At 34.3% G+C, this 72,089-nt stretch overlaps 2 protein-coding genes across 4 annotated transcripts; one reads left to right on the forward strand and one right to left on the reverse strand.

The window, feature by feature from the left end:
* Positions 1-18,502: 18,502 nt before the first annotated feature.
* LOC110684395 (WD repeat-containing protein 25-like) lies at positions 18,503-33,123 on the reverse strand. Its single transcript, XM_021860854.1, has 4 exons — positions 32,710-33,123; positions 29,545-29,709; positions 19,291-19,775; positions 18,503-19,121 (listed from the first exon to the last, which is right to left on the reverse strand). The coding sequence occupies exons 1-4, from the start codon at positions 32,975-32,977 to the stop codon at positions 18,750-18,752; spliced, it is 1,290 nt and encodes a 429-aa protein (XP_021716546.1). The 5' UTR covers positions 32,978-33,123; the 3' UTR covers positions 18,503-18,749.
* A 22,973-nt stretch (positions 33,124-56,096) lies between these two features.
* On the forward strand, positions 56,097-60,266 carry LOC110684406 (transcription factor bHLH123-like). Of its 3 annotated transcripts, none has more exons than XM_021860871.1 (7): positions 56,097-57,062; positions 57,265-58,000; positions 58,222-58,332; positions 58,479-58,544; positions 59,225-59,284; positions 59,447-59,500; positions 59,629-60,266. In XM_021860871.1, the coding sequence occupies exons 1-7, from the start codon at positions 56,785-56,787 to the stop codon at positions 59,779-59,781; spliced, it is 1,458 nt and encodes a 485-aa protein (XP_021716563.1). In that variant the 5' UTR covers positions 56,097-56,784; the 3' UTR covers positions 59,782-60,266. The 3 variants fall into 3 exon arrangements, with proteins under 3 accessions (XP_021716563.1, XP_021716555.1, XP_021716551.1); XM_021860863.1 differs by having other exon boundaries at positions 57,268-58,000; positions 59,225-59,290; XM_021860859.1 differs by having other exon boundaries at positions 56,108-57,062; positions 59,225-59,290.
* Positions 60,267-72,089: the final 11,823 nt, after the last annotated feature.

The raw sequence follows: 72,089 nt of genomic DNA on the forward strand, positions 1-72,089 counted from the left end.
AGGCAATGCTTCGGATAATGGCTTTCTGGGATACAAGGCTCAGTTAAGGCAATATCCCAGACTTGTCCATGGACACATGTCTTTGGAGAACAAGTCTTACTGAAGTTTGACATCAGCTGAAAGACCAGTGTTCTTTAAAAAGACGAGTTTGTCAGCAATCTGAAACCCAGTTACCCGGAGGCGAAGGTTTCAGACGAGGCTGAATAAAAAATTTCCAACAGTTGCTGTTATCCTTGATTTTCTGTCTATCTTTAAAAAATGGATATCCGAAACACAGGGCCAACTGAAGGCAATGTTTCAGATAATGGCTTTCTGGGATACAAGGCTCAGTTAAGGCAATATCTCAGACTTGTCCATGGACTCATGTCTTTGAAGAACAAGTCTTACTGAAGTTTGACTTCAGCTGAAAGACCAGTGTTCTTTAAAAAGACGAGTTTGTCAGCAATCTGAAACCCAGTTACCCGGAGGCGAAGGTTTCAGACGAGGCTGAATAAAAACCCTTAAAGAGTAGATAGAGCAAAGAAAACTTTGAAAATAAAAAGTTGCAAATATTTATATAAATGGTGGCTCCAAGGCCTTTCATTAATTCAAAATGTACTTACAAAGATTTTTCTGCCCCGAAGGGTTTACACATGATATTTCTTCAGTACATCAGCGTTCCAGTGATTTTTCAACTCAGTTCCATCCAACTGCCGAAATCGGTATGTCCCTGGCTGAAGCTCTTCACAGATTTCATAGGGCCCTTCCCATGCGGCTGAGAGTTTCCCATGGATTCGGCCATTCTGGACTGCAGCAGCATTCCGAAGGACAAGGTCTCCAATTTTGAGAGGCCTTGCATAGACCCTTCGGTTGTAAAATTTGCTGATTCTCTGCTTATAAGCAGCCATTCTGCCTCGGGCTGAGTCTCTTACTTCGTCGAGGAAATCAAGAGATTCCTTCATCAGTTGCTCATTCTCAGTCGAGAAGTGGTGCACTCGTAAACTCTCAGAGCCGATTTCCACTAGAAGGACGGCTTCGGCACCATACACCAGTTCAAAAGGTGAATAGCCCGTTGCCTCTTTTTCAGTTGTCCGAAGGGACCAAAGGGTTCCTGGGAGCTCCTCCAGCCACTTGGACTTTTGATCTTCCACCCTCTTTTTGAGGGCATTTAGGATCTGTTTATTTGCAGCTTCGGCTTGTCCGTTACTTTGCGGGTGGCATACCGCTGAATATGCCAATTTGATGCCGAACTGATCTGTATACCGCTTCAGCGGTAAGTTATCGAATTGCCTTTCCCATGATCGAAGACAAATACTCTCGGGATGCCGAAACGAGTGATGATATTCTGCCAGATGAATTTTCTGACAGTTTGCTCTGTAATGTTCGAGGCTGTTTCGGCCTCGATCCATTTACTGAAGTAGTCAACACCGTATATCAGCCATTTTTTCTGGTACACAGCATCTGGAAATGGTCCCAGTATATCCAGTCCCCATTGGGCAAACGAGAGTGGATTAAGGATTGGCTGAAGATCCCTAGTTGGCTGATGGATAACTGGTGCGAATTTTTGACATTTTTCGCATTTCCGGACCAGCTCCTTAGCATCTGAGATCATGGTGGGCCAGTAATATTCGGCCCTCAATGCCTTGTGGGCTACGGTCCTTCCCCCGATGTGGTTCCCGCAGATGCCGAGGTGAATCTCCCGTAAGATATAATCTGCATCTGTTGGTCCCTTGCATTTCAGCAATGGGGCTGAGAAGGACTTTTTCAGAAGCTCCCCCCTGAAGACAATGAACCTTGAGCTGGTTCTCTTCAGCTTGGAGGCCAAAATTCTATCTTCGGGAATCTCTCCCCGAAGCTTGAAAGCTAGGATGGGGTCCATCCAGCTAGGCTCTGGGTTAGCGCAGCACACTTCAGGTGCTTCGTCGACACTTCTTTCTCGACGCACTTCCACATATACAGATTTGTTCAGCTCAATGAGAGTTGAACTCGCAAGTTTGGAGAGTGCATCGGCTTGAGTATTCTGACCCCTTGGGATCAGCTGAACCTCAAAAGTTCTCAGCTTTGCAATGACTGATTTGATCTTGGCAAGATAGGCTATCATGGAGGGCTCTTTGGCCTCGTAGCTGCCACTGATCTGATATGCAACTAGTTGAGAGTCTGTTTTCAGGCAGACATGCTCGGCTTCAAGGGAGATGCACAATTTCTAGGCCAGCGATTGCTGCCTCATATTCAGCTTCGTTATTCGAAGCCTTAAAAGAAAATTTTAGTGCATACTCAAAGGATTTGCCTTCGGGAGAGGTTATCACAACCCCTGCCCCCGAACCATTTACGGTGGAGGATCCATCCGTAAACACGGTCCAGACTTTCCTTTCATTGTCTAGCGTCTCTTGGTACGAGCATTCGGCCAAGAAATCCGCTAGAGCTTGAGCCTTGATGGCAGCCCTCGGCTGGTAGCTGATGCTGAATTCGGTGAGCTCAAAAGCCCACTTGGCCAGCCTACCAGATTTTTCAACTTTGCCGAGAACTTTTTCCAGCGGCTGATCAGTTAAGACCACTATCTGATGGCAATCAAAATAGGGCCTCAGCTTCCGAGCAGCTACCACTACCGCAAAAGCGACTTTCTCGAGTAAAGGGTAGCGAGTCTCGGTATCCGTCAGAGTGTGACTGACGAAATAGATCGGTTGCTGAATTTTTCTTTCTTCCTTCAGCAGCACTGCACTGATGGTGGCTGGGCTAACAGCCATATACAGATACAAAGTTTCTCCCTCTGCTGGGCTAGCCAGCGTTGGGAGTTGATCCAGATGCTCCCGAAGCTGCTTGAAGGCTTCTTTTTGCTCTTCCTCCCAAACGAGCTCTTTTGTTTTCGGGAGTTTTAGGGCTTTGAAGAAAGGTAATCCCTTATCCGAAGCTCTGGAAATGAACCTCGAGAGGGCTGCCATTCTTCTGGTGAGCCGCTGAACATCCCGCTTTGTTTTCGGCTCAGGCATGTCGAGCGCTGCTTTGACTTTGGAGGGATTGGCATCAATCCCCCTCTTGCTGACCATGAACCCAAGGAATTTCCCTGACTTCTCGCCGAAGACACACTTCTTCGGATTCAGCTTCATTTGATGCTTTTTTAAGGTGGCGAAGGTTTCAGCCAGGTCCTTAAAATGGTCCTCAGATTTTTTGCTTTTGACGATCGAATCGTCAACATAGACTTCCATGTTTCGGCCCTTTTGATCGGCAAAAACTTGATCCACCAGCCTTTGATAGGTTGCCCCCGCATTTTTCAATCCGAAGGGCATCATTTTATAATTGTACACCCCGGCGTTCGTGACGAATGCCGTCTTTTCTCGATCGTCCGGGTGCATGAAGATCTGATGATACCCCGAGAATGCGTCCATGAAACTAAGCAAGGCATGGCCACTTGTCGAATCGACTAGCTGATCGATCCTCGGCAAGGGATAGAAATCCTTCGGACAAGCCTTATTTAGGTCCGGTGAGGTCAACGCACATCCTCCAGGTACCATTGGCCTTCTGAACCATCACCACATTTGCCAGCCATTCTGGATATTGACAAGGCTCGATGAAGCCTGCCTCCAACAACTTTTTGACCTCGGCTGCGATGTCTCGGTTCTTATTAGCGGAGTAATTCCGCTTCTTTTGCTTAATTGGTCGACACGTTGGGTCAACGTTAAGCTTATGGGAGATGAGGTTTGGACTTATCTCGGGCATATCAGCTGCCGAGAAAGCAAACACATCTCTGTTGTCTCGAAGGAGTTGAATAAGTTCACAACGGGTGTTCAGATCAAGGTCCATCCCGATTGTTACACATTTCTCAGCGTCTCCTTCGGTCAACTCGACCGTTTCAGTCTGCTGGTCCATGTCCATTGCTGATGGACTGGACTCTTCACAATCTGGCCTGCTGTCTATGTCAGCTGGCTCTCTGAGTCTTTTGACTCAGATGAAGAGCTAGCCTTTTCCCTTTCTGGCCCTTTTTCTCTGGGCACAGAACCTTGGGCCGAAGCACTTAGGCCTTTCGGCTTTTTTGTGCTGGGCTCTCTTTCTTTTTCTTTCTCCTCCTCATCCTTGTCATCGTCATCTGGGCGACTAGTGGATGGCTTGAGGTAGTTGCACCTTCGGGCGTCCTTTTGGCTGCCCTGGATCCTTTCGGGGAAGCCGGCGTCTGAGACGTAAATCATCAGCTGATGATAAGTTGAGACGACCCCTTGGATCTCGTGAATTATGGGTCTCCCCAAAATCACGTTGTACACTGAAGGAGCGTCAATGACCAAAAAATCAGTCATGACATTCCTGGCTGCCTCATCGCAGCCGATGGTGACAGGAAGTGTCACCTTCCCATCTGGGTAAGTTGAAGCCCCGTTGAATCCGGATACCGGGTAGGGTACCGGCGTAAGGTGCTTGGGCTTCAGCTTGATTTGATTGTAGGCCTTTCGGCACAGAATGTTTGCTCCGCTGCCACCGTCAACAAGGACCTTGCTGACGTCGTGGTTGGCCACCGTGGCGATGATCACCAACGGATCCTCGTGAGGGAACGTTACCCCCCGGCAGTCGGCGGCTGTGAACGTCATGTTCGGCACCGGCGACTGGGGAGGCTGAATGTAAGCGTTGTTCACCTGGTGGGTCAGAGCCCTAAGGTGTCGCTTGTGTTCCCTCCGAGAGCATATTCCTCCCGAGATAACATTGATCGGAGAGAATTTTCCCTCCGCATTTTTACTGTTCTTCCGGGGGAAGTCGAGGTCTTGCCGAGGGTCCTTTGCTGACTTCTCGGCCTCCTTTTTCTTGCGGTGATCCGCGATGTATTTTTTCAAATATCCCTTCCGGACCTTGTCCTCGATCTGGTCCTTCAGTTGGATACACTCCTTAGTGTTATGTCCTGAAGATTCGTGGAACTCGCACCACTAATTTTTATTTTTTCGCTGATACCACTCTAGGAGTGGTCTCGGCTTTCGGTAACTCTGCTCTTCCTTCGTCACGCTGTAAATTTTGGCGCGTGGAAGAGAGAGCGGAGTGTAGGACTCGTATCTGCCTGTGTATGAGGCAAATTTTTCCTTCTTCGGCTCATTGGCCGAAGATTGTTTCGAGGCCTTGGCCTTTCCCTTTTTCCTCTGGCCTTGGCCTTCAGACAAGGGTGTTTGTTTTTGCTTCCCTCCACCAGATTGAGGTTGGGTTTTTGTTTTGTTCCACTCTTCGGCTCGGATGAATTTACCCGAGGCGTTCAGAGCTTCCTCCAAGGTCTGCGGGGTATGCATGACCATGAAGTCTAAGAACTTCCCGGGCTGAAGGCCATTCTGCATTGCAAAAACGGCTAGCCCTTGGTCCAGCTGAGAGACGCTGGATGACTCGTTGCTGAAACGGGTCAGATAGTCTCGGAGGCTTTTGGCCTCCCCTTGTTGTAGACCCATGAGTTCTGCAGTAGTCTTCTCTCGGCGGTTTGCCGTGGAAAACTTGCTCCTAAATTTGGAGGACAGATCATCCCACCCTGTTGTAGAGCCTTGCTTCACTCCCTTGGAGATCCATGCTTGCGCGACCCCCTTGAGAGTGGTTGGAAAATATTTGCACCAAGTCGCTTCGGATCTGGGGCAAAGATGCATATGAGCCTCATACGAGGCAATGTGGTCCTTCGGATCCGAAGTCCCATCATATGTGATGTGCGACGGTATTTTAACCGTGGGCACGCGCTCTTCCAGTATCCATTGCTCGAATGGGGAACTGGTGGGTAGCATAACGGCCTTGTCCTTGTTCCTGGCCGAAGGGACCGCGCTCCGCCCTCTTAGAGAGGTAGGAGTGGTTTTCGTCCCTGGCTGGGAAGTCTATGCCTCGGCTGCAGGGAACGAGAGGCGACTGTGCACGCTCGGTTCCTTGCCGCCTAGTCGGTCGAGGACGCTTCGGCGAACAGTCTCAGGTTGCTCTCGGTGAGCAGATTCTGGCCGAGAAGCTGAGCTGCTGCTTTTATGCGTTTCTGGTCGAGAGGTTGAGGATCCTCTGAAAAATTGAGGGTTCTTTTTCCTCTCTCTTTCAGTTCTCCAGGTATCCTCTTCCCACTTTTCCAGTTCCCGGAAGGAAGGAGGTTTCCCACCATCATGATCTAGCTTCCTCCGCTGATGCCGGGTATGCGGAGGAGTTCGATCGCGAGGTGGAGGCATGTTTTGTGCCCTCATTGCCTCCATGAGCACTGCCAGCGCTCTTGCCACCTCCTCCGAGCTGGGCCCCGTCAAAGGGGTCCTCGGCTGAGTGTGGGAATGAGAGCGGATGGTCGATGGTTGGCTTTAGGGCACTGAATGAGTCCTATGATCGGTCTGACCTCTGCTAGACCGAGAGGGACTCGGCCTATGATGAGAGTTGTGAATTACGGGAGAAAGGGAATCCTCCCTGTATGATCCTCCCCCCGAGCTGGCACCCTTGGGAGAGTTCCGGTCCGGTGAGGGTGATGGTGTAGGAGTTTTAGGCTTTTCGCCCGCTCCTTGACGGAGGCTTTTGCTCTTGCGGTTCTTAGCCATTGCTACTAAGATGATTGCAAGATGATTTTGATTAGAAATTTGGCTTAAAGATGTTTGAAAGTCTTCCCCACAGACGGCGCCAAATTGTTTTGGATGAAAACAATGGGGCCTTGCCGAAGGCCCGCTGAAGTGGCTGAAGACTGGTCCGGTCCAGTTGATGCTGGGCCGAAGGTTTCCTGCACAACTAAAACACGTAAACTGGCCTCGGGGGTGGATCCGAGGAAGACCCCTCCGATGCCGAAGTCAAACAGTGTTTAGAGAGAAAAAGCTATGCAAGAGATTTAATGCTTGAGGCTTTGTTCTGTTGTATGAATGAATGAATTGAAGGCTTTTATACCTTTGCACATGATGAGAGGAGGGTAATTGGGCCTTTAAATAATCATGGGCTGACCATGGCAATTCGGACCAAAGGACTCTTGGTTGACTTGGCTTGATTGGAGGCTCGGGCCTTGACCTTGGAATATGAAGTCATTTAGTGACCATGCCCAATAAGATAATTGGACCCAAATACATGACTAGGCCCAATTAGATAAATTGGACCCAAACAATATTGTTTTCCATTGTTCAAATGTCTCGTTAAGTTTGTCCCATACGAGTATTTTTGTAGAAGAAAGCCATAGACATTTATAACAACTACTAATGAAAACTTCAACCAAGTTTTTTTAAAAAGAACTTAGGAAAGGACTAAGTAATAACAACGCATGCTAAACTACAAGAAGGTTTTGATTAAGAAAGTGTATAAATTCACTATTAGTATTAGATAAATTTAGTGGGACGAAGGATGTAAGTCATGTAACACACAACTTTGTTCTCTTTTGGAATTGACTTAACTCATCCTATCCTTGGATTTCAATTCAATTAAAGGTGTAAAGACTAAAGAGTGATCATCAATACATAGATCATCCTTTTTTCGGGATATTTCTGTAGAAAATGAAGACTCGATCATGATGTGATGCTTGATTAAATATACGAAGTATATATTTGAATTTACTCATTAGTAAACAATATTAACTCAACGTGTCTTGTATGCGGCTGACCACACCATATGGTCACTTGTAAAAAAACAAAGTAACTAACCCCTATAATACTAATCAAGTAACCTCTATAATCTATATCACTTATCGAATAATTCTTATAACACTAACGAGTAACCCTTATAACACTCATGAAGTAACCCTCTTATATTGACTGGTCACTTTGTATGTATGACCAACCACTAGTAAAAAAAAACAAAGTGATTAACCCCTATAATACTGATCAAGTAACCTCTATATCACTGATCGAATAACTCTTGTAACATTAACCGGGTAACCCTTATAACACTCATGAAGTAACCCTCTCATATTGCCCGGTCACTTTGTATGTATGACTAGCCACATATAAAAATTTATTTCTAGATATAATATTCATGACTTTTTATGTGGGCTTGTATGGCTCACGCTGATCCTAGCTCTATAGTCTATACATGCTTTTGTGGAGATGAGGGAACGAAGGTTAAAGATAACCCTACATCGAATGAAAGTATGAAACTGCTTTCAAATGTTAAAGAAAGTGGCCTAGAAGCTCTAGAGTACAACACGTATAAATCACCCTTCCTTTTACCCAAGGCCCCAACAATAAATTTGCCATGTTTAAAATTTATCACTTCTCAAAAAAGGATGTCTTTTGGAGGGAGGGCGGTGTAGGTGAGTTTTGGATGTCATTATCTAAGCTTTTGTACTTTGAAAAGATGGAAAAAAAAAAAAAAAAAAAAAAAAAAGCCTCCGGTTACTTTGGCTTTTAAGTGAAATGATAATATATTGTGATACCATATCTTTTCACCTTTATGTCTACTAATTGTAAATAATCCTTTGATAGTGTGTCAATAGATGTGGCTTCATCTTCACAAATTATAATGGCAGTTTTACACTTACTAGGGTCATTATCCAAAACACTTGTTAAATTTATCTGATTTTTTCATGCACTATTGTCGGTCAATATGCATGGCAAACATTTGTAACACTGTTTTGTATTCGACAGTCAAACCAATTTGCAATTTTTTAGCATCATTTTTTATAATTGTTTATCTTTTTTGTCTAGTTAATGGAATCAAATGCTGACAAAAAGAACGTCATGCTACTGTTTATGGCTCAAAGAAAACAGTTTATTATCCTTAATCTTAATTACATGTGCACATTTTTATTAATTTGTATTTGTACTTGTTCTACAACATATCAAGTATAAACCTTAATTACATATGCACACCTTTATTATATTGTACTTCTATGTGCACATTTTTATTAATTTGTATTTGTACTTGTTCTACAACATATCAAGTATAAACCTTAATTACATATGCACACCTTTATTATATTGTACTTCTATGTGCACATTTTTATTAATTTGTATTTGTACTTGTTCTAGAACACATCAAGTATAAACCTTAATTACATATGCACACCTTTATTATATTGTACTTCTTGTCATGTATCATTTTATAATTAATTGTTTTCCTTTCATATAATACAACCAAAAAAACAACCATTAACATTATTCACAAGCAATAAACTCGAGATACACAAAATTAGGCCCTATTCTTTTGAGCTGCTGCAGTCTGCTTTGTTGAAATATGCTTTTGAGTATAAATAAGTTGTCCCTGTCCTGCTTTACTCTATTGACACTTTTTTGCTCAAAATTTCAAAAGAACAAAGCCTTAATCGTTTCGGTTTTTGATCTAGTATTCTAATAGCTAGTTCTGATTTGGTCTGATCTGATCTGAATTTGTTAAGAAATACGTAATAAGTATCTGAAATAAGTTGAATAAACAAGTCCTAAAGGTTTTTAGATGGTTGATTTTGATCTATCTTTTTTCCTCAATTACCAAGCGTCTAACTTGCTAAGGGCCATGAGGCTAAACTAAGGGATCAGAGTCATGGGGGGTGATCGAACCCGGCTAATGAACTATTGTATAAAGACATTTTGTACTCTATTATTCTCATCCCTAACATGAGAGCCCATTGAACTTAAAGTGTGTGGATGTGACATGGGTTCATTCCACCATACCCAACACGGCGCTTTATATTCCAATTTGAAAGAAAGGAATGAATGAGATTTAAGCCCATATAGCTTTTGTATCACGTAGGCATTGATAATAAGTTAGATAATCAACTTAACTAAAAATTTAAGCTAATGTTTAAAGTCCAAGATTGATTTACATATATACTTTATCAAAAAAAGATAAAATACTTAATATGTAGATTTTTTTTAGGTTTGTGTTCACCTTTCAACAATAAAAAGATGCATGTTCAGTCAATTAGAAATATATTGAGAACATAGTAGATTCTTAAGAAGGAAAACATGAGCTCAAGGGTGATCAAATCCAATCTAGGACCTATAATAGAAAGGGAATAAAATTGAATACCAGTTGCATTTATATGTAGTATTTTAATTAGGTTTATGTTCACTTTTTCATTTTTTTTTTAAAAAAGGGGGGGGGGGGGGTTGATCAACATAGATAAACATTGAGAACATAGCAGATTCTTTAGAAGGAAAGCATACATACTTTATCTTATATTATCTCAATATCTCATATATATTCCATTTTGCATTATACCAATAGTTACACCCACGGATAACTGGATGCACAAGCCCTCCTCCTCCCCTTTTTCGGTATTAAATCTCATTAGTTTATCTAAGAAACAAATATAAGTACAAAACTTAGAGCTATGGAAGTACTAATAAAAAATTTTGCATTTACTACTTGGTCATTATTGAAATCAAATGTGCAATTCAAAATAATGTCTCAAATAAGGTTATATAATTTTACTTTGACCTCAATTCATTGAGAAACAAAGGAGATGCAAATAAATGATCCAAGGATTATTTTAAAATATAATAGACTAATTTGACCATATGATAGCTGAATGGAAGGTTTGATATATGTATGTGTGTGTGCATGAAAAGTATAGGATGATCGGGTGGTTATGGATTTTGTACATTTTAATCATATCAGACAAATAAAATTCTCTAGAGATTTAATAGTCGTCAAAATTAGTGAATATTTTGTATATATAGGCAATATAGCATAATTGATATCCAATGTTGCGATTATTAAATAACATAATTAAAACCTCGTTATTTGGACTGAAATTTATTGAACTGAATTGACAAATGAATTAAAATGATCACTTGAACTGAACTGAAATGATTAGAACTTAACACAACTAGAAAACAGCTGTTTTCCGACGGAAAAAATCCCTCAAAAACACGTTGTTTTCCGTCGGAAAACCTGTTTCCGACGGAATTCCGTCAGAAACTGTCGTCGGAGAACTCTTTGTAGGAAAATCAGCCTTTTCCATCGGAAACACTTTTCCGACGAAAATTCCGACGGAATCCTTTCGTCGGAATGCATTTTTTGGCACTAGAAAAGTCCGTCGGAAAATTCCGACGAACACAAATCCGTCGGAAAATTCCGACGAACACAAATCCGTCGGAAAATTCCGACGGAATTTCCGTCGGAAACTGATTTTAAGAAATTAAAAAAAAACACGCCACGCCACCAGGGGCGCGGCGCATCACCACCTCAGAACACCACCAACCCTAAGCCCAAACCGCCACTCCCTAAACTAACCAAGATCCATCCACCACCAACACCAAACCCTAACCCAGACCCACCCAAATCACCCACTTATCATCATCAAACCCTAACCCAGATTCACCAACCACCACCACCGCACCCTAACCCAGATTCACCAATCACCACCACCGCACCCTAACCCAGATTCACCAACCACCGCCACCGCACCCTAACCCAGATCTTCCCAAACTCTCTTCCCCAGCCTTACCCTAACCGCACCACCACTCACCCTAACCCAAACCAGACCCACCCCCTAATCCTAAACGACCATTTCCACCACCATAAAAAACCACCACCACCGCCAAAAACCACGAATTTCAACCAAAAAACAAAAAAAAAAAAACACGAATTTCAACCAACAACCAAAAAACAAAAAAAAAAAAAATTAAAACCAGAAAACATACCTTACCAACCGAAGCTTCCAATTTCAACCCGAATTTGGTTTAATACGGCTAAATTCGACCCTGAAACCTCTAGATATAAAGGTTTCAGGGTCGAATTTGGCCGTATAAACCATTAATATGAAATAGCAAGATAACTAAGGCGCGGCGCCGGTGAGAATTGAGAAAGAGGAGGAGGAAAGAAGATGAGGAGAAAATAAAAAAAAAAAAAAAAGAAAAAAGGAGAGAGGAGACCGGAGAACTGAGAAGTGAGGAAGAGGAGAGGAGAGGAGAGAGATATATAAACTCAGAGAAGATGGGAACTCAGAGAGATAGAAACTCAGAGAACTGAGAAGTGAGGAGAGGAGAGGAGAGAGAGATAGAAGAGAGGCGGAGTGAGAAGAGAGGAGAGAGAAAGAGAAGTTTGAATATATATGGCGGGAGGGGCGCCGTTTTTAATTAGGGTTTGGGGGGTTTGTATTTTTTTTTTTTTAAAAAAAATTAATTTCCGTCGGAAACTTATAATATTCCGTCGGAAATTTTTCGACGGAATATAATTCCGTCGGAAATTTCCTACGGAATAAAATCCGTCGGAAAACACTTACTTTATGACGGATTTTCGACGGAAATTCCAAATTTGTCGCAAATTTCCTACGGAAAATAAATCCGTCGGAAATTAAGTGTTTTCCGACGGATTTTCATGTCCGTCGGAACCGTTCCGTCAGAATTAGACCTTTTTCTAGTAGTGTAAATGAAACGAACGAGACTAAAGTGAACTGAAAATTCTATGAAACAAAGATTGGGCTTAAGTATATGTATCAAATGTATGGGGTTTGCCACGAAGTGAAGTAGTGGAAGGAAATAGTTTATCCTAGTCTAAATGAGGTGAGGTAATTAGTTGGGAATTTGACACCTAAAAAGCAATAAATCTGAGGCTGTAATATTTATGGACCAAACTTCTTGTCGATGGCTTTTGTAGAACATCATTACGTTACCAAATCCTTTATTAAGCAGCAAGTTTATCAACAATCATGATTTGTCATGGTTGTGAAGCAAAAAATACACACCATGTTGCATGTATGATGAGAAATTAATTAAATTCTATAATCATGGCTTTTTTGCATGGATTATAGGACCTACTAACAAATCTAACAAAGAATGTAGTATTCCTAAATTGGCTATGAAGGGTTACTTAAACTGGTTTTCACAAGAATTGATTGTGGAAATTCTTATGAAGTTACGGGCATATCACACAATACTTGGTCAAAAATTCTAAGAAAGGAAACTACTACTTCATGCGCTACGACTACTAATTACCTACTCTGATAACGGCTACTACTACTGTTGCTACGATTATTATCTTGAACATTAGGTATTACTAAATACACTCTTTAAGTTAGATATTACTTTGTATCTACTATTATATTTTTCTATGTATATGTTGAACATATGTCTTAAATGCCAAATCTTGGAACTTTATCTACTAAGATAATCATAATCTACTTAACGCATATTGTTTTGTTCGAGTTCAAGCGTATGCATAGAACAGTATTATACTTATTCCTTGAGATACTTTTATTTGAGACCACTAATAAGGATCAAATTGATACAAAGTTAACATATCGCCGGCCATATCATATCAACAAGGTGATGAAATTAAAGTGTAATTATGTCATGATTAGGACTGATGGCACTACGTAAAAAGAGAGGCCTCAAAATTAGGGGTAATTAACAAGAATCTAGTTGAAAGGGGTTTAATTAATGAGAATCCTAAGTGCACTTAAATGACAAAGACTAAGAAAGTAGAAGTCAAAATCCAAAGTAAGTGACTGATGTCAAAATCCAAGTGATTGGGTTGATGTAAACTTAACAACTTTATGCCCATCGGTTAGTGTCCCCAATTAGGCAAGCCAATTAGGTCCCACTTAACACGAACACCCGCTTGTCCACAAACTTACTCTCTCTCCTCCAATAGTCTCTCTTTCTCCTACAAGATCATTGCTCTCATATGGTAGGGGAGGGAGAATGGGGGAGCCTATTATATTATTTTGTATTTTCTACTATTTACTTATTGTGACTTGCCTTTTATTTTCTTTTCATTAGAATGTATCCGTACTAATGCATGACCGAATTTAGAATGTATCCGTGTTAATGCATGACAGAATTAAACGTTATTTTGTTTTCTAAGTGTAAATGTGGATCGATGAATACACATCAAATCAAATACTTGTGTGAATAAAACTGACTTGACCGGACTAGATCCAACCTAATCTGAAAGTAATTCGATCCAGGATTCGATATGCATGGGCACAATAGTTTAAAATGACACACATTCGACTAGATTTGACCCGAACCAAACCCTACCCAATGACTCAAATTGATGCAATCATCAAACTTTCAAAAAAAAAAATATTAGAAAATATTTATCTAAGAAAAAAGAGGATAAAGAAGTATAAAATTAAGATTTTAACGGGTTATTATAAAAAGTTCAAAAAATTTCTTATTTTGATCATTTTTTATTTTCTCGTTGAACTTTCTTTGGGTGTTTTTTTTTTTTATTTATTAATTTAATTTTTATATTATCACTTTCCATGTTGTTTTGTTAGGAAGATATGATGCCTATGAAAAGAAGAAGAGATAAAGAGGGATTTAGATTTGAGGACTTTTAAAGAGTCACCTGGCCAATCAATGTGGGGAACATATTGATAAACAACTTTGAAAGAAGCACAACAAAATGAAAATATATAGTAGAATTTTAATAACTAAACCTAAGAAGAAAGATGAAGATTATAGGTTGCATAAATTTGTTCCTTATTAGCTTCAAGTTGATGAAGGGGCTAGAGACATTTGTCTGTCTTCCAATATATACAGCTTCTCTTTTGGGGAAAGAATGTCTTCCATAGACATGTCCTCATAATTGTATATATTAAGAGGCCACTTAGGTTAAGTTCGTTGAAACCACTCTTGGTTTTAGATTTGTATTATTAACTGGTACGGTCAAGAATTCATTCTTCTCTATATGGGATTAACCGTTCATATAGTAAATTAAAATAAAGTTAGAATAGTATAAGGTTGATCTTCATCTATTAAATTTTTATGTTAGTTTAAATCAACTAGTAAGATGGTTCTTCTAATCTCAAGTTAGAACCTTGAGAGAAAATCAGCATTATATTAATTGATAAGGCGAGTAATCCCTCAATTGTATCCAACTAACCTATAGTGGCAAAAATAACCTACATGTGAAAAGGGGATGTTAGTGCCACATTTAAAAAGGGAACAAGGAGCAAGATTAACATATAAGTATAATTTAGGATGATATTAAACCTTTTAAGAGTCGTATGTGACAGAACTTTTCTCTGATGTGTGTTTTGTGCTAAGCCCAATAGAGATTTAACATATAACTCAAACCGAATCAATCCATATCGAGTGGCTTAAGCAAAGAATTTATAACAACTAACACTATATTTTAATGTCAACATTCTATAGTAATTCGACACCACTAACAAACACATAGATTTAATAGCCATTAATCAATCCCTCTTTTAAAGATTAGCCATTTTAATAATCTCTCTTTTTGTGATAAAAGGAGTGAGGTAAGCTAAGCCTAGTTGTAGTGGACCATATTAGATACAATCTTGCTCCTTATTAATAATATTTCTCCCTTGTGACAAAATGTCTGGAATCTAGATAGTGCTAAATGAGAGGTGGGCAATGGGGTGTATGCTATTGTTAGTGTATGGCATTTAATTTTTCCCTTCCCAAATAATTTCATTGACTTATGTTTCTTGTCTGTGAGGTGTTGTGGAGAGATAGGGAAGCTTAGAGTAGATGTAGCCCCCACTTAGCCAATGAAGCTAAGAGATAGAGGTGTATGAAAACTATATGTTATATTTTTCATACAATTTTTCCAAGGCTTAAAATGGGAAGAAAGAGATATAGTGCATATACTAGTGTAAAATTATGCCCCTTATGTCTAAGTGTCCCTTCTTTTTTGGCCCCTACCTTAATTTTTATTTTCTCCCTATTTTTGTTGAATGACCAAAAGGAATTTTTTAAAGTAGGGTTATGAATTTGTGCATAGGATAACTCTTAAGGGTGTCCCCTACCTTCCTCAAATCTAGAAAGCTTCATGTTATGTTTGCCATTGGAGGTAGGTGAAGGTTCATAGAATCAAGACTTTTTGATTATTGGCTTCAAACATTTTTGTTAATGTCATTCTTTTTTCCTCTTCCGGCAAGCCATGGGGGTCATGCTTGCTTCACTTAAATCTTAACAAACTCTTGTCTGTTTTTAATGCATGTTTTATAATCATTTGTTTGAAGGTTAAGTTAGTTATTGCAAATCAAATCAAACACCTTTGAATGTTTTATAATCATCAACGCCTATATTGGAATATAACTTGAGATATTTTCACTTAATCGGAGCTTCTAAGAAATAACACAATAATCTTTACTCCAACTTGTCTTGTATGCAACCGGCTACATAATAAAAAAAATATATAGCTATGTGTTAAGTTATTAACTTACTGGCTTGTGTTTATAATAACCATTTTAAGTGACGTTTGAATGATGTATGCAAATGATCCAATGACTTTTTTTTTTTAAATAACTCAAAATTGTAGCTTTTGAAAAAGTTGATATATTGCTAATAATAAATAGTGTACTATATGTTTGCTTTATTACTTGAGGAATTTGGCATAGGAAACTAAAAACTAGAAATTGCTTAGCTTTAAGCAGGGAAGTCAGGAAGAAAAGGTCAATCCAAAAAATTGTTTAATTAATGAGACAACACAAAATCAAATTTATGAGACAAAACAGAATTAAACAAAAAGCAATAATATAAAATAGATTAAATAAAATTTACTCCCTCCAACCCTTACTTCGTACAATTGTAATATATTTCAACCTTTCCATAATTGTTGGAACATTTTATTTTATTTTATTTTTGGTATAATAATATTAATCATCTAGTACAAAGTATTATTTAGCTTTTCCTCAAAAAAAAAAAAAAAAAAAAAAAAAAAAAAAGGTGTTATTTAGCTTTCTTTTGAACCCTCTACATTCATTTCACATCATTAATTATAAATACACTTTTCTATTAAAAGTTTAAAACCACAGATAATTCAACTTATCTTATCAAACTTCATATAATCATGTTATGATAAACGTTCAAACTAATATGGAACGGGGAATAATTTTATAATGTTTTATAATAATAATAATAAAAATAAAAATAAAAAGTTACACAAAAATCCATATTATAAGCAAAATAATTTACAAAAACAAATTGTACATGGAAAAAAAAAATCTTAAAATTGTACAGAATAATAATAGAACGAAACTTCATTATGGAGTCCAGCAACTTTATATACAGCCTACAAAGTGGATGTCTGTGTGGAATTTTGGCTACTTGTCTCTTTGTTCTTAGTCTTGTCATATCCAAGTGCAAGTTTATAAACATATGTTCAATAGGATAACAAATTTTTAAAAGTCACATTTATATTGAAACGATTTTCGGTAGTGATGCAAATTTTTTAAAAAATAATTCCCAATTTCATTGGCTAATAATTTTTATAAGATGATGTTCACATAAGTAATGGAGACTGGAGCTGGAAAACTAACGTTTTTTTTTTCTGAAAGAAACAAACGAAACTCACTAAAAGCTAAAAAAAAACATACTCTGTATATAACGACTAATTAATGAACTCAATATGACAATTAGAGGTGTTAAAATCACATCCGATCTGATTCGAAACCGACCCGAAAAATATCTAATTCAGATTTCGACTTGCATAAACACAATAATTTAGTACTTCATATAACTCAACTTTAAAGTTGCCCCAACCCGACCTGATCTCCTCATACCCGATCCAAACATTCGAATCGACATCCTCTAATGAAAATATTCCGTTTCTAATCAATTGAATAAAAGAACGACGACCCAAAATACCCTTTAACTATAAAGCTTTGCTAAAAGCATGTTCAATGGTTAACAAAATGAAGTCCAGATTATCACAAACGTCATGAACTATCATTAACTGGCGTTTGGTTTGCGCATGTAAACAGAATGAAACCTAGAAATAATATAGGACCGTAAAAGGGAAAGGATGACCGTGATTTCTACTAGTACATGTTTGATTTTGTTTCGAAAACAGGATAAAATGTTTGTAATTTGTTTATTTGGCTCAAAAAACAAGTGTCCAAAAAAGTATTTTCAGACATGAACATTTGTATAAATGATGAACCATGTTTCAAATTTAGCATAATTTTGATAAATACAATTATACAAATTATCAAGTTGTCATGTACACTGTACAAGATATATCTTACCAAATAACTTATGAATAATTAATTCAAATGTAGAGATCTATGGGGCATGAAATGGAAAAAAACGGGGAACCAAAGAAGATAGATGGAGGGTTGTGGGTAGTGGTGGATGGCAATAGCGATCGCTGATGGGTGGCTGGAGGCGGGCAAAGGTTCAAAGGAGGAGACAGCAAAGATTATCAGAAGAGGTAATTTAGTGGGGAAAGAGAATGCAAGAATACAAGAGGGGGTCGAGTAATCAACTTAAAAGACTTTAGGGGAAAGTGAGAAAATAAGGTGAAGGCATAACAAACTAAGCATAAAAACACCAAAAGAAATCAAGTCAATCATCATCTCTTTACCCTTAGATGAATACCTAAAACCAAATGGCCCCTAAACCAATACGGAGTATACAAGTCTATAACATGTTCACCTAGATAACATACTCGGTTTTCGGAGAAAGGATCCTAGGATTCTTACGTTGTAAATCAGCGCGAGGAATTTAGTCATGAAGAGCTGAAAACGAATCAAACTCTTGATATATTCAATCTTATTTATGATGTGTTCATGGTGCGAGAATTCCATTTCAGTACAGGCAAAAGGATATGATGCTGTGTTCATGCTGTGAGAATTCCATTTCGACACAGGCAGAAGTCCATCCTCATCTACAATTCTCCTGAACACAGAATGTTGCTCGGTTTCTTTTTTCTTTTAGATAGTAAGAAATATAAAGTAGATGACTATATATAATAATCACTTTTGGTTCATGCAGATTTAAGGCTTTGATTGATTAAGAAATACGAAGTATAAAAGAGATAAAAAAGGAGGAAGACAGACAACCTCATAACCAGGCTCATGTGGACAGCATCAAACAAGCATTGGATATGTTGTTTTCTTTGAATTTAGATAATCAGGCTGAACTACAAAACTCCTCCCTATTAACTTCTCCACAGGGCAAAATTCGACAGCTTCATTCTATCACTGAAACTTCTCCACCCCAACTACAGCACGCGATAACATTTGGAATTACAGGATGGAAAGCAACATCTATGCATGGCTGATTATAAGCTTTTACTTTCTTTACGAGATTGGATGATCTGACACTGTAAAAATATATTTCACCATCCGAGGAACCAGAGGCAAGAATTTCACCATCCAAGTTGAAACAACACTTGACAGGAAAACCAAAAACGCCATGTGATTCATACCTCTTGTACTTGTCTAGTCTGAATGGATGTTTAGTGGAGAATATAGCAATATAGTTTCCATTTGACTGAGCCACAAATGAAGGTTCGAAAGGATGACATCTAACACAAGGGCATGTATAAGCTTCCACATAAACCTGTGAACAAAGAGGTGGACAGAAACAAGTTACACACTGGAATTTCTCAGCTGAAAACAAAGAGAGCGAAGCCCCCTAGACATGCACTTTGTGAGCATAATATTTCAAAAACTTTCAAACACTGTCCGGTTACAAAAGAAAGGAACAAAACAAGAAGCTAAAGAGCAACCTGATTGGACAGAGGCACCTCCCGAGAAACATCCCAGACAATGAGAGAGTTCTCACTAAGATTGGTTTGGGATACATCGCTTGAAGAGATAAATTGCTTGCCATCATTCATGAATTCAACATCAAGTATTGGTCCAAGGCGTCGAACATACTCATGAACCACCTTTCCTGCTCGAATATCCCACAATTTCAGAAGCCCCTTTGATCCACCCGAGAGGAACAGATTGGAGTTGTGTGGATGAAACTTAATAGCCGTAACAGCCTGGTCTTCTGTAAAATTCTGAGTTTCCATACCCTTCTCGACGTCGACCAACCTTGATGAGCAATCATAGCCACAAGAAAGAATGAACTGTCCCTGAGGTGACCACCTCACATCTTTCACAGCCGCATTATGAAAACGAAATACACGTGCTTTTTTATGTTGCTCACTCCATACATTCCATATGTAGACAAAATTATCCATTCCAGCAGAGGCTAAAAGGTGGGCTGCACGCTAGATTTGATGAACAAATAAAAAAAAACCTCATGAGGCAAAATTTTGAAGCATAAAAGCTCAAGTATAGTATATAGATAACAACATTTAAAACACGTTCACCTAGTAAAGAATTGATCACATTCAGATTTACTGTCCGATTGGCATACAGATCATAGATTAAGGAAAATGAGTTTCGAAGTGATTTCTGAGACTTTTAAGACATCCCATTTGGCCATTTAGATTATAACGGTAATGCACCTCATCTACCTACCATGTGTTTTTTTTTATTGATTATCCTTACAATTCATTACCGCCTAAGAGCTTATGAAAAAACAACACTTGAGAAAATTATAATTGAGGACATCCACGAGAATATCATGTGTTTTCTATTGAGTTCCAATTGCCCTCTTGTTACCCCCCCCCCCCCCCCCCCCAAAAAAAAAAAAAAAAAAAAAAAAAAAACACCTTTACACTAAAGTGCTAGATCACTAATATATCTGTTGTTTATCTGGACTGTAGAGAAACAAACTCACACTCTTTAGCCTCAAAGGGGTGTAAAGATACCAGCCAAATCTTGCTAACTTAAATGATTGACCTTAGTGGCTTGCAATGAGACCCTTAAGATTCTAAGAAGCGTGGGTGGAAGGCACACTGACAGCTTGCCTTGATGCTAGGTGAGGTAAGCCTATGTAGATCATAATATAACCCTTTGTTGTGTGATAGGTTGTGTATTGCTTATGTAGATCGTAATATAACCCTTTGGTGTGTGATAAGTTGTGTCATTCGATTAATAAGAGGAAAGCTTAAGGGTATTTTGCTTGATGTTTGTAAATAACAGCTACAAGAACTACGGGCTAAGCTTAAAGCTTGCTCCTTGAAGAAGACTACAGCTACTACTACTCTACTACTAATTTCTCCAATTACATATCTACTACTGTTGCATTGCTTTTCTACTTATATACCAAGTCTTCCCTCATACAAAAGTACCCTAGTAATTAAAACTGTCATGTATTGCTAAGGTGGCTTTCACCACAGCAATTTGAATGCCACACTCCTAAGTGGAACATTAATTTTTTTTTTCTTCTTCCTGCTACAAGTTGTTACTGCTGCTGATCTTGTCTCTTGGCTTCTTTCTTGTGGCTGCTGGAGTAGTCCGACCCGATTCATAGCATCCCACAAGGAATGGTGGATGAGTATGAACTTCCCCGATCATGTATTGATAGTTTTTCAGAAAAAGAAAAAAAATGATTAAGACAAGAAGCAAGTAGGGATGGCAATGGGTCTACCCACCTAGACCCGAAATTTAAGAGGCGGACCCAGATCCGACCCAAACGCATTGGGTCCTAAAAAATCAGACCCTGACCAAGATCCATGGGGTCTAGCGGGTCTTGGGTCTTAAACGGGTCCAAAATAGGTCTAACTATAATTTTTATTTATTTTTTATAATCTTTTATATATATATTATAAATTTATAACTATACTAATACTTAAAAATAATTAAAGATGCATTAAAAAAACTTGTTCATAATTTTGACACACAAATAATTTGTTCATTAAAAAGTAAAGACAATGCATGAAAAAAAAAAAAAAAAATCTTATAAACTAAATTTCTTGGCTGTACCAACTTTCTCTAAAGTCTATCATCTCACCCTCTAATTACGTAGTATATAATTAAAGTATATCTGGTTAAGTGGTTTTTTTTAATAATATTATACCTGATATATATTATTATTTGTTAAAAAAAATTTAAAACGAGCCCACGGGTCAGATCAGGGTCGAGTTTGGGTCTACATTTTTTGGACCCAGACCCTAAAATATGGATTGGATCCAACCGGGTATGGGTCGAGTCCAAGACCCACTGCCATCCCTAGAAGCAAGGCCTACTTTATGATAGTCGTTAGTTCCACGGCTTTGGGATAAAATTCCAAACAAAAGGTAGTTCATGAATACTCCCTTATCATATTTTAATCTACCGAAAAGAATTTTACTATTTTTATGATGGCGTATTTTACTATTTTGTAATGGCGTTTTTAAAAAGGAGAAACATTTGTTTAAACCCAATTTGCTAGCAATATATGGTATTCACCTTATAATACTACCTCCAGTCTAAATTACTTGCAACTTTGGAATATTTTATATCTCACAAATAATACCCAAAGTTGCGAGTAATTTGGACCGAAGGTAGTATATGACTTCATTTTTTTTGTTTTTTTTTTTTTTAACAGAATGTAAGGGTTGGAAGAAGTGAAGAAGCTCAATTACAACTTCATAAATTCAAAAAGCATACGAGAAACGAGAGAGACAAGGGATCGGTTGGCTTTTTCCTTCTTATATACAAAAATAAGAGGGTGGCCACTTGCGATTGAAACAAAATTTTCATGTTGTGGATAAGATGGAAGTAGGCATTAATGAAAATGAAGATTATGTTCACAATGTATATGACTTCGATAATGAATTAGAGATACTTTAATGTTCATTACCTAACATTCACCCGTAGACCTACATAAGATTCATTTGTTTTACCATCTTCAAAAGTGTAATCTTTTTTAAAAAATTGTACAGGCTCGGCCTAAGAGAAATTGCCTAACCATTGTTTGCGTTGGACTTTGCAATTATATTCAACTGGCTTGACTAAGATCCTCCAAATCATAATATACAATCATTATTTGACAATGCGCAAAGTTTCATATTTACATTGCATTATGGTTTATAAAGCTCTTATCTGAGTCTTTGCAAGAAGATTCCTATTTTCACATTAAACAAATATACTACCATCTTCATTCTAGATGCTATATAAATAAAACAACAAATGCCAAGCAGTATGTTCCAGTTCCAAAGCAAAGATTTACAGTCTTCATCTTTCTTTTCTACCACAAATATAGACAAATACCAATAAAATCTACAAGGGATAAGTGATTTGGATGACTTAAACAAGATATGTTGATATTGAAGACTATAAGAGAAAGCATGCAACATTCATTATAGTTCTTCATTTACAAAACCTCACTTTTTCATTAGTTAAGAAATATTCATCAACCATTGCACCATATTCCTATAATGGAAACATAAAAATAGTAACACCATTTTTCTACTTGGTAATTTACTATGACAAATATTCCAAACACACCCCTCCTTGTTCAATTACTAGTCCACTACATCTTTACTCTACCACATCTCTCTACACTTCTCCACACCCCTTACCCCCATTGTTGCTCTCCATTCTCACTACCCACGGCAACGCAGCAACCAATCTCTTTTCTATCGGCACCAACACCAACACTTCCATCTAACCTCATCATCTTCTCTAATAGACCACCACTATTAACTACACTCACCATCTTCTCAGACGGGCCACAACCATCAACACCATATTCAGAGAACCACAGTCACCGTCATATATTGTGATTGAATTTGATTAATGATCAAATTCAATTTTTAAAAGCCATGATTAAGGCTTTATATGGGTATACAATTGTTTCTTCTCATTCCTTTTCTTGCTTTGTGAGGTTACTGGTTTGTATTATAAGGTTATTATTGTGGGTGGATTGAATTTTTAGGTCCACTTCCATAGTGTTTTCCAGTAATTTCATTCTGTCAGCGCTTTTAGTCTTCTTTGATAAGCATCAAAGTGGTGGGTGTTAAAATTATGTGACAATAGTGTTGATGATGTGTCTTGGTGCTTGGTGTTAGATGGTAATGGTAGAGTAATGTGACACTGGTGGACTAGTGGTGGTTGATAATGTTCTTTGGTGCTTGGTGTTGTCATGTTAGATAGCAAGAGTAATGTTAGTCCTTTTCACATCCTCACCCAAAACCTTAAAAAGTATGTCATATAGAAATGGTGCAATCATTAATGAACAGAGGAAGTATTAAGAAGGTCGATGTGTTATCCATATACTAAAAGTAGTCCAAAGGAAAAAGCAAGCCATTTATGATGAAGCAATTTTTCTACAACCTAGTACTAAAGTCAAAATATAAAAAAGGGAACTTAAAATCCTGACGTGGGGAAGCTATACCTTCAATATCTTGTTGATCTCAATGCACAAAAAGGCTCAGCGTATAAAAAGGCGCAAGGCACATATAGTAAGGCTCAATATCACAATGAGCAGGCCTCGGTGCACTTCAAGGTTTGTTGAAGTAAGGTGCATATATTAAACAATATAACAATTCTTGAAAAATTGTTGTGTGCCTCCTTCAGCTATACCTTAGTGCGCCTCCAAATTTATACAAATCATCTTCCACATTTCAACGTCATTTTCTTTTGATCCTAGTTTTTAAAGTTACAGGAGCAAGTTCATCCCAAATAAATCTAATGATACGTGCCAACAGGATATAAGAGCAAATGATAATCAACACTTTTCCTTATGACAAAAACTACAGCCACTGGGGGAAAAAACATTCTCTAAGAATGTTTCCTGTTAAATGTAGGTATGTAGGGTATTCTTTTTGAGAGAGATCTAAAATAGAATTATCTTCTTTAGACTTTTATAAAAACTCTTTTAACACTAAAGGAGCCACTTTACTAAACAATCTCAACTTATCTGGTCATATTAATCAAAATTGACCTCCTCAACATACACATATTAAAAGCCTTGAAATTTGATAACCTTAAATTACACTTTACTTTGAAATTGGCCAACAGTCCAAAAATACCATTCCCTACTCCTTTGCAAAGAAAAGGCTTCACCATCACCTTAATTTCTTTTACAATGCCAAATTTCATTCACCATTCAAAAAACTCAAATGCTACCTTGTTTTAAGAGCTTCAATGTCAACCCCAACTTATAGCACAAAACACACATTCTTCTCCATAAACAAAGAAAAACTCTTATCAATATTATTGTTAAACCTTAGGAAGTCTTGTTGAATAATTTTTTCTTTTTACAAAGAAGTCCTATTGAATATTTATAGCTTTATAATAAGCATAAGTATATTAACCTAATAAGAAAAAGTATAACACTAGAAAATTGATGTCAAAAATATGAAAAACCTAAAGACCTCCTTAAGGTTTTTTTTTTTCTTCACAAAAATTGGATATATACTCCCTCTGTTTTAAAATAGTTGCTCCATTTCTATGCACAGTGTTTTAGGAGAAATTAGGATAAAGTAATAATATATAGAGATAGTGGGGTTAGTGGAATGTAAATTGAAGAAAAGAGAATCTAAAAGTAATAAAATTGGGTCTCACCAGTTGAGAGAAATGAAATAAACATTATAAAAGCTTCCCAAATAAGGAAATAGAACAATTATTTAAAAACGGCCGCAAAAGGAAAGTGGAGCAAATATTTAAAAACAGAGGGAGTAGTACCATAGGGAAAAAGAATATCATAAACTCTTTCATGAAATCTCTCAAAAGAGCATAAAAAGAAGACCCACATTGGGTGATTGAAGAAACTCCAACCCATAGCCGAACAAGCTAACTAAAACCCTACATTATTGACTTTCTAGTTTATACCATGACCGGCAGTTTGGTAGAAGGGATATAAGGTAGGGATAAGGATTTCTTATCTTTCCTCACTTTTTTCCCATGTTTGTTTACAAGGAATTGAATTTTTCAGTGGGATGGGACAGGGATTAAATTGCTCCTTATCCCTTGAATCTTTTAACTGAGGGGAGCAGGTATAGAGAATGGGGATTAATCCTTCTCGTATCTAATTACCATTCTACCCATCATCTTCAACCTTAGACAACTCTATCAAGCATTGCCACCACGCTGGGCAACAACCACCACCACAGTGGTTAACAGAGGCAGCAACTGACGACCCCCACAACTCACGAAGGCAACAAAAAAAAAACCTACAATCAATGATAATTTGATGATGGAGTATTAATTTGTTAGCAATTTATGAAATTAAAATGAGAAAATAAAAGAATTAAGGGGAAGATGGAAGGAAACTGTGCTAAAAAATGGAAGTTTGGAGGGATGGTGTGAGTTGGTTGGTTGATGATTATAAAAGGGTAATATAGTAAATATGTTGTTCTTCTATATCAATTCCCTACCTTTATCCTCTTTCTATATCCTATCAACCAAACAAAGGATAGAGATAAAATAAATTTAATCCCACTTATTTAGTCCCACCTTTATCCTCCCTTTTTATCCCTCTTTATCCTATCCCTCATACCAAACGCCCCGTGATTGGAAAATAAAAAAAGCACAAGAAAATTATCTAAGTTTGCAACTACACGCCATTATAATAATGCCTTTCTTCAATTTTCAAAAATACAAAATGAGCCTACTAAATCAATTTACTAGGAAATGTATTCTTTTGAGAATTGACATGTGAAAATCCAATAAAACATGATCAAAGGCTCAAAGCATTTTGCAAGAGATACAAACTGATCTAATAGCAAATAAAAAAAAAATATATGTGATCATTTGTGGTTAATGATAGAATGTCCTCACGAATTTAGACTCTTTTGTTTTCACCTTAAACTTATAATATTCAATAAAAAAATAATTTCAAGTTCAATAGAAATAATATTTCACTTCAGCAGTACAAATAATTTACGATCAGTAAAAATAATTTTAAATACTAAAAATCAATAACTTTACAAAATAAATACAATAGAAGATCAATAAATATATACTTCCTCCGTTGTTATTTACTTGACCTATAGCCCTTTGGCACGCAATTTAAGGAAGAAATTAAAGAAGATTAACATAAGATAAATAAAAAATATTAATAGCATGAAACCCCAATTCATCCCTTTTATTGGTGGTTTTATTTTTTTGTATTAAAAATATCGTTTGTCTTCTTTAATTAACTCCTTGAATTGCGTGCCATAGGACTATATATATATATATATATATATATATATATATATATATATATATATATATATATATATATAAGTTTTACAAAAACAATTTAAGTTCAACATATATAATTTAACTTCAAAGAAAAATTCAAAAAAATATAAGTTCAACAAAAAAAAATTATTTTAAGTTCAACAAAAATAATTTAAATTCAATAAATAATATGTAAATAAGACAAGGCCTCACTAGTTACTTAGACTCAATTGTAAGGAGTAACCGAGTAAGCACTTTGCAACAAGTACATAATCAACAGTTCACCACCACCAATCAAGATAATAGTTAAACTTCGGTCTATGTTGCTCAAAATCATATATCGTATGGTATCCTACTTTTACAATTGGCAAAGCTGGAATTCAAGGCAAGGATATGGGGACACAACAAAATATATTAAAGAAAATTAATTTCCTAATTCAAGAGTAATTACAATAAATTGAAAAGGCCAAAGAAAATCAAAAGTATCAAATTCCATGTTAGTTAAAAGTTTTGAGTTATTAAAGTGTTGAAGACAATCAAACGAGAAATGAAAGCGAAGAGAGGTAAGAACAGGAAAGACTAGCCATAAAGTTAAAGTACCAGGTTGAATTTTCTCTCTTATACTACGAATTATTCTATTCTATCCCCTACCTATCCATGGATGATAAAATTATAAAAACAACAAGAATGTGAGTTACTCAATTCGTCACCACTCACCATTGTTAGAGAAGACCATAGGAAAGATAGTTGTAAAAACAAGTCACTTTAGCATGATAGGATACACATTCCATTGTTTAAGCAAAAAATTGGTAAATATTAACAACCCCCCCCCCCACCACCAAAATTAAAATTACTAGAACGACACGTTTTTTGAATTGCTTCCTCCTTACAATCAATCTTCCTTTATACTTACCCTATCAAATTTCCAGAACCCTCAAATCCTCAATACAAATTTCATACACATATCTGGTCGTGTCATGTTAACCTGAAGTGTTTTGTAGTACAAATCATGTAGTCTCCATTGGATTAGATATAGTGGCACCTCGATAATTCATGGTGAGTATTTTGTTCTTAAAGGAAACTTGAATTCCACCTCTTCTTTAAGGACGCGAGGCATATACCAAACATCCACCTTAGAACTAACACTGGGGAATAACTTCTAGATGAATTACACTATGGGAAGCTATCAGACAATTTTGAAAGATCGGAATGAGGAAATATGTGTAAGATTATTTTCAATTGGAGGCAAAACTACCAAGGCTCAAACCTTGGGAATAGAATAAAGACTAGATATATGGCAACAATAATTTTAAGGTTTGTCAAGATATTGTGTTTGCGTTCTTAAAAAAGTACGCCAACTCCACATCATTTTCATGATTCAAGTAATTTCATAAGCGTATACTTTTTATTTATTTATTTATTTTCAAACAGCCTAGTGTCTTCCCTATATAAAAACGCAAGAGACCACTAAAAAAATCTTAACAAATCTTTGCCTAACACTTTATCTTAAAAATCTTAGTTTGCTACACCAAAATCAAAGTCATAAAACAGATCAGAATGCATTTATACAAGTGATCATCAGTAATTAAGACCACTTGAATATCAACATCACAAGCCTTCTTCTTCTGCCTCTAATTAAAAGTTAAAACCTAAGCCCCCTAGCATATTCCACAAGTATCTAGGCCATACTTGCCAAAGGCTAAGCCAAATGAAAAGAAAAATTTATTACTAAGCTCTTTAAGCAACAATTGCAAGGGGCAATACATTTATACATGTTTACCCTACCAGGCTACCTGCACAAACTTAGATTCCCACTACTTGTCAGCTTTTTTGTCACAAAATCCATTTGCCAAAGTAATACACAACATAACATATCTTTAGCAACAAAAGTCGCACCCTTTTTTTTTTTTTGTCACGTAATTCCATTTGTCAAAGTAAACTATGGCATAACAACCATATCTGGCCCTGTCAAGTAAACCAGTCTAGTACACTCTTGGTTCAGGAACCGCCTATTTCCAAGCATTGTTTCTTCAATTGCCCAAGAGTCCAAACTTCCTACTCAAATGTCACAAAGCCTTGCAACTAATAAATTTCCTTTAATGCGTCAAGCCTCTACAAGTTACGAGGTCAATATAAAACCCATGAAATCACAGTTGATGCCAAAGTAGCCTCCCCTCCGATCCTAAACCCTAAATCCTTATTTCATTAATATCTTCAAGGGTGTCTAACATTAATGATAAATAATGAACTTTTTATGTATTGGGAAAGTAGGACAATAAAGAGGTTCAACTAGCAAAATTCAAAAAAAATTCCATATTCAGATTTAACCTATACTCTAACTCTCACTTCTCAACATGTATTCATATAACTATATAAGCAGCTGCTAATGGCCTGTCCTTAAGAATAGATTCACTGAAGCTCCAGTCAAGTAGCCACAAACCATAGCTATTCGAAAATGAGAGTGAGAATGTGTAGAGAGAGAGAGAGAGAGAGAGTATTTTCTTCATGTAAAGTAGGGGTATTTCTCATTAAATTTGAGCTCAAGTATTTTCTTTTTCATTTTTTTACAGACATTACAGTTTGCAGGTATGGAAAGTGGAAACACGTGTAGTTAAGAAACGCTTTGTTTCAAATGTGTTCTGTTGGGTTTTATAATTCAAAGAAATAGAAATACATGGTGGGGCGGTATAGTGCTTCGTAGGTGAGTTCCTGAGATAAGAAAATTTGGCATTTGATATCACTGAATAACTAATGCTTTTACATTTTTTTTTTTGAGATATCATAACGACACCACACATAGAGAAGCACACAGTAGACGCTTGGCCAAATATGACAATATCATGACGCTAAATGTAAATTAAGCCCAACTTACCTAAGTTACCGTACAAAAACAAATTCTATTGGAGTTCTTAACGAGTTGATACAATTAAAGCGCATCAAATGAAGAAAGGTTAACTTAATCCAATCCAGTAGAGGAAACAATAACTAACCATGACTTGTTGACCACTGCACAGCATTGACTGCTTTCACATGTCCATTTAAACCAATAGACAGCCTGAAAGGTAATTTGTTCTTCTCTGCACATGTATTTGTTCGCTTCTTCAAAGACAACAAAATGTCTGGCCGCACATATGCTGAAGAAATACTCCCTATTTCTGCCAAAAATAGAGCAGTGAGTGTGAGACTGTAACTGAGGTTTCAGTGATTCAAGTGTGGATAGGAAGAAAGTGCATTTGTTTTCATTTTTCATTTGTGCAATAAGTATTTGAGAGGATAAGGGGGTGGAACAGGTTAGATACAATAAGTATAAGAAGGGGGAAGCAAAGGATTACTATTGTGGCACTCTCACTTCAAAATAGAGAGAAAAAAATTACTTGTACACATTACTGAAATGGAAACTTTTTTGACAAAATTTCTTATAAGAAAACATATAATAGGGGACATATAATAGGGACCTTGGCCGAAATGATGGTGTGGTGTATGGGACAAATCTTCAGATCGATTTCTTTGTAGAGAAGAAGACAAGTGGCAGAGAAATAGAGTTTATTCTTGAGGAAAAAGATCTGGAAGAGGACGGGAAAGCAGCAGATTTTACTCGAATATCTTTTTACTTACATACATGAAGTCCATAAGTATGAGACTAGGTAGAATTGTTTCTGTCGTCTATTAATGAGCTTTTACCCTCCACCCAGGAAACCATGTTAAAAAAAACAAAAAACAAAAACAAAAAAAAAAACAAAACAAAACAAAAAAACTACATCCGTTTTTATTTAGTTGACATCTTTCTTTTATTACCCTTGCCAATGCACTATTTTAATGATTAATATCTCAAATTCTCGACAGTAGAAAATTATAAAAGTGGATATTAATAAAATACATTGAGATGATTCAAACAAGATCCCACTTAACTATATTTTATAGTAGCTATAAATCACAAAAGATAATCAAAGTGTAGTTTGCGAATAGTGTAAAAGTCAAATGGTGTACGGAGGTAGTATACTTTTAAAAGAAAAAAAAAAGTGTTTTGAATAACTTTAGATACACACAATAGAGTTGATGTATACAAGGTATATGATTGAATTTTTTATTACATAATTTTCATTAAACATTTCCCAGTCGTTTTCTTGTTTCAAGAATTACCCCTTCCCTGTTTCTGAGACCATGAATAGTTCCATGCTACCTGGTGGTACATGGTGTAGCAGTATACTTTTATACTAATTTTTTTTTTTAAAAAAAAAACTAGGAAACGAATTGTGTTCCCATAGACCCATACCCGTTCTACATACCTAAGCATACCACAACACAGGTAACAGGTAACACTAGTCTAGAGATCAAAATGTCCAGTCAATGTCATTGCATTAAGTTAGATAATGCGGCTTTCATCCCAGTATTTGAGTCCAGGATGTTACTTCAGTTCTTAATAATGAGTAATCTAGATAATAACAAGATCATAGCTGCAGGAGCACATATTTCATTCTAAGAGCACAAAAAGGATAGTAAGAAGAGGCTGGTTATGGAAAGTAATAAAGAGACCTGAAAATAGCGGTGAGGACATCATATCGTGGACATCAATGAATTTGGTAAAGAAGTCGGCTAGACAGAGGTGTGAGATGATAAAATGTGAACCAAGAATGGTCAAGTAAAAATGAACTCATTTGATTTGCTTCCTAGCAACTCCCTTTCTCAACTTCATTCCTTGTCTAGACTCATATTTCCCTTGTACAAACCAAACTTTTATTTTTATTCCCTTTTCTCGAATCATTTCCTATCAATTAATTAACTCAATTTCTTTCATTTTGTCTTTAGTGAGCCAAAAAGCCCCATAGTTTGTATTTCTATTCAATGCAATAGGTTCTTAATTCAAGGAGAGAAATAACATGAGAGATAGAATGACTTGGCTTTGAAAATATCAATTGAGGCATAAAAGGAAGCAACACAAGGGAGAATTAAGGGATAAAAGGAGAGGAATTTCAAAGATAAACTTTTAAATAAAATCATATGATGAACAACAATATAAGATTATTTTTTTATAGAAACCAAAAATGTTACTGAAGTAGCTAAACTGAAGTACATCAAGAGGATAAGATGTCCTCAATAAGTAACAGGTTAACACAAATACAATAAGTCCGATTCCTTTGTAATTTGTATGAATTGTATCTCCACTGTAGAATAATTTGGGAAAGCACCAGCCACCTAATCCCATAAAGAAGCTAAAAGGTTGACTTCGTCCCACGATGACACACTCACAGGTAGCAGCAATGCCATTAAAGATTTGCAGGTTCCGCTCTAGACCAATCCAAATATTTGAAGGACTTATCCAAGTCTCATTAGACACATCAAAAAAAGCCTCTCCAAAGGTAACAAGCCAATTGACAATTGAAAAAAACATGAGAGCATGGCTCGGCATTAACTCAGCACATCACAAAACTGCCATACGAAATAGTCAATTTGCTTTCCCTAATTTTGGATCAAATCATACGCACTAATACTTCCCAAGCTCATTGTTCACACAAAAGCTCACACCTTAAGAAAATCTTTCCCCTTCCAAATAAAGTTTGCTATTGGAAAGTAGGACACTAAGGAGGCAAATTTAGATAAATAAGAACCTCAAGAATCACCTAAAATTTTGCTCATTGTCTTAACTTGAAATTGTTATCTACTTCGTTTTTAATTCCATTTGCAACGCCAATCAGAAACCAAATATATCACTCGATCACTTCGAGCCTTCTTCAACTTTTTATACTAATCTTATACAAGTATTTCTCGGTCCATAATATCTTCTCTACCACCAATTCTTCCAAAAATGCAACTAAAATCCATTCAATCCATCCTTAATCACTACTGACTAGGCAATCATTTCTCAACCCTAAAGTATCGGCATCATTCCGGTTATTTACCTTCCTCATCATCTCACAATTGGTCATAAACACACAAAACGTTCGACACTCGAAATCATAGTCCATCTAACAATTAATTCTCTTTCAACATCTCAATTCAAGAATAATTCATGCACAACCATAAAAATACATAAATCAATCAACAGCAACTCAAATAATTTTTTCCCCCAAATCTATTTTTTTTTTTCAATTCTAGGTTTTCCACAACAATCAATTGAATATTACCAAAAAAAATTACAGAAAATGAGAAAAACATACCAGGTGAAGGAGGCAAGGTAGGAGAAGGCTCAGCATGAGTGGTTGAAGCAGACGCCATTAGAGCTTTCTCTCTCTTGGAGATGTACCTACCAGTACCGGAAATCGGAGCTCCGATTTGAGAATTCGGAGCCTGAAAAACGGGTTTGTGAATTGGTTGATAATAGGGTTTGGGCCGCTTCGATGGAGGAGGAACGATTCTGGAAGGTTTGATTTGTTGTTCATCTTCATCGTCAGAACTATTTGAGTAGGTTTTGCAGAGAAGATCCATTTTACAGAATCCGAATGAAGTTTTTGATCGGATTGCTTTGTTGGAGTGAGGAAAGAAGGGGGAATGTTAATGAATGTAGTGCCCTAATCTTGTCTTTCAGATAGCACCCGTCGGGGCGGCCTATGGCACGACACAACCCGTCATGAAATAAGAACGACATAGGTTGTAGGCGCAAAGTAGGAATATCATGGTGCGTTATGACTGAGCCTTAGACATAATTTTAGGAGAATTGCAATAAGGTATAGTTCGGCAAGAACGACATGGTACAGTAGCACTCGAGTTTGGGTAATGCACAATCTACAATATATTTTGAAAACTTGTCACTCCACTATATTAACGAGTTGATTCATCTATGGATTTAGGCTTTAAAAAATGTGGTCATGACACAAGACACGACTTAACACGACCCAGAAGCATCTTGACTTAGGCCTATCATCATGGCTTATAATGATTCATATAAGTACTACAAGTTAAAGAACGTGTTACCTACTTTCCTAAATATATCTCACATTTTACATTTTCACAATTGTCACACACAAAATCTTTAACTATTAATAACTCTAATTATAACTGTTAAAGGACCAACTCAACCACCAAAAGCTTAAGCTCATGGTTGAGGCCCAGGAATATGTTATATACTCTATCACTCCCCGTCACATGAAAGGCCCTTTGGGCTTGAAATGTGGATGCAGCATAGGCCCTCGCATACCCGGCGCGAATTAATTCCACTTTTAAAAGAGGGGTGGATGAGATTCGAACCCGTGACCTCTATGTCACGTTGGCTCCGATACCATGTTAAAGGACCAACTCAACCAAAAGCTTAAACTCATGGTTGAGGCCCAGGAATATGTTATATACTCTATTAGCTCATGGTTGAGACCCAGGAATATGTTATATACTCTATCAATAACTATAGAAAAAATATATATATAAATTAAGGAAAATTTGTCAGGAAAAACCTTTTAAAGTGACCTTTTAGTTAAAAAAAAAACCTTTTAAAAAAGAGAAACCTGTTTTAAATTTTTTTTTATTCAAGACAGCCAATTCCCACTTTCCGACGTTGACCACCTGTTTTCTCACATGTGCGTGGCACATGACTTCTAATTTCCTAATGACACCCCATTTTCCTAATTTCACACTCTTTTCCCTCCAATTAAACGCTATCTCTCCTACTCTCTCTCTCCTTGTCTTTATTCTATATATTTCATCTCTTTCTCTGCTCTGTGTTCTCAAGCCATTGCTAGAGTGCAGCTAATTTGAAGCAATTGAAGGCTTTCCCACCAATTTTCGACTAGAGGTAAGTGTTTAATTAGTCTAGCTCTAGTTTTTTTATTCTTGATTGAAAATTAGGGTTTTTTTTCTCCTTTTTAAATTTTCTTAATTATGCAGCAAATATGGATCGAGGAGGTGTTATGAGGTGCGGTTGTGGTTTTCCTATTACGAAGAGGACTTCATGGACCCATGATAATCCTGAGAGGAAATTCATTGCATGCAAAATTTATGACCATGAAACTAGGCAGAGGGGTTGTGACAAATTCAAGTGGGTTGATGAGGGTATTCTAGATTGGCAAAGAGATGTGACTAATGTCATTGATGATGTTGCAGCCATGGCAGAGAAGATTAATGGCCTCGATTCTTGTTCATACAGAGATTAAAGATAAGGAGAAAGAGTGTTTAATTTGAGGAAAAGAGTGTGAAATTAGAAAAAATGGGGTGTCATTAGGAAATTAAAAATCATGTGCCACGCACATGTGGGAAAACACGTGGTCAACGCCGGAAAATGTTTAGTCAAACGTCGAAAAATGAGAGTTGGCTGTCTTGAACAAAAATAAATTTAAAACAGGTTTCCCTTGGCAAAAAAAAATTTAAAAGGTTTTTTTGAATAAAAAGGTCACTTTAAAAGGTTTTTCCTGGCAAATTTTTCATAAATTAATTATGAAAGTATACATTGAGATGAATCTTACAAGAATCACATGAATTAATTTTACATGCATATAAATTATAAACGATGGTCAATTTTTAAATAGTGTCATAAATCAAAGTAGAAAGAACATTAAGCAATGGAAGTAGTATACAAGCTAAGTACAATAGAAGGTGATTAAGGTTTATTAGCGTTGGTAAGTTACAACCATAAATTTATTGTAATTTCACTAATTTTATTAGTTGATCATATGATTGATTTTGATTGCATGACCACTACCTTACCTCATCATTGTCTTTGAAAGAAGTAGTTGAGGCAATAGTATGCTCAAGTTTTTTGAAAAACAACTTAACCACTTTAGTCATTTGAATCAATCTATTCTTTATTTTTTTTTTTAAAGGAGTTAAATAATAATAATAATAATAATATAAATAATAATAATAATAATAATATAAATAATAATCTAATCTAATCATATAACTAATATATAAAGCTAAACTTTTAGTCAGGCGACGAGACAACGACACTTGGCATTTTAATTTTTCGCCAAGTGTTGCGCCACATAGGATAGAGTTATACAGAATTCAATTTGTAGGATAAAAAAGTTCGTTAAGAATTCTATTTTCAATCAAATTTGGATATAATTTTAGGATAAAATTGTTAATTTAGAGTTTTATTTTCGATAAAGTATCAATATTTACAAATTAAATTATAATTTTATTCAAAAAATAATTACATTATAACTCTCATAAATTATCATATAATTTTATTTTTTGTATCATAATATTTTTTTTGAAGCAAAGGAATTAGTTCAAAATGTACCACATCTATTATTTATAATACATACTAATCAATTAAAATAAAAATACTTCAAAATCTAATATAATTTTTTTAATGTGTGAAAACCTACCTATCAATCGGCTCGGATCACGAGTCATTTCGAACAGGGTCATTATTTCAAGTTACGGGTCAAGAAATATTTTCACCAATATTATTATTATTAGTAGTCATTACATGCCTACTATATAGTTTAAATTGTCACAAAATTAAAACACATAATTTCCTAACTAATTTGTATCAATGATATGTTTTAAAATTTGACATATAAATTAAAAATTAATTTTAGAATTCAATAAACAACCCGGGCATCGCACGGGCACAAAACTAGTAATATATATATAGCTAATATATAAAGCTAAACTTTTAGCCAGGTGACGAGACAACGACACTTGGCGTTCCAACTTTTTGCCAAGTGTCGTGCCACGTAGGATAAAGTTATATAAAATTCAATTTATAGCATAAAAAAGTTAGTTTAGAATTTTATTTTCAATCAACTTTGGATAATTTTAGGATAAAATTGTTAATTTAGAGTTTTATTTTTGATAAAGTACCAATATTTCATATGTACAAATTGAATTATAATTTATTCAAAAAATAATTAGATTATAACTCTGATAAATTATCATATAAATTTATTTTTTGTATCATAATATTTTTTTGGAGCGAAGGAATTAGTTCAAAATGTACCATATCCATGGTTTATAATATATTCTAATCAATTAAAATAATATACTTCAAAATCTAATATAATTTTATTACTGTGTGTACACCTGTTAATCAGGTCGGGTCACGAGTCATTTCAGACAGGGTCAAGAAATGTTTTCCACTAATCATATAACTAATATATAAATCTAAACTTGTACTTTTAGTCAGGCCATGAGACAGCGACACTTGGCGCTTTAACTTTTCGCCAAGTGTCGTGCCACGTAGGCGACATATAAGATTTAGTATGACACCTCTAACGCTAGATAAGAGAATTTAAGATAGATTTTTTTAAGATAAAAAAGTTATTTAGAGTTTTATTTTTGATAAAAAGTTATTTATAGTTTTATTTCTTATAGGACTTCTAATTTTCCATATGAATAAGTAGATTGTAACTTTAAAAATATATCTTATAAATATGTTAAATTAAATTTATATCATAAAATTTATAAAGTTGTACAAAACATGACTTATTTGTGATACACTTTAATCAACCAAAACAAAACTTGGCATTTTGATTTTTCGCCAAGTGTCACGTCATGTAAACAACAAATATGAATTAGTGTGACACGCATAAGATAAATAATTATAACTTTTAAATAATTTTAACACAACTTTAACCCGTCTTTATAAGTAGCGAATTAATGTAAGGATTTTTAAAACATAAAGATATATATTGCGGAGGGAACTCAGAGCATCGCCCGGGGTACGTACTAGTATTATTATTATTAGTCATTACATGTCTACAAGTTTAAATCGTTACAAAAATACGTCAATTCCTAACTAATTTTGTATCAATGATATATTTTAAAATTTGATATATAAATTAAAATATATCTTAAAATTTAATAAACAACCCGGGCATCGCACGGGCACAAAACTAGTATATAAATAAAGGGGAGTTTTTTTCCGAGTTTTAGAGAGCCATGTAAGATTTAATTTTTTTAGTGCGCCACGTAGGAATATAAATTTTAGTGGTAGCCAATTAATTAAATAAGATATTATTAATTTCTTTTAGAATTAATTAATTCAAATGTCACGTAAGAAAAATTGACGAATGATATTTTTAAGTTTAAATTGATTAAATATAAAATATTATCTTTTGATATTAGATATTTTATTTAAATATGTAACAAATTAGCACATAAATACAAAAAAAAAAATAAAAATAAAAATTTCAAACAAACCGTGTATCGCACGGGCTTCATTTAGTATTTATGAGTATAGTTTTCCTCTCTTACTCCTAACATTCAATAATGATATCTTAAAGCCGTTTTCTATTAACAAATTATTGGTAGATACCTCAATTAAATAAACATAATTAAAGTTGTGGCTATCAAACATTAGTAAAGAAGAATATAATGAATTTCTCATGAGAAACTACATTATAAAAATAAAATATAATTATAAATCATGGTTACCAACCCCACAAAGGCACTAAAGTATGAAACCTTAGAAGAACCTATCCTTTTATTCAATAATGAACATAAAGACCAATTTATAGGAAAGCCATATAGCTTCTTTTTCAGTTTTTTTCTTCCTAATCTAATCTAAATAGGTCAATTATACAAAGTATCAAAGATTAGAAGACAAGAACAATAATGGCCACTCAGGAAGAAAATATTTTTCTATACAATTATTTATATTTTATTTTAAAATTATAAAATATTTTACAAAAATAAAAGGTAGAAGAGGACAAAACATAAGAACAGTCTTCAACCCCATGCTTTGAAATAATGTAATTTAGGAATTATAAAAACAAAGTTTGTGATAAGCGGGACCCAATTAGAGGCTTATCAAGGAATGTTTCCTAAGACCAAATATTTATGTCAACCACACCTGAGGGAAGAAGGGGTTGACGAGTTAGTAGGTAACATTGACAGGAAGGACTCCACTAATAGTCAAAATTGTTATATTATTTCACATGTTAATTGTTATGGGATGAACAAGTTTACCTTCATATTATAGGTGGAGCACCCATTAAAATCATCAATTTACTAGAAGTCAACCGACCTTAGCTACACCTTGGTGGTTGAATGATTAGTTTGTAGTAGGTAGGTGTTGCGACGACGTCGCAAGTGTACATTAGGTAATTTATAAAAAATAGGCCTTAGCTACACTTTGGTGGTTAAATGATTAGTCCGTAATAGATAGGTGTTCCGATGACCGTCGTAGGGTACATTAGATAATTTACTAAAAGTCAACCGACCTTTTGGCTACACTTTGGTGGTTGAATGATTAGTTCGTAAGTGGTAGGTGTTTTGGTACGTAACTGTTACAGTCTTGCAGATGTGCATTAGTTGAATGAAGACTGAGCAAGAGTCATGTATGTCCAAGTGTATACTAAACTTGTTAAACTTTCAAGACTTGTAGGTTCTCGTAATAGACTGAATATTATCTTCAACCAATATTGTAATGCAACCTTTTGCTTTAGTATTCAATGAAACTACTAAATTAATTTTTGTAACGAAAAGTTAATTTCAACAAAAATAAGTTTAGCTCGGTAATTTAAGTTTTAATCAGTAAAAATTAATATCAAATTTAAATTAAAGAATAAATATAATAAAAATAAATTATTTTCAGTTCAATAAAAAAGTTGAAAAAATGGTCTTATATGTATTATTCTTGGTTAATATGTTTAGTAAATTATATGCTCTTATTAATGTCCTCGTCCATATATAATTCATACTTTATTTTGGACTCTTGTTAATTTTTTTTTTTATTTGTTACAGAAATAACTTAATAATAAATAAATAAATAAATTTTAAAACAAAACTTAAGCTAATGGTTGAAACTAAGGATTGGTTTTTATACTTAACCATAATTAATCGAGGAAAAGTTAGTTTTTGTTTAGAATTTGACAAGTTTCACAATTGATTTTTACTTAGCTTAGTAAGAAGTTTAAGATAAAGATTGAAAATTTAAATTTACTTACAAGATCATCGATCCTTAGTGGAATACTAAGAAAATTTCTATTTAGAATATAATAAAAGTGATGACAAAGACAAATTATGAAAATGAGACGTGTGCACGTGTCACACACTATTAGTGTATGGGGTCATTGATTGGTTATAGATTTGTTAGTTTGGGTCAACGAGTCAAGTTCAGATTCAGGTTAGATCTCGATTTCAGATCATGTTAAAAATCTGTCTCAAATAGTGTAAAAATTTAATATCATTCCAAGATATGATATATGGGTCAAATTCAGATCATCGTCCAGGTCTGGTTTAGATTTCTCTCAGTAATTTTTGGTTAGGGTCGGATCGGGTAATTAAAATCATAAATTGACAGCTCTATTGTTATAATTTGATATATATATATATATATATTAAAACTCATGGCAAGAATTGTAATCATGTCATGTGTCATTAGTTTTGCCACGTGTCATCATGATGTGGGGTCATGTCATATTAAAAACGATCATCAATGTTTCCTCACAAAAATTTTATGTTCATAAATTCTATATTTTTAATTGAACTTATATACTACCTCCGTTTCGCATATATGCAACAAACTCCCTTTCACATTCCCCAAGACAAAATTTCTTAAGCAAAAATTAGTAAAAAAAAGAACATGTGATTAATTGGATGAGAGAGAGTAAACACCACCTTGTAACTCGCCCTCTCACCACCACTAAGATCTGAAACACCACCACCCAAAACCCACCCGACCAACTCACGCCACCACCAATTAGCTTGCACCTCCACCCAAAAACCCACCCAACCAATCGCACCACCACCCAAAATCCACCCAACCAACCCGACGTCCCGACTAGCCACCAATCAACTCGCATCGTCGCACCACAGCCCAACAAAACCACCCAACCAACCTGACCAGCCACCAATCAACTCGCACCACAACCTAACAAACCCGACCAGCCAATGAACCCACCAAACCAACCAACTCGACCACTACTAATTTAGATCTGAAACCACAACTTACCACCATCCAATTTCGATTTTGAAAAGGGGAAAAGAGGCGGCGGCGACGACTTTGATAAGGGGAAAAGAGCCGCCGGTGGCGAACTTGCGAGGTAAAATATTCGGTGGTGCGGTGGATAATAGAGAAGATAGAAGAGAGAGAACAGAGAGAAGAGATGGTGTGGTAGGTGGTGGTGCGGTGGAATGGTCGGTGGTGTGGTGGATCTGGGTGGTGGTGGTGGTGCGTTGGTTGTGCGAGAAGAGAGTGAAGAGAGATGAAGGTTGGTGCTGGTGGTGGTTTACAGGGAGGAGAGAGAAAAAATGGTGATGGTGGTGGTGGATATGGTTGTGAGGGAGGAGAGAGAATGTGGGTTAGGGTTTTAATTATGGATAAATTAATTTGGGTTAAAGAATTAATATGTTGTTTATTAATGTTAAGTGTAGTTTAGTAAGGGTATGGTGGTAATTTAACACAAAAAATTTTACTAAAAGAGGAAACTTTTTTTTTGTTGCACATAATATGAAGCTTTCCTAAATGGAAATTGTTGCAGATAATGTGAAACGGAGGTAGTATATACTTCAATATAATCTCATTATTTCATTTATCCATTCATAATTCATACTTCGTATATGTTATATGTATTTAAAATCTATATATCTAAAACTCATGGCAAAATTTTTAATCATGCCATGTATCATTATTCTTGCCACGTGTCGTCATGACTTGATAAATGATGTGGGATCATATCATATTAAAAATGATCATCAATGTTTCCTCACAAAAATTTATGTTCATAGATTCTAAATTTTTAATTGAACTTATATATATACTTCAATATAATCTCATTCATTCATTTACCCATTCATAATTCAAATATGATACATGTATTAAAAAAAAAATGCTTATAAAAGGTGGTTTTTTGCAAAATTTCCTTTTTTTTTTTAAAAAAGGAAATTTTGCAAAAAACCACCTATTATAAGTATTTTTTTTGTAAGAAACCACCTTATAATTTTTTTTTTGCAAAGACACACCTTAATCATTTTTTTTTTTTGCAAAACCATACCTTTATGCCGGAAAATAGATTCAAACCCTATTTTCCGGTGTTGACTACGCCATCCACACCCACGAAACTGAGAGTGGAGGGGAGAAGGGTGGCTAGGGCTATAGAGGAGGATTTAGGGTAGTCAACGTCGTTAAAGGGGTGTGTTTAGGGTGGTCAACGCCGTAAGAGGGGGTGTGTTTATGGTGGTCAACGCCATGAAAGGGTGGTTTGTGGGTGGGGCTTGGGAGGGAGGTGGTTTCGTGGGTGGGGCTAGGGAGAGGGGTGGTTTCGTGGGTAGATTGGGGTAGTCAACGCCGGAAAATGGGGTCAAACCTCATTTCCGACATAAAGGTATTGCTTTGCAAAAAACAAAAAAAAAATTGATTAAGGTGTGTCATTGCCAAAAAAAAAAATATTATAAGGTGGTTTCTTGCAAAAAATTGCTTATAAAAGATGGTTTTTTTGCAAAATTTCCTTTAAAATATGTAACACAAAAATACATAGCAATTTCAAAACCACAACATCTGTTTATCTTGAAATTTTTTTTAATGATAGATAAACATTCCTTTAACAAATAAAACAAACTAATATGAAGTATAAAATTTAGGTTACTACATATTTCTTAATAAATTTTGATAATGTTTAATAATATTTACAAAAAAAAAAAGTTTATATTTTTAAAATTATAAAACCACTAATAAATTTCACTTTAATGTATCATAATATTTTATATACAAAAAATGACTCGGGCATCGCCCGAGCCTAAAACTAGTTATATAACATGTATAAAAGATGATAGATACGCAATGAGATTATTGATTCAAATGACGCTTATGACAATGCAAATACGGAGTTGATACTAGTAGGCCAGGGTTGACTATGCATAATTGCATAAATAAAAGTTACTGTTAATGAATCAATGTGGTTGCTATTCAAGCTATTAGCTATATTTAGAAAGGTTACAGTTAATGGTTTATTTAGGCCAGGGTGGGGATTAGTTACCATCTATGTAAGACTATTGGTTGAGCCATTTGAGCATGTTGCATGTCAGTAATGTCACACATAACCAAAACCCATAAGGCCATCACGAAAAAAGGGTTTTGTTTCCTCTTTCTCCTAATAATTATAGGAGAATGATAAACATAGTCCTAAAGGCGTATAAGAAGCTAAAAGAGGAAATATTTAAGATAAAATAACATTAATTACACCAATGCGTATGGCAGTATGGCCAATGGCTCAAAGCTTTCCTTAATCTAGTATGAGGAGTATTTGTGTATGTAATTATATGTTCTTTTTTTTTTTTTTTTTTTTTAAAGAAAAAGACCAAAAGGTGTTAGTGGTTTCCTATCTCAGGAAAAAACCATAGACCAAAAAAAAAAAAAAAGACATACCGAATAGAAAATACAAGTACAAAAAAACTACAAATTAAAGTAATTACAAGACTTCTTAAGGTAGCCAATGAATTAGTTTATAAACGTTATATATATTTTAATACAAGATTATATGAAATTCTAATATGAGTTAGCTAGGTATATTATAATTAAACATATGAAATTCCATATATGTTTATATATGTCAATTATATACTTACATTGATATGTGCGTGACATGAAGGCGATATGATGCGTGCACACATGTATCTATTGTAGATAGATGTAAACATTAGATTAGCGTGACGCTTATTAGTTTTATCCAAATTATACATATTTTTAGGTACGCACAGATATACAATATAATATAATAATCTTCCTCTTACCTATCTATGTTCCTCCTCTACACGTACCATTGTATATAGACTAAACAACCAAATCTAATTGGTAGTTGTAGCAAAACATGGAATCTACATCATATAATCCACAAATATTTAATAACAATGTGTAAGTACATAATCCTTCTCATAATTAATCTATAATTAATGTCTACATCCTAATCATTCTACTTGTGATTAAGTTATGATGAAATCATACAATAATGTCACCAAGAAAATTTGACATGCACTAAAATGGACTCTTATGTGTAATAATGCCAATAAAGAAGGGAATGAAATGAGCTTTATACGATTAGCTAAACCTCTTTCCGGTGGTAAAAGCTGTCAAATGGTCGTGGTATGTTTGTCTAGTTCGAAACAATGGAATTCTTAGTTGGATTTGTATACATAATTTATTATGGAAGGTACGATAGTGGAGCACTTGGACAAAGCATGTTATTTAAAAATAAAATTGTATTACCTTTTATTCACTAATAATTTGTCCTTTGCTTCATAAAATATCTAATACACTAGTCATATAATTTATTTACATTCTTCCCTACATACCGACTTTGCTTAATTTTCAAACACATGTACTTGTATAATATAGTAACCCTAATTGATCAAGGTTTGTAAATAGCCCTTTTTTTTTTTTTTTTTTTTTTTTTTTTTTATTAAAAAAGTGAAAGTATAGATATATTCCGTATTGTAGAAATTTTAAAGATGATATCTAAAGTATCATTTCAATTTTACAATTTTAGTCAATATCAGCAACATAAATTTTGTTTAAAATTCTTGCTAATTAAATAATCATAATTATCTAAGGCGTCTTAACATTTCACACAAATCCTTTTTATGAAGGTGTTTTTGCACAATAGGTACGATGATGGAGCATTGGAACTAACATACTACTACACATAGTATTAAGCAAAAGTCATGTTGTGTTAGGCTTGTGTTGATCGATATTTTATAAACTAAACATGATATGTGCAGGACACTACTGCCAGGACTCAATCCAACATGTTGCGATGTCGTGAGAGGTCATCTTTTGCTAACGAATGAGCCCCTTGATATTTTTATTATACATTTTGTTTATTAGTTAATATAAGCTAATCAACATCTTTTGATATGTCAACAAGCCCCCAAATGATACGCATGCATGATTATGGTCACACTCGTGCCTCTCGTAACATGCCTTGACTTAGGATGAGCTAGTTGTGCCGAGTCATGCCAATTAATTTCGTGTGGGATTTATGCCACTTGCTTATCAGTCCAATTCATTTCTAACTCTAAAGGTTTATAAGCCGAAAAGGTTAGATATAAAGAGGTGATTTAATTAGAATCTTTAGATCAGAGAGGTACTATAATCTATAATAGCTAAATTACCCACTAACTACCCTTCATACTTTTAATTAAGCACTTGTTTTGGTTTCTAGCTATTAAAACATACTTTCCAAAAAAAAAAAAAATCGAACTCTTTTAATACTCCGTTTGAAACTAAATGGAGGCACGTCGGATGAGTACGAGGACCAACCCACAAGGCCACAAGTAACTAGTTGAATTTCACATATTTTAAAAGTGTTTATTATTCCTTCATCTACTTGATATATTATGACTTATTAATTGACATATACAAGTATATGTTACTTTTATGTTGAGATCAGTTGGACCTAATTTCATGTGGTACACTAGCACAAGTTCTTGTCACAACTCATAACATGATCGGAATTTTGCCAAACTATCTACAAATAGCAAGTTAATGATCAATGTTAGTTTGACCCCACAAAAGTCTTATAACCCTATTTTTCATTGTCACCATAGGATGAGTCAACCTCCAAATCCATGTAAGTTGACTTGTCACACATAAATTAATCATTATATATTGACTTTGTAGGAATTGTGACATTAGCAAACTGATGTAAGAATCAATCACATCATTAATTAAACTAAAGTCATTTAGTAAAGTAAAGCATCTTTTTAAACTCCTATGACAATAACCTCTACGGCTTAGTAACATACATTTGGTTTTGACCAATAGAAAAGCTTCTAGCTTACTTCCCTCCTCTATTTAGTTTTAGATCTAACTTTTTTCATTTCACTTTTCACACGCCTATATTCCGATTATCTTTAGTAATTTCTAATGAATAATATCAAATAAAAAGAAAATGATGTACCTAATTCTATGGACTACATATAATAAAAAAACTACAAATAGAAAATATTATGAATATTAATTATGCTATCCACTACACATGCTTTTGTCATTAATTTTTTGAAATTATTATACTCATCATTTTAGAAAATCCTTTAATGCTTATAAGTGGCATATGTCAAAACTCTTATCAATCTAATCTATTAAAAGGCGTTACTAAGAACGTCTCAGTGCCACGTAGACCACGTCACCTACTCAATCTCTCACTATGCCACATCATAACTACTCAATTAACCTGAATCATTATGCCACGTCACTCAATATTGGGTCATATAAAAAGATGATGATAAGGGGATTTAAACACCCAACTTATTATAAAGAATATGTTTATTTAAACATCTAAGCCAACTATCAATTATGTTATAAACATGAAAATATATGTATATAATTGATAATCACAAGTTCTATTAAAAAAAGACATTATATATATCAAATACATATAATCACAAGGAATAAATAAAGTAGCAACTCGATACAACGCCCGGCTACACACTAGTTTATGTTAAACTTATGCATGGAAGAATATGAAAATTATAATGTAATATCTAAAATTATATGGATGATACAAATAACTACGCAAGCATATGATAATTTTACATTAGGTGTGTTTCCTATCCTTTCAGGATATCTTAATTTGTAAGATAAAAGATATAGTAAACCTAACTCAATGATAAAGATAGATCATAATACTCATAGACAAGTTAGAAAATTTTGACATGAGGGCGGTAACACGGTGCATGTATACTAGTATTATGTCGTTGACTTTTTTAATTAAAAAATCGGTGGAATTATTTTTTCTTTCTTTCCTCTTTGACGGTTTGTAGGTGAAAAATTTCCGTCAAATACAAAAGACCATAACAAAACAAATCGTTTTATTAGTTTGTTTGAATATTCAATTCGTATTTATATGCATAACATTATAGTGCACAACCTTATTCATAACATTAGATTGATGGGTTGTATTATGCATGAGGTTTTTTCTTTTCTTTTTTTTTCTTTTTTTTTTATTTTTTTATTTTTATATTATTCAATTTCCCCCCCTCAAAGGTTTAGGGTATATTTCTATTTAAACACTATCACATTGTTCATAAGTGTGTTAGGATAGTCATACATATTAAAAACTCAATAAATATTGGTCAATGGAATATTCTTTAATCATGAATTTCACAATCTAACAATTTATATAATCATTTACTTGATTTATTTGCATTGAGTTCTCCAATATTAAGATATATATGTGTCCATGATCTAATTTGCATATGTAATGAGATAAAATTCATTATGTAAAAAATGACATACATAATTGAAGTTAGTTGTAAGATTTTACAAACATTAATTTTTGTCTAATTTTTTATACTTTGAAATTTTAGGTGATCGATAAGGAACATCATATTTTATTAGTATTAGAACAGTTCAGTTCAATAGACAGAAAAACGCAAAATGCAAATAATAATTGATTCTACAATCTTAGTGTAATGATAGCCAATTAAACAAAGGCTATTTAAAATTAATCATTGATTTCAAACGGGAAATTTGGAGGACAAAACAAGAATTATAAGTGGTGATTTGGCAATCTTTTGGAGATGTATGAATGTTTAATGTGCCTTAAAGATAAAGGAGAAGTAAGGGGGTAGGGAGGTTTAATTATACCTCTTTGAAGAAAGTGACCAAGAATGAAACCCCACCTTTGTTCGTGGGGCTATGTTAAAAATATAAATAAATGATGTTATGTTATGTTTTAGTCTAAAAATACTATTCTTCTAATCACACATCGTGTGTCTTGCAGGCTTACTGTCCCACTTAGCTCTTCTTCCTTCGCTTTTCTAAATTCTCTGTTTTTTTGCGTGAGTTAGTTTGTCCACATTTTTGTCACTTTATGCACCTCATGCCTACCAAATCATGACATCATATTTATTTTCCTTTTTATTTGGAGAGATTTCTTGTTAGGGTTTTTAATAAATTAGGTTGACAATAAAATTTTAGGGCTTGTGTGTTGATTTAGTGAACTGAACTGATTGGAGCTTAACTGAACTGAACTGAACGGATTGGAGCTTCTGAACTAAATTGAATTGAATAGAGCGGAAATGAATTGTTTATGAGAGAAGGAAATTAGAAACTGAACTGAACTAAAATTAAGATGAAGAGAGCAAACCCTTAGTATAATGATTCATTATGAATTTTAAGCAAGTAGGAAGGAGGATTCATATCATGTTCATAATGGAATAACTTGTTTCGTCGGAATACAATTAAGGCTTGTTCGGACTTTGATTTGAGAGTGGATAATGTGATTGATAGTCTATATATATGTCAATATGTGTATTGAAGACTGAAAGTTTAAGATTTTAATATATGCTCTGATGCCCTAAGAAGATAATAAAAATAAAGCATATCCTCATAGGAACATCTAGAACTTCACATGTTATATGCATGGACCTTCCCATACTTAACACTAAATATTCCACTTAATATAAGAGGCGTGGACGAGATTTGAACTTGTGAATTTTTACGATGATTCTAATACTATGTTAAAGAATAGACTCAATTGTAACTTTAAGTTAATGGTTGAAGCCTTGGATTGATTTATATACTCTATCATTATGTATAAGGTTTGCACATATCAAACAAGTATTCTTATACCATACGATATGTCTTCTATAGAATGAACTTTATGAGTGAATGTATACATTGATTTTAGCTAATGTACCGGACCTTAATTTATATTGTACTTGGGTTAATGTTGAATTAATTAGAACAAATAAATATACATTATTTTATTAGTATATGCAAGTTTTTCCATTCTCATTTGACCTACCAATCTAATATCTTCAAAATCATAAATAGGTATTCTTTTCGTTTCTTGAATATTTTATACAACCTCCGTTAACCATTATCTGCAACTTTTACCAAAAATGGACGCTAAAGATTATGTGCAACATTTCCAAACCATTCCATATTTGGTAAAAAAAATTAATAAAATTACAAAAATACCCTTACTTAAAACTTTATAACATCAATTATATTCTTAAGAACATGATTAATTAATAACCAATCTTACCTAATTAATCTAACTGCTCACATCAAAGTTAATTCATCTCTCCCAATAACTCATTGAAATCAACCAAACTAATCCAAAATCATCCAATATCTCCTCATTCATACTCTAATATTTTACCTTCTTCATCTTCCCCATTACCTTTCTCCTTCCCCCTTCAAATTCAATCCAGATCTAGTACAACGAAGAAGAAGACGACGTAGGCTGTTGTTAGTGGGTTGGATGGGTATTCGGTGGGTGTGGTGGTTTCTTAGGTGGTTTTGGGTTCGAATTGGGGTGGGTCGTGATTCTGGGTTCGAGTTGGGGGTTTAGTTTCTGGTGGGTTGGTCATTTTCAGTGGGTGGATTTCAGTGGGTGGTCGTTTTCGGTGGGTGGTTTTTGTAGGTGGTCGTTTTCGGTGGGTGGGTGGGTTTCGTAGGTTCTGGGTACTGGTGGGTGGGTTTCGTAGGTGGATGGGTGGGTCGTAGGTTCTGGGTTCTGGTGGGTGGGTTTTGGTGGTTTCGTCGGTGGGTTTTGGAGGGTGGTCGCCGATCTGGGTTTTGGTGTGTGTTGGTGGAGGTGGTGGTTCCGTCGATGGTTTCGGTGGCTGGGACGCTGGATGGCTCTTTCATTTTTTTTTTTAGATTTGGATTGATTAATTATTAATGACATACCCTTACTTTTTGTTAAGTACCATTAAGAAGTTTTGCATTGGAGTCCGTTCCTCTCCCCAAAGTTGCAGATAATGGTTAACGGAGGTAGTAAATTGTATTGTGATTTGCATAGTTTAGCACTATAAATATTATTATAAAAAAAATTGTTATAATGAAAATACACATTGACAAATCCAACAAGATATTACAAAAAACGTTTTTTTCATGTATACTTTACTAGTAACACATGCATGCATTATACACTCAATTAAGATATATTACGTATATGAAAGTAGATAATGCATGGTTAAAATTTAACAATATAGCCTTGCACCAATAAGAGAAAAAAAAACCTAGGTTTTTACAATGAAAAATTGAATTAATTTATAAGTTTACCTTATAATTACTTTTCCAAATAACATGCCAACAAGGCATGTTTTCCTATGTTACAACGATTAAGTTAAAATAAATGGAGTATGAATCATCAAAGCCAGTCAAAAAAGTTTCAAAACTTTAATAACATAAATTGTAAATAAGCCGATAAAAAAAAAAGAAATTAAGTTTAAAACTATAATACAAGCTCGAAGTTTCGGAAGAAGGGAAATATAAGTTCCTTGTATGCCTATTGGGGACTTGAAGTTGGGGCCTCAATGTCAATGAGAGATGTTTCCACCACTAGACACTGAAATTAAGCAATTGGGTCATCAATAGATCTCTTTGATGGCCAAATTTAATTTGCTATCTTCCTCCATCATCTACCAACTCATGCATCATAAAAGTAGAGTGATCATTTCTTAATCATCTTGTGCCGGTAAAGTAGCATGTTTACGTTTTGTTAATGATTATTAGTTTTAAAATGTCCAAGACACTATACGAGAACCAGCAATTTCATGGTGCAATGCAATAATGTAGCAGAATTGTATAAATTAATGTATAATCATGTTTTCCAAATTGAATTTTAATTGTGTAATTCTTTTGTTGATCGAGCAATGACCTTTCCAAACAACATATGTGACTTTATTTGTGAGTACTCTACGTCTCTACATCAATAAGAGATGAAATGGTTACATACTTTATATATAAGGGTAAGAGGGTACTTCTACTATTACAATGTGGTATTTGAGAATTTAACTTCCTTGAACTTGTGACATGGGCACTCTTTAAATGACATGTGCATTGTCCAAGCCAACTGATAGAGATTATAAAAACATTGAACCGATTAAAGTGTAAAAAAGAAAGTAGAAATTATAAAAAATCAAAAAGAAAATGCTACAAAACACGGGAAATAATTAAACTATCAATTGTTAATAGATATTCATGTTAGTAGTGACAATGGATGAAGAAATATTAGAAAGTTCCTATGAAATGACCATGAATGTATCATGTACTCTGTATATTGTACATTTGAAGCATAGAGATAATTTATAAGTGACAAATAATTGATAACCTTCACGGGATGAGTACAAGCTCCCACTAGGAGAGAAACTGACCACACACTTGTCTAACAAGTTCAATTGGAGTGTCCTAATCTTATACTTTGTATGTTTTTCAGTTGTTCTCTTACAACTTAGTTATATAGGTTGTTTCCATTATATTTCTCCTTTATAGGTGAGTCAATTTAAGCTTGCAATCGAGATAGGTCAAAAACTCCCTAGTTGAACCTTTTCTCCAGATGTTTAACATGAACCATGTTATATACTTAGGGCCTATTCTGATTTACTAAATTGAGTTAAGTTGAGATAAACTGAACTTATAGGAGTCGAATTGAACTGAACTAAACTTATTAGAGCTGAACTGAACTGAATATTTTATGAGAGAAGGAAATTAAGAACTGAACTGAACTTATTGGAGCTGAAGTGAACTGAAATAAGCTGAAGAGAACAAACCCTTAATTCATGAATCACATATATCTCATGCTAGGAGCAATCTCGTCAATACAAACTTTCACATGTGTTGTTTGGCAATAGAATTATACAAAAGGCTCAACAATAATATAGTAGGCAACTAACCTAATTCTACTTTAAAATATTACAAATTTTCATATGTGATTGGCTATACGGTGAGATCGGAGTTATCTGATCATAAATTACTCAATATGTCAAGAGTTAATCGGCTGGTTAAGGATTGCTCAAGCAATGTATTGTGCTTTCTCAGCTTGTTCCACGGTGTGTCCGGCCATACCAAATGAACGCTGTTAAAAAATATCCCAAGAAAAGATAAACTAAAAAAAAAGAAAAAAAAGAGAGAGATAGAATGATAATGGGAATGGTAATGATGAGGAGAAGAATAAGAAGTCGCTGTCTGGCTCTGACTCTGAGACTAAATCGACTAACGGAGTCTGTTTCTGTTCCTAATCCTGTTATTGTCTCCTCTTCTTGCCCCCGCGCGTGCACCGTGTAGACCCCACTTCACCCTTAGTCCCACTCGTTGACCTTTTTTATTCAACTCCTTCTCTACTCTACTCAACCAACGGTAACAACAACAACTACTACTACTTCAATTCTATTATTAGCTTATTAACCAATAGATTAATTGTTATTAATATATATGGTATTATGGTGTGATGCTTAATTAATTATGTGTGTGGTTTACTTGCTTTGAGCAGCCCTCACTATATACTTCTTTTTTCACTAAGTGTAATTCATTGGTTTAGTTGCTAACTAACTTGTGTTTTGGCTTTATTTGGGTTTCAATCAACTTGTAAACCTACATATATGTATAGTTGTACCTTTGGTAGTCTTATGGTCTCTTGTTATGTATTAGCTAGCTTGCAATTTGATTTGTTTTGGCAATTTGGTTTGCAGATTAATTAGATTAGCTTTTTAATATGATTGGAAACTTTCTCCCCATATATGTTAGGTTATCTTTTCTCAAATAACCGTCAATTTTTTTTCCTTGATGACAATTAAGTATTTATTTGAGTAGAAAATAAAGTCGAATGCTAATGATTTATGTCATTTTTAAAATACATGTTGATGACACAAGATGCCTCTCACCGGTTCGTACCTTAACCATGACAAAAAAGATCTTCTGTGTGTTTGGTTGGGAGGGTGATGTTTTCCAAGAAAATTAATTTCCTTTTTTTGGTTGATAACGGAGGAAAATAAAATAATTTTCTCAACCATCTAATCTTTTATGGTGAAATACTTTCCTTTAGAATGATATAGAAAATAGAATGCCACACAATTTTCGTGTGAGTTTCATCACTTCCACCCTATGTCTCCCCTTCCATGCATACACATTTCCTTCTCATTTTCTCACTTATCCATTAGAAAAATTTGTTAGAAATTACATTTTAGGTTGATTAATTTGTGAGAAATAACCTTTTAAAAAATGCGGCACTTTAACATTTTAAATACTTTCCTTAGACTATACCTTTGCTGCCATGTACTTTTTTACTAGCCAAAACTCAAACGAGAGTGGCACACGAGGTTTCTTTCCCAACCACCATGTTCACCACCCTGATCAAATCCTACCACCATCCGAAGGTCTTTCCACCACCAGCTCACCGACCTTTAAAATGGTGTATGCATACAAAGGTCATACATATTGTAAATGTAACCTTCTCAAACAAGACATGATAATTGTTCTATCTATAGTAATATATTAAAGTGAAAGGGGGGTTTTGGGTGATAAATTTCACTTTCCCAAAATACCCCTTTCATCTTTTATAATTTTCAAAAGAAAACTACCATAATTTTAAAAATATAACTACCAAAAAAAAAAAAAAAAACTACCACCCTTTAATTTATTTATTTTATTAATTTTTTTTGAGGGAAATCATATTTTGCATGAACATTATAATGTACTCATATCTTACTTTTAACCTCTATGATTTCATCAATTTATAAACCCACTTATATTATTTTTAAGATTATATTTTAGGAAAAAAAAATCGAGTCATGCATAGTAATTTCTTATGTTGCACACGCAATTTGCGTGTGTCTCACAGCTTGTATTGATAAAGAAAGAGAGTAATAAAAGTATAAAACACACCATAAAGCTGAGAGAAGGCTACTCCTCCTATTAGCTATTATATATGATTTTGGAATTAAATCTCCTTGGACTTAACAAATATCCATTTGTAGATAGAATAATAACGCGTTAAAAACAAATATTTTATAAAACCCTTTTTACCACTTAACGTAAGGTTCTTGGCTTCTTGCACTATATATGAAGCTAGTGCAAACGCGGGGTGTAGTTTAAATGTAAAGAAGTAAAGATTCGTATGGGTGTATTGTATGGGAGTGTTGCCGTTGTCAAAAAAGGTAAGTTGGAATGTTGATGGATCTTCTAATAATGGAAGTCCAGGCCAGAGGTGTAGTCATTGTTGCCTTGTTGGTATACTAAGAAATAAAGGTGTAAATATTGTACATTTTCTATACTAGTCAAGACGAGAGATTCCGACTAGACAAAATTGGATCGCAATAGTTATCAAACTTTAAATAAAATCACATGTATAAGATGAAAATCATTCTTGTTATAATGAAGAATAGTTGGATACCTTTTTAAGTAAATGAAATAGAACGTGAGACTCTAATTTTAGTAGTGGGAACTAGGAAGAGTGAAGTATTATAAAATAGTGGTCCTTGGCAAAAAATAGAGATAGGCAAACTAAATTGTGATTGTTAGAGGATCAACTCAACAAAAAAGTTTAAATTGAAGGTTGAGCCTCAGGAATAAACTCGTTGGGGTTGAAGTGTGAATGCAGCATGGGTCCTCTTCATACCAGACACTTGATATTTTACTTTAAAATGAGGGTTGCATGAGATTTGAACTTGTGACCTTTGTATAACGCTAGCTCTTGATACCATTATGTTAGAGGATCAATTCAACCAAAAACTTAAGCAGATGGTTAAGGCTCATGGATAGGTTTTATATTCTATCAGTGACAATTACAAAAAGAAAATGAACACACTAAATTGGGAAGGAGGGAGTAAAAAAGAACACAATTATGTTCCCGTTGCGAGTATGATTTTGGTACTTAAGTGATACAAAAAGACAATGGTTATATATTTTGAATATTTTTGTAAAAGTAAAATTATTTAATTAATAAGAATTTATACGGCATTAATCAAAACTAATAAATACAAAACAATTTGGATTAAATAACAATGTTCTAACCTACAAAAATCATAGTCATTGTATATGAGATATGACATTGTTAGTTAATAAAAATTTTCACGAGTGGATCTTCTTATTTGAGCCATTGTAATTTTTCAATTGTAAAATTTTTGATTTCATTGATTGTAGAGAATGTTGACATAGAGCTAACATATGTTGCAACACCGCACAAACCGTCATCAATAAACTGACTTCCCATGGATAATAATTTTGGCACATCCATTTTGAGAATACAATTTTTTACGTTGATTTCACAGAAAGGTGTGCTAAAATCAAATTTTGTTACTATATTTGTACTAGCCTTAACCAATTTCTTTGCTACTGTATAATTTTTTCCTCTAATACACATATTTTAAAAAAAGTTTTTTTTGTATACAAAAACAATAATTTTTGCACAATCACACCCATCATCAATCATCATGGCACATTTACATGTAGTCATAACAAGACCATCTTAAATTTTATCATCAATTAAAAAGGTAAAATAAAGAAAAATAAAAGGTTAAAGGCAGTAACTGGCAGAGAAAGGCAAGAAATAAATTCATGAAATTGAAAGAATATAAGATTAACATCCATTTACACTTTCAAAATTCTGGCCACTTGTATTACCAAAGACACCCAAAAATCATCCCTTTTATTTTTGTGTGTCAGAACCAGAGAAGCACATGAGCATCAATAAGCCTTATGATTAAGCTAGCATATATAGGAGTATATATTCATGGTATATTATTTAATTATTAATTAATGGCATATAGAATCTTCAACTCTTCTTAGGATATTTTTTTGTTCGACAAATTCCATGTTACAAGATTTTGGTTTCCCATGATTTTTTAACTATTTTTGACATAAAGTATTAATGTTAAACCACACCAAACGTAGCTAAACATTGTTTTTAACTTTCATGCAACTTGTTATTTATGCAACTTTCGTGTAAGGAAATATGTTACTTATATGCTAATGTAATTACAACTTTGCCCTATAGCTTTATAAGGTCAATTAGTATTTGGAAATATATTTGGCCAACAAAATAAAGAGATTCAAAATTTTAGTCTAAATAATCTGTATGTTGTACGCATCCTCTACATAAAAAGTGTAGAGAATCTAGTCAAGGTAAGCATCCTTAGGTTTGCTATTTCATTTAATTTTATGTACTTGTATTTTTGAATTAAAAGGACTTAAAGCTCAAAATACTTGAATTATTAAAGTTTGGATGGGAGTCTAATATTTATTTTTTTGTATCTTATTGTCTTGCTTCTTAACCTCCTACTACTACAACCACTCGCTGTAAAAGCTTGCCTTTTAGGTATCTTGCACCACCGTCTGTGTTGTATGTTGACCGAGTCAAAGTGGACTCAACAATAGCAACTTCTTTCGAGTCATTTTCATGACTCAAGAAGGAGAGAGCATATATTAATGAGACATATCATCAGAGTATAGGACTTGAACAAAACCTCTATCTAACCAAGAAGGTACGTATGAGATGCAAAGTATATGATAACATTAGAATGTGTCAAAGAGACAAATTTTATCATGCATTACTAAAAGATATATATTGAAAACTTAGCTTCGAACTAATATTCTAGGTATCTTTAAACACCCTTATTTAACGACATCTGAAATTGTGCTAATTGTCCTATCTACTCATTGCAAATTAAAATTTTGTATTTGTTAATCGTATTTGTATTTAAAGCCAATTACTGTCACACGTTAGTAGTTTATATCACATTATTATTAGCATTACAAACCATTATTAAGTCCGAATGAAGGGATAAGTATTAACAACTTAAACGGGATATATCTATAAGGTGTCTAGCTACCATCACCAACCTTACTTCAATCTAGCTACTAAAAAAACCATCCATAGAGAAAACTATAACAACAGCTTTACAGAAGGCAGATTCTTATTTTCTCAATTTAGTACCTCATGATTAGCATCCAAAAAGAATTGCCCTCATGATTAGCTAACTAGGCCAATTTACACAATTTTTTTTTTTTTTTTTCCTTTTTCTCTTTTACTTTTTGGGACAATTTGTTTCATTTAACCACTTGTATCATAGGGTTATATTCAATGACTCAAAACAAAAAAACTTTATATTATTGTGGCACCCCTTGATTGACTATAAAGCAAGTGACAACAATCTTCATTAATTAGATAAAACATTGCACTCAATATTTTACCAAAGTCATACAACTTAAGGATTAGGGTAATTAAGATAACATAATTAAGCTTAAGAAACATCATTAGCTAGCCATCGTTTTTAAATTTTTTTTTTTACAAAAGTCAGAGAATTTCATTTCAAAATGACCTTTCCTTGTTTTCATGATCACCCTAGAAACCCAAAAAAATAAAATTAAAATAAAAAAAATATTGTCAACCACATCCTTCTCAAATGGTATAAAGTCGGTAATATAAATATTTGGTCAGATGTAGCGGTCCATTTTTCATTATTTTCATTTTTATCATCAACCCCTTCAAAAACCTAAGCAAAGTTATTTCCCTTTTAAAAGAGGAAAACACATAAAACCTTAGCTTATATCACTTGTAACACAAGCTTATATTATACAACAAAATAGAGAAAATAAATAAATTAAACCAGTGTCTAAATATTAGATTATGGCTGAAGAATATTGTGGAGGAGTAAATTGGTGGGATTCAACAACATCAACTAATAGAAGTAGATTCGACGGTGGTAGTGGTGGCGGTGGCGGCTCCTCTTCTACTTCCTCTACTACGACGCTAGCCAATAGCGGTGGTGGAGCCGGTTACGGATGGTTAACCGAGGGACCGACGGCGGTGGACACTAAGTTGGACGCTTCTTCGCTTCAGCTCGTGGGGCTTGGTTTGTCCTCTCAAGCCATGGCAGAGTGGAATCAACAACAAACAACTATTCTGTAAGTAGTAATAGGACTGTTTTTGTGAAAAACTACCTTATAAAAATTCTCGTCCTTTAATCACATAGACTAAATCCCGAAAATCAAGGAAAATCGTAAATAGTACGGTAAACACCGTGGACTAAAGAATTTTCAAAGTTTGTAATTATACATTTGAATTGATTTTTGTCATTTTGTTTGTTTGTTTTTATTTTTGACATAGTAGGAATCCGGAGAAAGCCGAGAATAGCTTTAGGTCCATGCTACAAGAGGGCATGGGCCTAACCGCGAACTTCCAGCAAGACACGAGCGGTGGTGGAGGAGGAGGTGGAGTCATGTTTGGAGGTAGTAATTCACCACAGTTACATCAATGGAGACCGGACAAACTATTTCCGAGTAGTGAAGATTCGAGCACGGATTTCAAACAAATAGGGCGCGGATTTTCCTTAGATAACCAACCACAGTTTTCACCTAATGGTAGTTCCATTGAAAGCACGGTTACTTGCCAAGGGCTAACCGCGCCTTCAAGCTTTCAACTCGATAATACTTCCTCTTCTAGCTCCGTCTTTGGTAGCCCCTCGAGTATCTTGCAAGGTCTTATGAGTACTGAACAACACAACCAACATCAACAACAACAACAACAACAATTAAATACGAGCAATTTTCAACCTAATTATTTTGGTATGGGTAGTGTTACTAGTAATGATCATCATCAACAACACTCGCAATTGCCTTCTTCTTGGGCGAAAGTGCCTCAATTCCTTAGAGCTTCTTCTCCTAAGCAGCAACAGCCGCAACAACAACAACAACAGCAACAACAACAGCAACAACTTCATTTCATCAACAACGCCCCGTATTGGAGTGCCTCAGCTCCGTTAACTGATGTTAGGCCGAATTTCTTTTCGTCGTTGCAAGGTGCCCAATTGCCTACCATGCCAACATTTGAAGAGAAACCAAAGGTAATTAAAATGATACTTTACCTTATTAACTAGGGTTTCGACGATTTAACTACTTTTTAAGGTAAATTTAGTTATCAATAGAATAATGTTTTCTCAACTTAAACTACCTTATTAACACTTGGCGGCAGTAATAAGTTAATATTGTCTTGGAAAAATCATCGGTCAGTTATTTTTAATATCATTTTTTTTTACCATACTTTATTTATATTACGACTTGATAGACTACAATGGAGGTGAGAGATACAAGTTCAATGGCGAAAAAGAATGGTTCCGAGAATAATAATAAACGAGCGAGGAACGATGGTGCTTCATCAACTTTGCCACCATTTAAGGTATTGATTAATCTTAAACTTGTAGAATTAGTAAGATATGTTAGTTGTATGATTAGTTCATAGGACACATTGATGAAAGAGTTGCCTAGCTATAGCTAGGTATATATTGTACGTTATTGATTGATTGGGGAAAATCTTTTTACCAGGTGAGGAAAGAGAAGATGGGGGACAGAATCACTGCTCTTCAACAATTAGTTTCGCCTTTCGGAAAGGTAAATTTTAATTTTAAAGATGAAATGACTCCTGAAAAAAAAATGAGTACTCCGTATTATACATATATCTTTATTTTAATTGTATTAAGTCAATCTACTTCATCGTGTAATAAGTTTGTATACACTATGATAGCACAAAATTACAACTGAACGAGTGTATGATACAGTATGATTACTCGATCACGTTTGATTACATAAAAGTCAACTTTACAAAAGAGCAAATTATACATAATTTGAAATGACTACACTATCATATACAAGTACATAATACAATACACATATACGTTGTATACATGAATCATTCTTACACGAAATAATTATCATCTATTTTAGCTAGTCAATATCTTACAATAATAAAGACTACACTAATAATTAAACTTAGAAATATACAATATAGGATAAAATTTGCTAGAAATCATGTGGTGCTAAATTTCCCACCGTTTCTTTCAGCTTTAATTTTTTACTTTATAGCAAAAAAAAAAAAAAAAAAAAAAAAAAAGAGCTAAGCATGGCATTGATAGATGATTCATCAAATGTCATTCCTTTGTATTTCGATCAATTTTTTTGGGTCGAAAAAAGCTTACTTTTTAGGCTTTATTTTTTTGTGCACACTAATTAATATTGGTCCATATATGAATCATGGTATATTTCTTTATTTCCTTTTTTAATACCTTTTGCAGACTGATACTGCGTCAGTCCTCTCTGAAGCCATTGAGTACATCAAGTTTCTCCATGAACAAGTCAGTGTAAGTTAATCTTTTTTTATTTTTTATGAATATAAATGTATAATCTTAATTAATTAGTTAATTAAAATAATACAAACTTTTTAGGAAAATAAATAGGTCAAAAAGTGTCATATATTCTAATTTATAATAACATTTCTTTCATGGGTTGAGTAACAGGTTTTAAGCAACCCATACTTGAAAAGTGGAGGCTCCTACCAACAACATCAACCGGTATATATTCTCTATATTTTTTTAATAGTAGTTTAATTAAGGAAAAAATTTGTAAATAATTGTTTAATTTTTTTGTTTAATGATGATTGCTTTGTAATCATATGTGGGATTATGCCTTAATAATGTAGGGTAATGAAAAGGCGAAGATTGATCCGGATGGTCCGAAACAAGATTTAAGGAGTCGAGGGTTATGTTTAGTACCCGTTTCTAGCACATTTCCTGTAACACATGAGACCACGGTAGATTTTTGGACGCCTACATTTGGAGGAACTTTTAGGTGAAAGATAAAGGGATCATTCATAAGAACTTATTCTTGATACGACGGTGAAAAAAAAAGGAAAAATATACAACTCATAGACGGAATCTCCCTATGCAAGTTGAATTCGAGAGAGATTGGTCGATTGATGAGATAAATCGAGGAAACGAAAGAAAGAAAAAGAAGGTGGATTTGATGACGTTATAAGAATGCAGCCATATGAATTTGATTGTGTAGTACTAGCAAGGACATTGGAGCATGGAAAAATGGAGGGAAAAAAAATTGTGAATATGGAAAAAAGGGAAAGGAATATGGCTTTCAATCCAAAGGATAGAAAAAAGGGAGAATGCATGGACCATTTGGATAGCCAAGAAAAAAATAAAAATAAAAAATCATGGTTATCTTTGGGGACCAAGGTGCAAGCTAAAAGAGCTAGGGCCATGAGAAAATACTCATCATCTTTGTAATAATTGCATGATTATGATTAGTTTTAATTGTTAATTATAGGTAGTGTTGAGGTTGGTAAGAGTTTCACCAACAAAGAATGTTAGAAAAAGCATAGGAATTGAAGTTTATAGTATAGGATCGACTAAATTCATCTGTTAGCTTTGGATGAAGATATTAGCACTCCATAGACAGGTCGGAATTCACTCATGCGACAAGAAGATAAGCAATCGAGGAAATAAACTTATAAGTCTTGGAGTGCTAAAATCCTCATGCGATTTGTTTAATTTAAAAGGTAAAACATACTACTTTCTTTTAATTTGTATTCAAAGATTTGAATTTTTTTCAAATACATGCTAATCAGACGTCATTAAACTCCAACTTCTTTTTATTTATGTAGCGTGTAATTTGATGCATGCGCGTATGGTATAACTGGTCATACAACGTTTTATGATGACATACATGATGAAACGAGTTTATAATCATCTAAATTTATTTGTTGTTACATTTTTCTATGAAATACACTAATTACCTTTAAAATTGCACATGTATGAAATTACTCACTTTGTAACTTATATGATGATCATAGAGATAAAAAGGAGGAAGGGTGAGATATAGGGTGATCGTTTGGAATAATTGAATTCCAGAATAGGAGAGAAAGAGAGTGAATGTGGGGGATGTCATTGGATTGGAAATCTAACTTTTAGATTTGTTTATGTGATGGGGAATATGTTAGTGGGAAGTGCTTAAAGGGGTCCACAATTTCCTACTTTTTGGGATTTATTAATTTTATTAAAATTAAGTTCTTGTAAATTAGAGGGAAATAGTAAGGAGTAAAGTGTAATTTCCAAAGGAGCCCATCATCATCCATACTTTTGTGCTTTTCATCGAATGGTCACATTGAGGAGCGTCCATTGGAAGGTTTCATTGGAGCAAGAGGCTAATTGAAAAAACAAAGGATTTTTTTACAATCAAAAGTTTTAGTTTGACTTCTCATCTTGGATTGCATATTTTTTAAATGCATTTTGGTGCTAAGGATGGCTAACACAAAAGAAAGTTATATTATCTTCTAGTACATCTAGATTTATAAAAGTGTGAAGTTTTGATGAAAAATAATTTTTGTTTACTTTGGATCAAAACCTTTGATTATAGAATATCCTACCAAAATAGCATATGCTATATGGTTATAATTAACCGTGGATCGATAGGGGAGTCAAGGGGCTATAAATGCTAGCTACCGAAGTACGTAACTTTATAAGCTCACAATTCAAGTAAAATTGTGACAATCTCAGATGACGTCTTAGGTCATAGGCTTGTTTTTTCATAATAATAGGGTAGATAACATCATTTAATTACAAGTTATTAAGGACATGTGATCCGATCCTCAAGTAAGAGTGATTTTAACATCTAAGTGAAAGACAATTAAGGAGTTGCTTAAAATTATTTGTTATACATACTTCTAATTTGTTTGTCAGATTGACCAATTGATGTAATGCGTATGCCTGGTTAAACATATTTTCTTTTTGAGTGAGAAATAACACTACAACTAGGGGGTATAAGTATTTGTATATTGACTATTATCTTAGTGCAAATTTAGATTAATAGGTGTAGTAGACAATGCAATAGAAATTTTTGTTCCCTCGTCTATGTATTAATTATTCATAAACCTATTCATTGGGGCCAAATACGCTAATCAAGAACAATACATACCGAGCTTTAAAAAATGAAGAGCACAAAATGTTCCATTATGCAACAAGGCAGAATACACAACTTAGCTACACTACTAGCATGCACACTTGCAGCAACCAATACTAGGGCAAAACATTGATAGCCTTTAGCAATCTTATTTCAATAGGTGATTCCTGCAGGCGAATGCACGATCCGCATGGTGCATCCGCTGCGGAATGTACATTATGTTGTATCATAATGTACATGGTTGTAGAAAGAACATATTGTTCAATTCTAATGTACACGAGTTATATGGAGCTTCTTTTTTGTAAAAAAACAAAAAGATAAATAGTAATTATTTTTTTATCATACAGTAATTTCAAATCATTTTAAACTGTACTCTCTCTCTAGAATTTTTCTCTCTCTACAAGATTTCTCTCTCAAAAAAGAAAAAACTGAAAACCAGGCCACTTCAAGTTCATCAAACCTTAATAAAGAAATCATTAATTTCAAACTTCTTGGTGCAAAATTGTTCAAGATGGCTGACGAAAACAAAAGGTAAGTACAATTTCGACATGCATAGTTGTTCAATTTGAGTTCGATTAGTAGTTTTTTTTGCATATTCTTGGTGTAAATTTGTGATTTATGTGGTTTTGGTGTTGCAATCAATGAGAAACTATATGAAGTTCTTGAAGAAAACCGACCAATTATTACATTTTGAAAAAAGATTGAAAGCAAGCAAATTAGAAAATTCAGAAAAAGTTGTAGATCTAAATAATACAATGTAGGTACATTATAATATAATAAAATGTTCTTTTTCATATTTTATAAAGCGGATAAACATATTATAGAAACATAATGAACATATCTATATAGTTACAATGAAAAGAACATACTATTAAAATACAATGAACATATACCTTAAGTGAAAAGAACCTACTATTAAAATATAATGAACATATACTAAGAGTGAAAAGAACATGCGTGCTATTTAATAATGTTCTTTATCTTCATGTTCTTTGATTGTCAGTAATGTACTTTTATTTGTGACATAAAATTAATTGTTTATTTTAAAATGTTCTTTAAATTTTGTTTTTAGATTATGGTGGTTGAAGACAAATAATATTCATTACATTATACTATCATGTTCTTTATTAACATTACAGATGTTCTTTAGATATATATAAAGAACATAAAGTTATATGTTCTTTACAAAAACAACTATATGTTCATTACAAAACAACTATATGTGATGTTCTCTATAAGATAAATATATGTTCTTTACAAAACAACTAAAAGTTCTTTACTGAACAACTATATGTTCATTCCGCCTTTTTTATAAAACAAAACTGGATGCACACGAAGCATCGTGCATCCGCCTGCAGAGAAAAAATTTCAATCTTATTTTGGAACGCTTTTCCATATATATACCCTAGGCCTAGATCGATCTTCTTGATTTTCATTAAGAATTCACCTACAAAACCCCTATTTTTACATAATACTTAAGCCCTTCAAATCCCATACTAATTAAATGTTATATACCGCTCTAAGCAATTCAAAGGCATGCATGTATAATTTCTATCATTTTGGTTCCTAATCTATTCTTGATACAACATTAACTTGGATGATTAATAAGATATCTAGCGCGATTGTTGATGAGTATAACATAGATTCCTCCAGAGTGTATCTAATTAATAACGTATAATAACCTTGCACCTCCAAAGTTTTTACTCATGACTCATGAGTAAGAAATTAAAATCCATGTAATGGAGATGAGTCTACAGATTGATTAAAGGGAGTGTTAATCTTGGGGTCATCCTAAAGTGACTATCAATCTATTTTTCAATTTGTCTCTCGTGTTTGTATGGTGGAATACTAAACCTTATACAGAGTATTTATTTGTTTAGCTATAAAACTAAATGATCTATTATATGAGCCAAGAGGTCAGTAGCGGTGTTTACATGAAATACCTCAACTGTCAATAATTTATCTCACTTTTATATGATTGTTGTACTGTATTTAAATACTACCTCCAATTTTTTTTTTTTTTTTAGTTGTAATTTTGGGATATTATTTGAGAGATATAAAATATTCTAAAGTTGCAACTAAAAAATATCAAAAGTTTATATAAAATTAAAAACATGTATCTGTAGTCTAAAGATAATATGATTTACTAATAAAGTAATAATATATAGGCTACATGGGGAAAATTAAATGAATAAGATTCCAATTCACCAATATGCACCTTGGCGCCACCAAAATGGTGTATGGTGATGTCACCACTATATCACTTTTCTGCACTCGATCAAATGATAATCGAGAGTCATAGTTTATACTGACTTAGCTTCTAGACCAATTGAAATAAGATCCTCAACATAGTTAAAATAATATTCATGGCTGGTGAAGAAATCATAAAATGTGTTCTTTAAAATGGATCCCAATTTGAAGTCTTGTTTCTAGTACAAGAATCACCATAAAATTCAAGTTTTCATCATCTATCAATTTAAGGTCGTGTTTAGTGAATATCTTAAAGTTGAAAGTTGAATCTGATTATGTTAGTTGATTGTATAAACTGATTTGACTAACTTATTTTATTTGCTAATTGTATAAAAGTGTTTAGTAAATAGCTGATAGCTTAAAGTTATTTGAGTATGTGAAATGACCAATAAGCTAATTGTGGGATAAGTAATTTAGGTAGGATTTTAAATTAAATGAGGGTATAAGTGTCATTTTACCATATATTAATGAATAAGCTAATTAAAAAAGCGCCAAAAGCGCCTTTTAAAACTCCTAAAAGGCGCTTATTTAGTGGAATAAGCTCTTTAAATAAGCTTTCCACCAAACACTTTGAATTAGCTTATTTAATAGTCAATAAGCTAATGTTAGTCAAATAAGTTGTTTACCAAACACAGCCTAAATGGTTACATGAATTAGAACATATATTGATAAAAAAGGGTGCTGCTTATTTAAAATTGCATCTTAAGCTGTTTGATATCTTCTTTTAAGTAGAGTCAGGTTGGGCCCAATCACGCAAGCCCACATGGCTTACTAGCGCGCGAGCCTCACTCTCAAGCAGTGGTTGCCCGAAACTGGTCAAGAAGAATTCGAGTTATGTTAGGCTCATGCTAATTCTTCATAAACAAAGCTCATACATGACAGTCCATGAGTCATGGCATACCGATTGAACCATCCAGAATAATGCTCCTTGAATAATGTATATACGTAGTATATTTCTTGGTAGATTAGTATAAAAGAACAAGTGTGAAGGCTTGTCATGCTCACGCAATTTTTTTAAAAGTGATGTTCATGCACATCCCATAACCCACTGATGTGCCTCTCATATTAAACCAGATTAGGTTATTTTCGTGTCATGCCTACTACTATAACTCTTGTTGGTCTAGTCCATGCCCAGCTCTACTTTAATTTCAACTCCGTAACATTTTTAATTGATGTAATGATACTTCATTTGGAGGATTATTACATGGCCTCCCTTATACCAGGAATTTTTAAAATTGCATTTGACAAAATAATAGAGCTAGCAATTAAGTCTATGTACAATGTGTTACAATTTATGTGTCATGTGCATAATATTATTAATCTTGGGATGCTAATATGCTAATCACTACACTTGAATGTTGCAATTTTAGCTCAAATTTTTTAAAAAAAAAACGATTCTCCTTCACTTTTTCTAAACTCGTGTGTACAACTGGTGAGTTGCTAAACCGCAAACAAAAAGAAAAGACGAAGCTCAAAGTCGGTAGGTCAAGGAAAAGAGAATGTTTTACATGTACAATAATTAAGAAAATTGAAAGCTTTTGATTTAAGAATCCTTTGGGATAAATGACTAATGATTAAAAGGAACATTTTCAATTTTGTTTTATAAGCAAGTAAGAATGATATGATACAATTTTATCCTACATACATCATTGTACCGTACCATAATTATATTTAAATGGACCCTAATCTACTTGATTAGTGTGTACATAGATCATACTTTACCTCCTTACACAAACTTTTTCCTTTTTCTTTAAATTCTTTCTGCTCCTTAAAGGCTTTAAAGCACCCATTGATGATGATGACAAAGTCTATGGACCGTGTACGTGTATCTATAATATAACCTTAGGCTTTGGAACTAAAAATATATACTACCTCTGTTAATTTTTATGTGCAACTTTGGGGTATTATTTGTGAGATATAAAATATTCCAAAATTGCACATAAAAATTAACGGAGGTAGTATGTAGGATATTTAGTTAATTAAAAATACCCTAAAGCACGCATAATAAGGTTTTATCATAAAACCAAATCACGAAATAGCCTTGACAAATTCATATGTTAATCTTCCTTCCTTTTCTTTTAGAGCAAAATCAACGGATAACCAAACTACCTTCATCTTTTTCTTGCAATTTGAGCTGATTTATCGAGATTATAATTCACTCTTGATACCATGATAAATTTCCATCAAGCCAACAAGCATAAATTGGAAGAGAGTGTGAGTATGTGATCACCACAAACAGTTCTAATAGGATTCCATTATAAAATCAATTGATAATGTGTGGAGCAACTTACTAGAGTTATGTGACATGATAACAATCCTTCTGTTGACCTTACATGTTTTGATGATGACTCAAGGAACCTAAGCAAACCTATAACAAGTTTAACTTTCGGTTTTAGCTTTGATTTATGATAGGTTTGTGCTAGGAAATTCTTGAGTGAGAAGGGAGCATGGAACAAGATCAGAGCTAGCTATGGAAGAATAAAGAAATCAAACAAGTCGTGTTCCTTGAAGGGAACTGAAGCTCAAGAGTTGAAGCTTCAAAGGAAAGTTCCTTGGGTGAGGAATTGCAGCTTCAGAGTCGAAGCTTCTCAGAGTATCAAGGAGTCTAATGTATTTTATCTTTACTTTAGGCAACTTGTATTTGTGTTAAGTACATTACAATTGATAGGATTTAAGTGAATTTAATTTTATTTGATAAAGATTTTATTTTTCCATATTTTAACTCGTTTTAATTTTATTTCGAAAAATATCTTTTGAGTTAAAATATCTCGTTAGTTAAAAAGATTTTCTGTTTTAATTATATCCTATTATTTTGGAAAATCTAATTTGGAAAATATTCTTTATAAACGACTGTTTTACTTGGTCAAGGAAGTTGAGAGAAAATAGGAAGCAGTAAACCACTTCCTTGTAATGTGCTCAGCTTGCTGCCCAAGCATCCACGAATTGCACTTCCTTAGTTTAAGGAAGTTGTGATTAAGTGGTGATTAAGGCAACTACGATTTAACTGCCAAACTCTTTAATAAATAGCCTTTTTTTTTAGTTGGAAAAACACACTTGAGCATTACAGTCTTTTAGCTTTTGAAAAAGAGTCATAATCCACTTAAGTCCTTGAGTGTCTTTGTACTTAGCAATTTAGAGTTTAATCTTTGAGTTGTATTGGGTTATAATTTGGGGAAACTCTAAGAGTGTTTTATTGCTTTGAGTGAAGCAAGGAGAAAGAGAGAGACGTTTGAGAGTTCGACTGATTGAGGGATCAGTTGAAGGGAGCTTAAGTTCATAGAGGAACTTGAGTTTAGAGTCTTAATTTGTAATAGGTTGTTTGCCCTATTATTATTAAGAATTGAGTTTAAATCCCCTTGTGGTCGTGGTTTTTCTTCTTGATTAGGGCCAAGAAGTTTTCCACGTAAAATCTCTCTTTGCACTTTTAGTTTTTATTTGAGTTCCTTTATAAATTCCGCAAAAATTACCCTAGTTCCTCTACAATACAATTCACCCCCCTCCTGTATTGTTCATTCGAGTCAACAATTGGTATCAGAGCATGTTCCTCGAAGAAATCAGGAAACCCTGACGAGTTAAGTTCCTGGAAGCAACATGAACACGAGAAACTGGAAGAAGGTTACTGTACGCAGCATCCTCCTATGTTCAATGGAAAATTCTACACCTATTGGAAGAACAGGATGAAAATTTTTATCAAAGCTGACAACTACCAAGTTTGGAGAGTTATTGAAGTTGGTGATTTCGAAATCACCAAAACAGTTGGTGGAAATATGGTAGTACCTAAACCCATGTCTGAGTTTGATAAGGAAGATTTTGAAAAATGGAAATTAATGCACTTGCTGTTAAATTACTTCACTATGGTCTTGGTCCCCATGAACACAATCATGTTATGGGCTGTAAAAATGCTAAAGAAATTTGGGATTTACTACAAGTAACACATGAAGGAACTAATGAAGTGAAACGCTCTAAAATTGATATGCTTATGTCTAAATATGAACGTTTTGAAATGCAATCTAAAGAAACTATCCAGGAAATGTTAACAAGGTTCACTAACATAGTTAATGAGCTTGTTTCTCTTGGAAAGCAAATACCTATTGATGAGCAGGTCAGGAAAGTTCTAAGGAGCCTCCCTCAAGATGAAAGATGGAGAGCCAAAGTGACTGCCTTACAGGAAACTAAGGACTTCACGAAATTCAACATTGAGCAACTTGTCGGTTCCCTCATGACTCATGAATTGCACTTGGGAACAAGCAATAGTGAAGGGAACAAAGGAAAAGGCTTAGCTCTCAAAGCTGGTGATCAAGAAGAATCTGAGGTAGATGAAGAAGAAGCGGCCATGTTGGTGAGAAGGTTCAAAAGAATGTTTAATTGAAACAATAGAACAAGGAACTTCACCAAAAAGTCATCTAACTCAAAAGCTGATTCCGGATGTCACAAATGTGGATCCCTAGATCACTTCATTCGTGAATGCCCCTTGTGGGAAACGGAGAAAGGTAAAGGGAAGGCCAAGGAACAAAACAAGAGCAACAAGACTCCTTACAACAAAACAGACATTAGGAAGGCTATGATTGATTCTTGGGGAGATTTTGAGAGTGATGATGAGGAGGAACAACCTGAAGAAGAAACAACCAATTTATGGCTAATGGCCAAACGTGATGAAAAGGCCTACAATGATGAACTGGCTAAAGAGGTATGTGCTGATCCTAATCATCTTAGAACTCTTCCTAAAGAAGTACTTATTGATTACATTGTAGAAATAAAAGATGACTGGATAATTGATATTAAAAATCTTAATGAATGTGAAAAAGCTCTTAAAGTCTGCAAGGAACACAGTGCCTGGATAATTGATATTAAAAATCTTAATGAATGTGAAAAAGCTCTTAAAGTCTGCAAGGAACACAGTGCCTGGATTGAGAACCAGCGTACTGATGTTCAAGGCAGATTCTTTGATCTTTTTTATAAGAATCTTCTTCTAAAAGAAATGAATGAAAAACACAAGTATGAAAATATTATGGTTAATGTAGAACTGACTCAATACAAGCTTGCCAGTATTGACTTTAAATCATCAAGTTCCTCTTCTGAATCACTGCCTAAGTTTAATGAAGATTTTGAAAAATTAAAACACAATCTTGATGAGTTAAGAATTGAAAAGGCAAATTTAGAAAAGGAACTTGCATTCAGAAAAGAAAGAAGCACTGGTCTGCTTGGTGTACCTAAATGGATTGAGAATGCTCAAACCAAAAGAACTGAAGGACTAGGATATATTCGACCTAAGCATAAAGGTAAAAAGAAATATGTTGATTTACCTAGCCATAAAGTTTGTTCCTTTTGTGGGAAGACAGGTCACTTAGTGAACACTTGTTATAAGAAGGAACAATCTGTTAGTAAGAATGTTAAGCAAGTTTGGGTTAGAAAATCTGATATTACTTCAACGTCCAAGGAACCCAAGGAAACCTGGGTTCCTGAAACTAATCAATGAGTTCTTTTGCAGGTCCTAGTGAGGGGGAAAAACACGTGGTACCTCGACAGCGGTTGTTCAAAGCATATGACAGGAGACAAATCAAAATTCCTCTCACTTGATACCTATTCTGGAGGAACTGTGACCTTTGGAGACAACAAGAAAGGAGAAGTCATTGGAAAAGGAAAAGTTGGAAGTTCAAGTTCCCATTCAATTGAAAATGTACTTTTGGTCGAGGGTTTGATGCACAATTTGCTGAGCATATCACAATTTTGTGACAAAGGAAACTCTGTAAGTTTTACTTCTGATTCATGCAACATCATTAATGACAAAACAGGAAGGGTTGTTCTTGAAGGAACTAGGAAAGGGAACACTTATACTGTGGATCTCAATTCTGTTCCAAGGAACAATCTTACATGCCTGAGCGCCATTAATGATGATCCTTTATTATGGCATAAACGTTTTGGACATGCTAGTTTCTCACTCATGGATAAACTTAGAGCAAGGAACTTGGTTATAGGGCTTCCCTCAGTCAAGTTCCTCATACAACATATCTGTGATGCATGTGTGAGAGGCGAGCAAGTCAGGTCATCTTTTAAAAGTAAAAACTTGGTGATAACCACAAAGCCATTGGAACTCATACACATGGATTTGTGTGGTCCCATGCATGTTCAAAGTAGAAGTGGAAAGAAATATGTTCTAGTTATTATTGATGATTTTTCTAGATTTACCTGGGTGATTTTTCTGTCTAGCAAGGATGAAACATTTGATGAATTTGTGTCATTCGCCAAGAAAGTGCAGAAGACTAGTGGAAATCAAATTATCCACATTCGGTCAGATCATGGAACTGAGTTCGAAAATTCAAGATTTGATGAGTTTTGCAGAGAAAATGGCATGGATCATAACTTCTCAGCCCCAAGAACTCCTCAACAAAATGGAGTTGTGGAGAGGAAGAACAGGACCCTAGAAGACATGGCAAGAACAATGCTCATAGCTAGTGGACTTCCAAGGAACTTCTGGGCTGAAGAAATCAACACTGCTTGCTATATTATAAATCGAGTTATGATGAGACCAATCATCAATAAAACTCCATATGAATTGTTTAAGGGCAAAAAACCAAATATTTCTCACTTTAGAGCTTTTGGATGCAGGTGCTTTGTCCAAAATAATGGAAAAAGGAACATAGGAAAATTTGATGAAAGAAGTGATGAAGCTTTGTTCCTTGGCTATGCATCAAATAGCAAGGCTTACAGAGTTTACAATAAAAATATTATGTGTGTCGAAGAAAGCATTCATGTGATATTTGATGAAACTAATATGTTTATGAATGTGCAGGAACAAGACACTAATGATTATGAAATTGGAATGGTCAGAGATAGGGAGGATGATGAAGAGGAAACTAGTCACCCCAAGGAAAAGCAAGTTGAACCCGAACAAGGTCATCAGGAAAATGCTGAAGTTCCTCCACCTGAAGTTCAGGAGGAACAAGATCATGAAGAAACAGGCAACATAGAGGAACCTGAGGAAGCAGAAGAAGAAGTGCCTCAAATAGGAGTTCCTGCCAGAGAGTTTCATCCAAAGCCCTTCAAATATCAAGGCTCTCACCCTACTGACCTCATCATAAGTGACATTGGCAGAGGAACTCAAACCAGATCACATATGAGGAACTTCTGTGCCTTTCAAGCCTTTCTATCCATAATTGAGCCAAGAAATCATGAAGAAGCTCTCAAAGATGTTGACTGGATAATTGCCATGCAAGATGAACTTAATGAGTTTGAAAGGAACAAGGTCTGGCATCTAGAAGAGAAACCCAAAAATAAAAAGGTAATAGGGCTCAAATGGGTTTTCATAAACAAGCTGGATGAGTATGGAACTATAGTAAGGAACAAGGCCAGACTCGTTGTGAAGGGCTATAACCAACAAGAAGGTATTGATTTTGGAGAAACTTTTGCTCCTGTTGCCAGGTTAGAAGCTATTAGAATATTAATTTCTTTTGCTTCATTTATGGGTTTCAAATTATATCAAATTAATGTTAAATGTGACTTCTTAAATGGTTTTCTTGAAGAAGAGGTGTTTGTGGAGCAACCACCTGGTTTTGAAAATCCCCAATTTCCTAATCATGTCTTTAAGCTTGATAAATCTCTTTATGGGCTGAAGCAGGCACCAAGAGCCTGGTATGAAAGGCTCTCCAAGTTCCTTCTTCAAAATGATTTTAAAAGAGTTAAAATTGATAAAACTTTGTTTTTGAAATCTGAAGGAACTGACTTATTAGTGGTTCAAATATATGATGATGATATTATCTTTGGTGCAACTAATGAAATCTTATGCAAGTATTTTGCTGATTTAATGAGTGGTGAATTTGAAATGAGTATGATGGGAGAACTCAACTTCTTCCTTGGTCTTCAAATCAAACAAACTGAAGAAGGAATTGCAATTCACCAACAAAAATATGTCAAGGAACTTCTGAAAAAGTATAACCTTGATCAAGA

Source organism: Chenopodium quinoa, unplaced genomic scaffold (assembly GCF_001683475.1).
Source record: "Chenopodium quinoa cultivar QQ74 unplaced genomic scaffold, ASM168347v1, whole genome shotgun sequence".
NCBI classification, from domain to species: Eukaryota; Viridiplantae; Streptophyta; class Magnoliopsida; order Caryophyllales; family Amaranthaceae; genus Chenopodium; species Chenopodium quinoa.

Bases quoted from the DNA above. Each gene is read 5' to 3' on its own strand.
- LOC110684406 (XM_021860859.1), top strand. From the start codon at position 56,785: ATGGCTGAAGAATATTGTGGAGGAGTAAATTGGTGGGATTCAACAACA. The intron at 57,063-57,264 runs GTAAGTAGTAAT...TTTTTGACATAG, and splicing joins CAACAACAAACAACTATTCT to TAGGAATCCGGAGAAAGCCG. The intron at 59,501-59,628 runs GTATATATTCTC...TTAATAATGTAG, and splicing joins CCTACCAACAACATCAACCG to GGTAATGAAAAGGCGAAGAT.
- LOC110684395 (XM_021860854.1), bottom strand. From the start codon at position 32,977: ATGGATCTTCTCTGCAAAACCTACTCAAATAGTTCTGACGATGAAGAT. The intron at 29,710-32,709 runs GTATGTTTTTCT...TATTTTTGGCAG, and splicing joins TACCTTGCCTCCTTCACCTG to AAATAGGGAGTATTTCTTCA. The intron at 19,776-29,544 runs GTTAGTTATTGT...TCTAGCGTGCAG, and splicing joins GCAGTGGTCAACAAGTCATG to CCCACCTTTTAGCCTCTGCT.